The 72089-nt window shown below is 34.4% G+C and overlaps 2 protein-coding genes and 1 non-coding gene across 3 annotated transcripts in view; all 3 read left to right on the top strand.

Moving 5' to 3' along the window:
* Positions 1-756, top strand: part of LOC145314553 (myosin heavy chain, muscle-like) — a 13245-nt gene extending 12489 nt beyond the window's left edge. The window contains exons 7-8 of the mRNA XM_080154524.1: positions 135-212; positions 388-756. Coding sequence (XP_080010650.1) covers positions 135-212; positions 388-486 — 177 coding nt within the window. The 3' untranslated portion in view covers positions 487-756. The remainder of the gene's footprint in view (positions 1-134; positions 213-387) is intronic.
* A 59896-nt stretch (positions 757-60652) lies between these two features.
* Positions 60653-66650, top strand: LOC145314545 (uncharacterized). Its single transcript, XM_080154513.1, has 5 exons — positions 60653-60793; positions 61191-61254; positions 61715-61873; positions 62250-62348; positions 66439-66650. The coding sequence occupies exons 1-5, from the start codon at positions 60766-60768 to the stop codon at positions 66518-66520; spliced, it is 432 nt and encodes a 143-aa protein (XP_080010639.1). The 5' UTR covers positions 60653-60765; the 3' UTR covers positions 66521-66650.
* A 1316-nt stretch (positions 66651-67966) lies between these two features.
* LOC145333076 (U1 spliceosomal RNA) lies at positions 67967-68131 on the top strand. Its single transcript, XR_013884436.1, has one exon. It is a non-coding gene; the product is annotated as a U1 spliceosomal RNA (small nuclear RNA).
* The last annotated feature ends 3958 nt before the right edge of the window (positions 68132-72089 follow it).

The raw sequence follows: 72089 nt of genomic DNA, 5'->3' as shown, positions 1-72089 counted from the left end.
CCTAAGCAAAAATAAATTCAATAAAAAGATAAAACATTGCATAAAAACTTCACAGTAAGGATCTTTATAGAAAATGTAATTTCCAAGAAACATTTAAAATCAATCATGCTTTAACAACCTGTGTTTTATTGCAGGGTAAGGTGAAGTCCTACAAGAAGCAGATCGAAGAGGCCGAGGAAATCGCCGCCCTCAACCTCGCCAAGTTCAGACAGGTTTGTCTTGATTTATTGACAAAACAATAAAACATTAAATATGTAATATAATATTCAGAACAATAATTTTCATCCAAATTCTAATCCTTTTTAGTTCTATTTTAAAAATCTATATTTAGTCAAAAAGAAGTTTTTGCAGATTTTTAAAAAATACATTAATTATTTTCATATTTAGGTACAGACCAATCTGTCTGACTCAGCTGAGCGTGCAGATCTTAATGAGCAAGCCCTCGCCAAGATGAAGGCCCGTGGACGCTCTGTCGGACCCCAGTAAACCCGCAACCAACAGACAACCAACCAACGACCATCGGATAACTGATTAAATGAACGTCGATTAATGCCCTGTTTAGCAGCACAGCTGTTTTATAATTTAGATTAGTATAGTGCCCCTGCCATAGTTGGTGCTTGCTATCATTGTTATTTCTAGAATCCATGATTAAATTGTAAGAAAAAATGTAATAATTTTTATAAGATAATTGTTACATTATCTTCTCTGCATGATTAAAAAACCAAACAAAAAATAAATATAGATGTTAGCAAAGTATATTTTTGTTTGTTTACTACAATATTGTGTATGATTGTTACAGGGTTGTAGAAGCAAAGCTACTCTACAGTTCTTTGAGTTAAGGTGTCCGATAAATAACTTGCTTTTAGTGCATGGTTAATAAGGTACAATTCCAGTGAATATGCTTGAACTCATAGGCAAAACATGCTACCAACCATTGCATTGAGAGTGTTAAAAAAAGAAGAAAAAAAACTGAAACTTAAAGATAAACACATTTCCTCCATACCGTTTCTATCAGAAACTCAGACTTACATTTTGAGTCATAGAGTAAATTCGCTACTAAAAATTAATAATACAAAGTCAAAGGGAAAGAAGAGGGGTTTTCAATGTGCTGGATAAAGAAATAGATATTTGAAAAAAAAATTTTACTTTGGATATGTTAGTTTTGCTTATGTACTGATCAAAACTTTTTATCCAATTCCAAAATTTTAAAAATTTTTGTTTCCAGATAGTAATCTTTTATTTAAAGGAAAACTATTTATCCTTAAACTTTACCTCTGGTTGAAAATATTTAAAGTTGAGACTACAAGTGTCATCTCATAACATAATTTTTTATCGTAATTGTTAAAAAAACGAATAGGATATTTTTTGTTAACTTTTGACTTGCAAAAAAGTAGAGGGCAAAATAGATATGTTTTAGATGAAATAACCTTTTCCCTTTATGAATGGGAATTGCATTTTTGTAAACATATCAAAACAGTTTTTTTGTTTAACTTTGTCAAAACTTGAGGGCTCTGAAAGGAGTTTCTTTTGAACCACATCCAAATGTTTCATTATTAAGATAGCGTTAAACATACAGAAACATCACAGTAAAAATATTAAAACTTGTATCTTAATATTAAAAACCAGTCTTTGGTAAGTCAACGTATGACGAATGATTTTCTACTTTAAAAATGTATTTCAATTTTGCCTTGCACTTAATACATGAAGATGTTGTTAAACATCTATAATTATTACATTTATCTTTTATTAAATCATGTATACAAAATTTAAATTTTTCCATAAAAACTAAAAATTTAAGGACAAAATAATGTTAGTTTCACAGGATTATATTAATTTGTTAAAAAGAGAAAAAAATTGTATCACATGATTCGAGTTGAACTAAAACTTAGCTTTGAAGCAAATTATTGTAAAGTTGCTGCGCCTATGTTTTGTGTTAGATTATTGGAATACTAAATACTTAGTTTTGCAGCAGAAGGGGCCAAATGAAAAACTTTCTTTCAGAGTTTAAACAAGGATAACATAGTCCATTTGTTTACCATACATTTTAGAATAAACAAGAAAAAATTATATTGTTATCGTTGTTATGAAAGCAGAAACGATTCTGTAAATTTTCTTTTGGTTATTAAATCAACATAGATGTATGTATTTTCATTCATTAGAATATCAAAATTAGATTAACCATATATTTTTATGGACTTTTGAATGATGCTAATTTGTCAGCTATTTCTACTTTAATTTAATGCCATAAATTTTATATAACTACAATACAAAACATTTTGATAATGCCTTCTGTTTGTCGAAATATAATCGTTATGGTTACCGATATAGTTTTTGTTTTTACTCGCAATTATTTTTCGACGGTTAAGAAATTAAAGTGAAATATTATGTAATGACTGATTAACAACTTAATATTCAAGTTCAATTATACACTTTAATTTAAATTCAATTAATAAAGTACTTTTAATAATTAATAGCTTTCTATGCATTTGTAAAAAGTGCATTTAAAATGTTTGTTTTGTTCAAGGTGGAACCTAAATTAATTTTATAAAGCCCAAATACAAGGCTGATTTTATGTGTAGTTAATAAAGAACTTTAAATCATCAAAATTAACTCAGTTAAAAATCTTCCAATTTAATACTAAGTCTTGAAATCTTCAGAAAAGTGAAAATTCGCATAATTTTTTTTTATTTTTTTGACCTTCAATTCACCTATAATGGTGTTCTATAAATCTGTAGACTATAAAAAGTTTTTTTGTTTATCTAAAGATCTCAGAAATACAGGTGAAATCTTGATAAATGTCTTAGGGTGGTTTAGGAATTTTTTTTTACATCCAATGCCCTTCCCTAGGTAGTAAATCAACTAGTAATACATATATCAGAAAAGCATTATTCTTTTTATTTTGATGTTTTTTTTTGATGAAGTTACTTCTTATTATTTATACTTGATCTTAATATAGTAATTTCTTTTTTTGATTTAACTTTTTTTTGCTGAATCATACTGCCTTCTTCGTGTTATATGTATTGTAAAACAAGGATAATTTTTTAAAACGTAGTCTAGCTATATTTGATTATGCAACCCAGCACAAAGAAGCTTAGGTAGCGGTGAAAAACTAGAATAAAAATATAACAAAAATATCCAAAGAACCTAGGCACTGACGAACAAACTATATCTAAATGTTAGCTCAACTTCTAAAACTGTAAAAAATGGAGGTTTAGATCGGATTTTCGGCTAATCCTTTTTTGGCTTTTAATCAAGAAAATTAGAAAACATCACATTAATTAAAGTATTTAGTTTACATTTTTTTAACCTTAATTATTACAACCTTATAGTCTTCAAGAAAAATATAGTGATACCAAACTTAAATTAGGCAATGGCATAATGTTCTTGAGAAGCAAAAAATATGACTTTAGGTCACAGGTTTTCAGAAGCACTGGAAAAAATTAGAGTGTTTTCCCTAAAACACCGAGCCCCTACCAACTTATTTTTCAAGTAATTTTGAAAATAAGGTTTTTTTTTCTTATGCCTAATCCTCGCGAGAGGCTCTAACCATTTGGTGCTACCAAGTACCCAAAATAACTTAACCTTACATGACCTAAAGTAAACAAACATATCCAAGCACATTCATTTTATGTTTATACTTCTAACTGAAAGATTTAATTTGTCTTTGTTATATTTATTAAAATAAAAATGTTTTTGTACATTTCTATATTTCTATTTATAATATCTTACGACAAAAAAATATTCTTGCAATTGTCATTTGTTTGTTTAAAAATACAATGACTATATAATTTATTTTCATAATATTATATTATTTTAAACTGCTTAAAGTTACACAATTTTTTTGTTTTAAAACCACTGCATTATAGTATATTTGCTGATATGCAAAGTAAACGTGTAAAAAAAGGGTTGCATAAGGTGGATACATATTTACCAAATGCATAAGAATTGGTAGCAATAGTTTTTTAAATATTTTGTCTTGTCTGTAAAATGTACCTTATGATAAAGATTCAGATCAACTTACGAGTTTATTCAACAATTATAATTAACTTGTGTAGAATGACTTCTATGGGGTCCTAACGATTGACCCGATTAAGAGAGAAAATGAAACATTTTATCATTATTAACGTAATACTTTAGATACGCATATAGATTAGTTTTTTACTGATTTATTGAGCTTGAACAATTAAAACTATGTTCCCGGCACTAAACGAATGCTCATTATCACAGATATATTGACAATCTAAGGTTGTTCTAAATTTTACTACGAAAATCTCTGAAAAAAGATAAACTTATTAAATAAAATATTCTCGTAAAATTATAACAACCATTTAAAATACATTAAAATTAATATTAACGTAAATCACACAAACAATTATATTAACCTCTCACAACCAAAAAACGTGCTAAACTGAATATGTTTGCCGACACAGAATAGCATGATGAAATATTTAAACAACAACAAACGCGGCATATCCAAGAAACTGCGCTTCAAATGTCGTCGTTGTTCCAAGAATAAAACAACGAACGCGGCATCACCAATAAACTGCGCTTCAAATGTCGTCGTTGTTCTAAGAATAAATATTGTCTTTAGTTTGAAGCGAAATTATTATAAGTTTTACAACATTCCCGCCAAGGGAAGAGCTTCAAACCAGCTTCTGCAACAATTAGAAGATAGAAACTTCATACATCACTCAAATTGAAACATGAATCTCAACACCTTGAGGTATTAAACCAGGACTTAAGGAGTCCTCAAAATATAAACTGATCAACAAACACATAGAATTAAGGTATGTAACCAGAACTAATGGAGTTCTCATTAGGTGTGCGTTAAAGAAACAAATACAACCCACCTTTAATAATGTCTTCTGGAGGAACTCTTGTGAGATCTTCTTCTTAGAACTTCCTCATTGCCATTCAGCTGATCTCTCAGATCCCTTGGGAACTTATTAGGATTCCTCTGGGATAACACATGTCTAGCATCATTGTGCTGCAATCTCTTTAGACCTCTAGTATAGTCTCTTACAATTCTATTACTAGAGGTAGAACTGGAAGGTGTAGGCTCTGTCTCATTATCCTTCTGTCTCTCCCCAACAGTAACAGACACATCTCTCAAAACTCTTAGCTGCTTCATTTTCCTGAACTCTCTATTATTTAGAGCATCAGGATTATACCTCTTAAAAGTATTCATCCTAGCCTTTCTCTCCAATGCCCATTGCCTATTTCTCTCAGTATTCTTACCAGGCATAGCTTCATACACAGATTGGGCTAAACCCACTCTGTCCTCAGACTCATAAAAAACCTTATCATTCAAGAAATTCATTCTTCTCTTGGGTAGAATCCCAGATACAGAATCCTCAATCCTCTTTAACTGTGCTCTGGTATTATCTTCTCTCTTTGTTAAGACCAGATCCAAAATTCTAACACATGTCTTCTTTTCTCTCAATCTGAGTAGGCAGCCTCTCATGTAATCATATGCTCTGATGTGCTGAACCCAAAATTCACCAGCTTCCTTAGTATCCAGAGTAGACAGTTTAGACAGAAGAGAGTAGATATTAGCCGGATCAAGTCTTCCCCATTCACACAATGCTGGAATGATTTCACGACCATTTTGAGGTCTAGGAGACTTAATCTCATTCTTCAAAGCAATATCCACACTGAACTCATAAACAGAAGTGGAAAACTGGGGGCTTGGCTGAAGATCAATCTGTAGACATGGCTCACCAGAATCATCAATTACATATTCCCTCTTGAACAACAGATCATATCTATTGGCTAGCAAGTCTGGCCTTGGAGTTGGCTGTTCACACATAAAGTCAGGCAGGTGGACTCTCTCTAACACAGCAAACTGATTGAAAAATACATGTCTGGCATGATGCAGATATCTTTCACCACCACATTGGGGTACAGGAATATTAGAATACAAATCAGCTAGATTCTCAAGAAGAGGGTTAAATCCAACTTTGATTGATCTCAGCAAATCTGCTCTAGTCTTAGCATTACATATTGCATCAGTGTCATCAATGCAAGTATTAATCAGAGCTTTAGCTACAAAGTAAGAGAACCAACAGTTGAATGAATCCTGAGTCATTCTCAAGGAGTATAAAGTCAAATCAGGATCAGGAAAGAGATTTCTAATCAGGGTGCCCACCAGAACCTGGTAAATTTCAACCATACTTCTAAGCCTTGCTTCTAAGTAATACCAGATAAATAAAGGTTGCTCAGAACCAGCCCATGCCCATCTTTGATCCATGAATTCAATACCAACTGGAAAGGGACTTCCATTGCAGACTACAGACAGCGAGAAAATATCAAAGCTGTCCATTCTGCATCCTGCAGCAACAGCTAGACTTCCCAGGTCAAAGGCCTTGAAATTGATACTAACTCCATAGAAATCTTCAAGAAAAGAGGTTAGTAATTTGACTTGATGATCTGCATTATCCATGTACACAACAGGCCTAGCTTTCAGGAACTCAAGAACTTCATTAGGCATATCACTGAATGTAAAGGTAAATGATTGGCACTTCGGGACATACTGATCATGGGTATCCTCTGGTACCCTGTCCCAGGGAAATTTTATGGTAAGGGTGGTTGTGTAACCATCAGAAAAGGTTATTCCAACAGGTACTTCAACTAATGTTTTGTCATCAGCATTGACTTCAACAGTATGACACTCCTTCCCATCTTTCTTGGCTGACAGAAGATCAAAATAGGCTTGTCTTGGTATTTTCACTGTTTGAATGAAGCATGGAGCATTGAGTGTATGGAAAAATGATCTTGACTGAGCATTGAGTGCATTATTCAGCCTGGACAGTGTAGAGGACAACTGCCTCTTACTGTAATCACCCATCAGGATCAGCATATGAGTCATTTTGTCTGGTACTAGTTGTTTGTTCATAACAGGCTGATTCCATGATCTAGTGTAATATTGATCAGTGTAGAGTGAGGTATTTAGTGGTGAACCTCTAGGTAGGATATCAGAGATGTTCCAGTTATCTTTGATTTTCAGATGTTGCTCATAGATTCTTAAACAGGAGTATGCACTGGACTCCTCATTTTCATCCTTAAAGATGTCAGACTCATCATAGAGTACATTTTCATATTTTTCTGATTTTTCAGAAAACAATTTTCTTTGGTAGGATTCAGTCAGAAAAAGCTCTTCTCCACCTAAATCCTTTGGGTCTCTGCTTTTCAGTCTTTCATCCAAATACTTTCGCTTTGAAATTGGATCTGGTGCAGACATTATAAAATCTATTAAACAATCACATAATTATATTTAAAATAGAAATATTTGGTGTGCCGGGAATTAAACATAAAATTAACTATCTATCTTAATGATAAAAACAATAAAATGAATTTTATTTACATAGTATAAAATATTTTTATAAAATTACACATTCAATAAGTGATTAAAAGATAGTAGAGATGAATAAATACAAAAAAAACATCCAGATTTACTTAACAGTATTGATACTTTGAAAGAATTCTTTAGAATTGAGGTTAAGATCTGTCACAGATGAAATAACACACACATCTCTTGGTGATCTCTCAACAAACCGGATAACACACTTCTTTCCAGAAGTGTTTGGATAGGAAATAAGGACTCCTCTTCCATTTTTGATGATATCTACAACCTTGCCTAACTTCCACTTCTCTAACTTATTATTGATGTTATCAAGAAATCGAAAAACAACAATATCCTCCATCTTCACTTCATCAGTATGGCTCATTTTGATAGGTTTAGGAATGAGATGGTGCATACGATCTAGAAGAAGTTGGTACCAATATGACTGAATAGATTCCAGGCGTTTTAAGAGATGAGTGGGGCATGATGATTCTGTCAGATGCATCGGTCCTTCAATAACTCTATTGTGTGATCTGCCAAGTTTAAATCGGTTTGGTGTGAGTATATCCCACCCAAAGTCAGCTGAATTAGATTGGTCAGCTCTTGCCAGGGGTATATCATCTATCTCTGATGCCATCTTGCTGAAGATTGTTTCCCATTGTATGGGGGTAAGAGCAATATCTGTGTTGATAGCTGATTTATTAAGCATGTCCCTGAGGGTTCTAATTTTTCTTTCAACTCTTCCTCTTTCCATATGGCTTTTAGAAGTGGATGGATAAACTTCTATGCCAAGGGACTCCCGTAATTGATGATTAGCATCACGCAAAGTGAATTCTACTTTATCCAAGCTTGTCAACTGTGTGCCCTGGTCGACAAATAGGCATGAGGGTACTCCATGTCTGCCAGAATGCCTTTCAAGAGCCATTACAACATCTTGGGTTTCTAATCCTTCTAGTACTAGGATACTAGTTGCAGATGACAAGAGACATACTATGACTAAAGCATAAATTTTCACTTCAGGTTGAGACCTTGTAGACCGAGAGTTTCTGAAAGGCTTTGATTTAAAGCCATATACTATGTCACACATAGAGTGGTAGAAAGCAGGTACTATTTGATATCTAGATTGAGGATGGTTACCCATTTCTAATTCAAGCGTTTTCTTCAACAGCATACGGCAGCGAGGGCAATTCCTGCGAACTTCTTGAATAATCCTCCTTGGATTATTGATGGGAAATACATACTTCATTAGCTCATTTAACGTGGCTTCATTTCCAGCATGCTTCCTGGTCTTGTGGTGAATTTCCATCAATAATGAAAAGAACAAGTCAGAATCAGCTGATACAATAGGTAACACACCTTTTATCATATTTCCATCAAAAAATACTTTGAAGTTTAGGTCTTTCTGGATTACCTCGGCATCTGCTGGGATTCTTCCATGAGCGTAGAATATACCATCTTTCTCTTCGTAATCCTGCAATTTAACCTTATTTAGTTTTGACAGCAAGATACAAGTTTCAATACGGAGAAAATGATTAAAAGATTCAATGCTGAGAATCTTAAAGTACTCAGGAGGAACACCATTAGAAGCTGCTATAGCAGAGCACTTTTTACAATCCTGGGACTGGTGGAGTCCCCTGCTCTGATGGGCTTTGTGTTTGACTGACCAGATGAAGTCAAGTACTTTAGTCATAATTCTTATTGATTTAGAAAATCCATTCTTAATTACATCAATAGGTGATGTAGAAACCCTGCCGGCTTTAGCAACGAAAGAATGGAAATTGGTATTACATGAACATTCTAGACAATGTTGAACTACATTTGAGATGCCAAAGCATTGCTCTATTAGAATCTGGCCATTATGTTGAGGGCAACCACTACAATGCATTGAGGTAGGAAAAAATTGTAGTGAAGCAGAGGAAACTTGTGCCGAAGGAAGTGGAACTTCAGGGAAGCATTCCTCATTAAGAAGTTGGCTCTGTGTAGCAGAGAGTTGTATGTCCAGGAATGTAGTTTTAGGCATTGATTTCTTTGGCAACTTCATCCATGGATAACCTGATACCCACAAGGAACCACTTGAGAGGTCTGATGGCTTTAAAGAAGATGGTTTTGTAATCATGTCTGCTGGATTCAAAGAACCATCAATATGATATAAAGGTATAGATTCCTTTGTTCCTACAACTGCTTCAATTAACCTTCTGATTTCCATGACTCGATTCAGACAAAAGAGTCTAAGCCTCTTGTTTGTATTGTGGCACCAGGCCATAGCTATAGAACTATCTGTGAAGTAAAGAACTTCAGTGACTAAATCTCCAAGTGATAGCTTGATATCATAGGCAAGAGCTGCAGTGATTCTGATAGCCTCCAACTCGTTGCGAGGCACAGAGTTCTTCATCAATCTGCTCTTAGATGCCATTAGTTGACAGCTGTAATTACCATTTTCTAATTCTACTCCAGCATAAACAGCGCCACCGCCAGCAAATTCAGCTGCATCACTTATACATAGGAGTCTTATAGACTTAGGAGCAGTGTTTGCTGGAAAGAGATATCGGGGAATACTAAGACTGGGAATTTCTAGAAACTCTGCAAACCTATCTCTCCAATACTTTTGTAAATCTTGGGATAGCGGTTTGTCCCAATCCAGGCCTGAGAGAGCCTGACAGTCAAGCTTTAATTGAAGCTTGTATGGCTCCCACCATCCACTGGTGTCCCAAAACTCACAAACTCTTGAAATAACCATTCTTCTAGTAATTTCAGTTGATTCAAGAAGTAGAGATACATCAGCTGGATTTTGGACTGGAAATGGGTTTGGAGATTTAATTCCCCTCTTCTTAATGTTGAAGTTTAGCTCTGTGAAACCAGGAGAGAATGTGTCCTGAGACACGTTCCATTTGTAACCTAGGACTTTTAAGGAGTCCTCAAGCTCTGGGTGACCAGATAGAATCACAAATTTTGCAGAAAAGCCACCTGCTTCTAAGACTTTAAGGACTTGTTCAATTTGTTCCAGGCATTTTTCTTTTGTATGGTCTCCACCAATCATGTCATCCACATATGTGTCAAGGATGATGACAATGTAAGCCAAAGGATACTGGTCTTTGAGGAGTGTTGCAAGTTTTTCTAAAGCATAAGTAGCCTGATTGGCACTGCTTGATACTCCATACCATGCTACTAGCATGACATACACATCAGGTGGTTTACTGGGGTCCAAGTCCCCAAATAAGAAAAGTTGATATCTATAAGAGCTTGGTTTTAAGTGGAGCCTATTGTAAAGCTTTGATATATCGCTTGTCCAAATAAATTTCTTTGTCCTTGCCCGGTTAAGGATGTCCTGGATTTTCTTCATCTTGTTCTCACCCTTGGCTAGACATTCATTTAATCCTGACATTGAAGGATCAACCACCAGTCGCACTGGTGTGCTGGCTGAATCCTTCAGGACATATCTCCATGGCATATAATGCCTAAATGCACCATTATTTATCAACTCCTGATGTTGTTGGGGGAGATCCTCCAGTTTCTTAAGAAAACCTTTACTAACTAGGTCTTTATGAGCTTCCTTGACCCTTGCTTTGATATCATCAGATGCTTTGCATTGGGACTTGTATACCTTTTCAGCTTGTTTATAATTATCATTACCCCCATGCTTATCAGATAGGAATTGATCTGCAGGCTTGACAAACGGCAGGTCAACATAAACTCTTTTCTCATCAAGATTAACAGAGACACTCTCCTCAATCATTTGTTGCTCAATTCTTTCATTCAGCGACATCATTTTAGTACGGTTAGAGACCGAGCATTTACAAAGCTTACACTTTTCACACCTGAAGTTGACTGTGTCGTCTTTATCTTGCTCATCCAAGAATGATCTGAGTTTTCTTAATGGGACCTTGGCCTTAAATGCCGTAACACTGAAACACTGGCAATGAAGGCTAGAGCACAATTCATAATCAGGTAAACATTCATCAAAGACTTCTTGACCCAATTCATTGAAACTCTTACTGTCGACTGGGGTAGGAAAAATGGTTTCCCCTGACAGAGTCGTGTAGCTGTACGACAGTGATGGAGTTTTGAACTCTGATAGTGCACACTCAGAATCAACTATATCTGGCTTAAGGGCATACATTAATGATGGATATAAAGAATTACGATACTGGTTAACCACTTCAGAGAAGTAGATATTGAAGTGGTTTACATTGCCATGAAATTTATGATTTGCCTCAGAGAAGGAGGAGTGGGGGCCACCATAGCAGTAATATGAACCAAAAATGTCTTTAAATGGGGCTTTGTACAGACCTATCCCTGACGGAAGACTGAGGACACATTCTGGTTCAAGCTCGGGTGATTTTAACCCAATTAACAATCCAATTCTATCCTTACCAATGTACTGTGGTAGTGGAGTGTTGAGAGGGAGATTAGAATGTTGACGAGCTTCTTCATTAACTGCTGTTAGATCATACCCAGGAATCTTACTAGTTATGGTTTGCATTCCCTGAGCTTCTAGTTCATGATATTTACCAGATGGAGTGGGGCCAAGTATCATTTGATAGGTTCCATACTCTGTCCATATTTTTCCACCAGAAACAACGCCTATAGCACTTGGTTCTGTTCCTGTGACTTTCATCCCTATTTCTTCTGCTAGCTTTCCCTCGACTAGGTGCTGGTTAGCACCTCGGTCGTAAAGGCACAAAATAGATTTGCCATTAATATTAAGGAACTGCATGACTCCAATAGAATCATGCTTTACTTCATTAATGATATCATCAGGACTAGGTTTTTCCTCTTTACCTGTTGAAGTATTAAATACAGGTGTAGGGTCTAGCAGGTTAGGTTTCTTGGAGCGAGATAGATCTTTGCTTTTAGGTTTCAGCCCAGTAAGAACTTGAAAGTGAGATGCCATATTTATTGGGGCTTTCAGATTGTCAACATCAAACCCAGGAATGTATTTCTCAATAGCTTTAAGGATCTCAACATTTGAGGGCTTAGTATGTTGGGGGTTGAAACAAAATAGCACAGAATATGGTGATCTTCTTGGGTTTGATTTAGAGGCCTTTTTACACTCTTTACAAATCAATTCAAAGGGAACTTGATCCATATTACTACACCCTTTAGAACTGCAGTTGTCAGATGATTGCAAGCATACTAGGCAATGACGATATGGAAATTTCCTGCGATCTTCAATCCTCTCCTTTGGGCTTCTGAAGAAAAACTCCCTGCATTCATTTAGCTGGTGCTTGTGACCATCAAGTATACAAGGAAACTTTAATTGGGAAGCTGGTTTACTGCTAGAAGCTTTATTTTGAAAATTAACAGAACCTGCAAGGGGTTCTCTATCATTATCTGCATCAGAATCAGTAATATTTCTTTCAGATGAAACAGCATGAGCCCTTACTGTCTTTGACCTCTCAATTCGTACTTTATTTAGCTCACTGTTTGGTGGAGCCTCTGTACGTGCTGCAGTATCATGGGACTGGTATGATTGATAAACAGCATTTATCAATAGTTTAAAAGCAGTTTTACCGCGAATTCTTACAGTATCTTCATCCATCATCTGCATTTTATCGACAAATTTTGATTTGGCATCATAAGGAACATATGATAGTAATAAATGAAGGAAATCAATTGAGAAAATGTATTCCTTTGCCTCATCTGAAGGGATGTCTTCAGAAACAAGAAGTTTGTTGATTCTTTGAAAGGCTGAATTAAGAGTCCTGTAATACTCAAAGCTTGTATTAGGATCATGGTGTGAATTAGGTTTACTTAGTTTGCTGACAGGAAGCAAGATATCTGTAGTCAATGTTTTTAAATCACCATACCTGTGTATAAGGACTCTTTTTATGGATTCATAATCATTTTTGAATTCTGAAACCTCATCCTGAATGCTAGATGATAGGAATTTGTTGTACAGCAGTTCTGCCTTTTCCTCTGAAATGTCAAAATCTTCAGTATAAGCAGCAAAGCGCCTAAAGAATTCAAATACAGTTATTTCTGAATGTTTGGAGAATTTTGGCAGGCTGTCATACAGTTTGCTGGCTTGGGAACGCTGGTGAATACCAAGACTGTGATAAAGGTTTCTTACTTGAGCTGACCAGTCAATTGCCCTTTCAATGGTGACAGTTACCTCCTCGCAAAGCATAATATCATGATTAGAGTTTTTCATATAATAATGAAGTGATCTTTGAATTTCCCTACTCTGTGAGTCAACAGCTGGCAACTGATTCCTGTAAATGTCAGAGAGTGTACATTTTGACATTTTTGCAGGGTCGGGAGATATTAACCTCTTTAATCCAGCAATATTGGATTTTATAAGTTTTCCCTGTAGGTTTAGAGCATTGCTGACATTATCACTATTGTTACTTTGGATTGAGGCGTTATCATCATTGCTCATTGGATTAGGTATATCACACATTGCCTTCTTGTTTATAGTAGGTTGAAGACCAGTATTGACTTCAGGAATAAGTTGAGCATTATGAGGTGCTGCTAATTGTTGATATGGGTTAGACTTACGCTGAGATTCACTCCAGGATGTAACATGCTGTGAATTAGGATCAATTGGTACTGATGGAGTACCCTTAAGATTAGGGGCATGGCTCACTTCATTAGGAGCTGTTAATTGTTGAAGTGGGTAAGACTTACGCTGGGATTCAACCCACGATGTAACACGCTGTGAATTATGATTGGATAGTACTGGGGGAGTACCCTTAAGATTGGAGGCATAACTCACTTCATTCGCAATGTATGCAGTCTGCTCTTGGGTTGTTGGAAATGGAATGTTTTTACTATTGCTTTGACGTATATATTCCAATTCAACAGCAGTGTTAGTCTTGAACGTATTAAGCTCCCTGAGCAAAGCCCTTTGAGAGGTATTCAACTTTTCATTTACCTCAGTAATATTTTTTATAGCCAGATCAGTATTTGCACATTTTTGAACCAGTTCATTGGAACTGGTAAGTAGTGAATTAAGTGCATCACTCGATGGAAGTTGCTTCAAAGTATTTTCCAAGGAGATTAGTCTTGCATTCATATCTAGCGTTTCATTGGCTTCAAGTACTGCTACTCTTTCAGCTAGACGAGGTTGGTGAGCTTTCAGTGAATTTAATGCTGGTATGACTGCCTCAAGAGCAGTGAGACGATTAAGAATTTCCATGATTGTTGATGATGATTCTCCAATTTGTTTTATACCACGGGGAGCTATTTGGTCAGAAGAATTTTCAACCAGAGAAGGGAATCCATGGAAGCTGCTTAGGTTGGATTCAGATGTACACTTCAAGCTCCACTTTAGCTTATGCTCATCAAGAAGAGTTGCTAGCTCCGAACACCTTTCTAAGACATGATCAAGTTCACGCTCAAGTGCAATCATTCTTACTTTACTCAAGCTGGATGATAACGATATATATTTTGAGTGAAATTTGGATTTCCAATTCTGATCAACGCATGTATTTGTACCATAATGATTTATATGGACTGTGACTGAATCCAGAAATGTGTTTATGTCTGATAAAGAGCAGTCATTATTGATTGGAGGAAGTGAGTCCGGGTTTGATATCAGTGCAGTACCTGCACTAGCAGCAAAGGGAGTAGAGATGAATGTGGAGGTATCATCATTATTGACCTTTGGGGTGTTATTATCTTCTCCACTAGAATGATTTGGACTGCATAATGGAGTACTGGTACTAATCCCAATGGTAGGTGACAATGCTCGCTTCTTATCTATAATGGCTGACCGCTGGGATTTCCTGATAGTCAGCAAGGGATTATCTTTCTCACTGCATTCTGTTAATCCAGACTTAGCTGATTGTGAGCGTGTTTGAGCTCCTGTAACAGTTATTGATCTTCCTCTTGATACAGGCACACCCCTCTTAAGAGAACTTGACCTTCCTCGACAGGGGGATGACACATCTTTGGGGGTGATTTGATCTCTAATCCTATCAGTGGAGCTTTCTCTCGAGCCTGGTGGTAAATTCATTTCTATAATTATTTAGCTAGCTCTAGAGGAGAGCCCTGCTTAGAAAATATACTCTAAGATTGTATCCTTATTCTTGATAGTATTTATATAAAAAGGAATATGAGGAACTTTATATTATAACTGGCAGCAAAGTCATTTAGAAAAAAAAATTAATATAACATGACATTGCATGTCTTTGATACCTTGTAATTAATCGGCTAGCTCTAGAGGAGAGCCCTGCTCAGAATTATCCAGTAAACTGTATCTTTTTAACAGTATTTATGAAAAAGACAAATGTTATGGGTTAAAATACCCATAAACTATGAATTACAGGTTCAGTATCACTATTAAGTTTAAAGGAGATAATAGACATTCTGTGGAGTATTACTCAAGTTTACATGAATTATCACTTTTATTTCTGCAGGATTTTGCATCTAATTAATTCACAGAGTAATTGTCAATAATAATTAGATCTGACAAAAGTGCTTATATCAGCACACACAAAAAAGAAAGGATAAGTGCTGAGACAGAGGTTACTAGAGTGTTATTAATAACTTAAATAGTGACTTTATTTAACTTTCCGCGGGATTTAAATATAATTATATTACAGAAAGTTGACAACAGATTATTCTGCAGAAAGATCACTTTTATTAACAATAATTTCTGTATTATTTCAATTGAATAAACTGCCGAGAATCGCGGCAAATTCTACTAAAATGCGCGGAAAAATTAGACGAAAATTATTGTGTTATTTTACTAAAAATCCGCCGGAATCTTAGATTTAACACACAGTAGGATAGTGTATAATTGTACTATAATAATAACTTGGTATTTCCGCGGGAATGTCAACAATAGAATCGATATATTATCACTATATTCACCCTTTAATCTCGCGCGATTTAGTTTGAGAAAATTGTTGTGTTCTATTATTTAAAATCCGCGGGAAATTTCGTATTAACACAGTAGAATAGTGTGTTGTTGTTTTGTGCTAATAACTCAGTATTTCCGCGGAAGATTCACCGACAGATGCAATATCATCACTTAATTTCGCGGGATTTATTTGTTATTAAAAAAAAAACACTAATAAAAAATCGCGGCAGATTGGATTGAAATCCGCGGGAAAATTAGACGAAAATTACAGAGTATTATACTTAAAATCCGCGGGAATTTCATTTGAGAACACAGAATAATAATGTGCAGTTGTTTTGTAACATTAAATTAGCATTTCCGCGGGAAAATCAATGTTAGAAGCGATATATTATCACTATATTCGCCCTTTGGTTTCGCGCGATTTTATTTGATACAAAATTGTTCTACAACACACTTTTTGATATAAAAAAAAGTATAAAATGCTTTTATAAAACTCATTAAAATTTAGAACTGTAGAATGACTTCTATGGGGTCCTAACGATTGACCCGATTAAGAGAGAAAATGAAACATTTTATCATTATTAACGTAATACTTTAGATACGCATATAGATTAGTTTTTTACTGATTTATTGAGCTTGAACAATTAAAACTATGTTCCCGGCACTAAACGAATGCTCATTATCACAGATATATTGACAATCTAAGGTTGTTCTAAATTTTACTACGAAAATCTCTGAAAAAAGATAAACTTATTAAATAAAATATTCTCGTAAAATTATAACAACCATTTAAAATACATTAAAATTAATATTAACGTAAATCACACAAACAATTATATTAACCTCTCACAACCAAAAAACGTGCTAAACTGAATATGTTTGCCGACACAGAATAGCATGATGAAATATTTAAACAACAACAAACGCGGCATATCCAAGAAACTGCGCTTCAAATGTCGTCGTTGTTCCAAGAATAAAACAACGAACGCGGCATCACCAATAAACTGCGCTTCAAATGTCGTCGTTGTTCTAAGAATAAATATTGTCTTTAGTTTGAAGCGAAATTATTATAAGTTTTACAACAACTTGATAAGAGTATAACATTGTTAATCACGACAATATTAAAACAGCAAAATAAAAAAAAAGGTTTAATTGATATATAGTAAACTAGCGGCTACGCCCATAGAGGCCTCTCGGGGCACTTGAGAAGGGGAGGGTCGAATTTGATAATTTTTAATTTTAGTAAAAATAATTTTTAATTTTTAGTAAAAAAAATGTTTAAAAAATTTTTTGGGGTGGGGTAATTTTTTTTCTAGTAGCAATTTTCTTGGGAGGGTGGTGGTACCCTCCCCCAAAATAGTTATAAACCTTACCGGGACCTATGAAAAGCTACCCTGTTAAAGAGAACTTGATCGGTTCAGCGGTTAGCGAGATCCTTCGATTCAAACAAGCAGACAGACAAACATCCTATTACTTTATTATAAGGATTTACGGAGTAACATGTAAAATGCTCAAAAAAATTTGAAAAATAACAGTCTATGTTTTCTAAAAATTAGAAATAAACAAATAAAATTTACAAATATATATAATTAGTACAAAAGCTGGAACAAAATCTAGTCGGCCTAAAATACATCAAAGCAAAGCAAAGGTATACAGAAGCGGCTTAGTTTCTTAGATCAGGGTATTAGGGCATATTTTGCTTTTTAACAGGGGCATCGTCCTACAATTAAGGAATATACTGAATAACCTTCTACTGCTAATGGTTCCTAATATTACTAACCTAAAGTCTAGAGTTTGATTTATTATCCATGAAAAATAAAATGAATCACTAGATATTGGAATCGGTTGAAAAAAGGAAAATAGGTGTATGGAAAGTAACAGGATGCCCGTGTGTGTGTGTTTTTTTTTATCTTTTTGTCTGTCTGATTATAACGAAGGATCTCGCTAGCCGATATGGTTTTCCTTTACAGTGAAGCTACTTATAGTTCCAGGGAGGTTGTAAAACTATTTTGGGGATGATACCGCCAATCTATAAAATATAATTAAAAATAGAAGGTCGAGTTACTTAACTAAACAAGAAGAAACCATTTAAAAGTTCTTTTAGAAAATTTTTATTTAATCCAAAATAAACTCAGTTGAAAAAAGCACAAACATAATTAAAGGATAAGTTATTAGTTATAAATGAAACCTAGTATCCATGTTTTCAATATCCAATTCAAGAATGAGATAAGTTATGCTCATTGACAATGACATTCGAACATTTTTGTACATAACCTAAAACATTTTTATGTTGTAACTTTTTATGATAATGGTATAGTATTGTTGTAATTATTACAAAAACAAACATTAATGATGGGTAATGAGGCAAGCTAAGATTGTTTTCATTTATTTATCAGCAGCGGCTTTGCTTAAGTGGAAGGGGAGGGGGGGGGGGGGGGTTGAACACGACCCCCTCGTTTCCAATTTTAGAGTTAAAAAAAAATTTTTACAAAAAATTGGAGGGGGTAATTTTTCAAGTGGTAATTTCTCTTGGGAAGGTTGTGTACCCTCCCACGAAATATGAGAAGCTGATTTGAAGGAGAACCATATCAGTTCAGCTCTATGTAGGTTCCTTTGATACACAGAGACAGCCAAACTGTTGGTTTTAAATAATTATAATATAGATAATTGGTTCGGTTACTTTCGATGAAATATTTGATACTAATTTAAAAGCTATTCTCAATTTTATGTACATATTTTGTCTTCATATGTACTATCTATGTAGATTGTAGATCCCTGGAAATTATACTTTAGTGGCCGTATTCCATCATCTATCACCTGATAAAAGTTTTGTTAAGTGCACTAACACACACACACATCTTACACACCCATGCACAATCATTTACACACACTCACACACACACACACCAAAAGTTTTCATAGATTTATTATCCTTTTTCATAGTTGCGAAGCTGCTCCACAATATCGAAATTTCCGCACACACAACACAATCTCCTTCGCTTTCCCTTCCAAATGTTAGTTAAACCATCCTGATTATTCTATTCTGCTTTTTCGTGCGTCACTTTAATTTTTAACATTAATAATATAAATTTTCTGTGAAAAAATTTTCTTGACATAATTTACCTTGTTTTAATATGAGCGTATTTCTACCATTTCAGCTGCCATAATACGTCACTTTATCTAGTTGTTTGACTTACAGTCTTTACTGTACTTTAACTTGACTTATGGCTTATTCAATTATTTAATTTTTATTGCCGTGATAAATGATAATTAATTGGACAAACATTTTCATTTTTATTGAATTTTGCATCCTTGTCTTACGGTATCTAGGCTATTGTATCGAAATATAGCATACTAGTGGCTTCGCCCCTAGAGGCCTATAGGGGAACTTAAGGAGGGTGAAGTTAAATCCCAAAAAATAAAAGTAAAATATAAATTTTTTTATTGGGGGGGGGGGGGGGGGTCGACCCCCACCCAGCCCCATTTTTTATTTTAGTTTTTACAATTTATTAATTTTTTTTAGAGGGGTAATTTTTTCTAGGGGCGATTTCTCTTGAGAGGGTGGTGGTACCCTCCACCAAAATGATTATAGTTATAAACCTTCCTGAGACCTTAAAGAAGCTACCCTGTTAAGGAGAACCCAATCGGTTCAGCGGTTAGCGAGATTCTTCAGTACAAACAGACACACAGATAGACAAACACACATCCTGTTACTTTATTGTAAGGATGTTAATTATAAAACTTATATCCAATATAGTTTCTATGTACATTTTAGAAATTGAAATATTAAATACTAAACTTAAGTTTCTTTCTACATAACCTTTTCTAACAGACAACCAACCCTTTGATTGCATGACCTTTGTGTAATAGTCTGAAGTGTCCTTACATGTCCTATTCTAAGGCCAAAGCATTGCCTAAACCTAGACTTGCTTCACTTTGGTATAAAAGGAATGAATGGTCTTCTCTTCTGGTGTAAGAAGTAATTTTATAGAGTAATGATGCATTTTATTACAAATCAGAGTTTTACAAATAGGTTATTCATGGACAAATAAATAAAGCAATAAAATAAGTCTGTTATTGTCTATAATACAAAGTAGAACGATGTCTGTCTGTCCGTCTGTCTGTCCGTCTGTCCGTCTGAAGCTTAAGATCTCGGTAACCGCTGAACCGAATGGGCTCTACTCTTCAGGGAATGTACCTATTGGTCCTGCGGTGGTTTTAAGCTATTTTCTTGGGGGGTGGGACACCCCCAACCCCCCCAAAAACAAAAAAATTCCCCCCAATTTTTTTTTTTTTTTTTTTTTTAAATTTTACGAATTTTATGAATTTTATGAATTTTATAAATTTTACGAATTTTACGAATTTTACGAATTTTACGAATTTTACGAATTTCGCGAATTTAATCGCAAAATGTTTTCCTGCTGGGTAGGTGCGAAAATTTGTGATCCTTTCTGCTGGGTAAGTAATAGAAGATGTAATTATACCTCTTGGGGCAAAGCCCCTAGAGGCTAGGGGCGAAGCCACTAGTTATTGTAATAAAGAAAAACATCAATGTTACAAGGTGTAAAGGTTGCGTGATTTTACCTTTTTCAAATTTATTTAAATTTGGAGGCTTCACCAAATGATTCCTACATAATAATTGAATTCTTAACTTAAAACTAGGACACGTTTTGTGTGGAGATAAGACTTTTTCGTGTATTAATATCTGCTGGACTAGTATAAAAAAATTAATACGATGCGATAAATAAATATTCTAGTGCTAATATCTTCCATGAGGGTTAATCTACTCGTTACGATAAAAATCGACAATCAGAAATATAATTTTCACCGCTTATAAGAAATAGAAAAAAAAGATTAAGCTTAATTTTCCAATGTAAACCACTGTGGCACGACTGCATGACTGCACAATGCTATTTTCTTAGACAGGCCACTAAATTAATATCAGACTTTAGTTATGTAGACTAAAAGTTTTAGAATAATCAAACAAAACGTAGATTAAAAATAAAATAGTATGGAATAATTTGATTTATTTTAGTTCTTTTAATAATTCAGCCAATTGCCACGTGTTTTCGGTTTTGAACATAAAGGTAAAAATCATTCTTTTAAAGTAAATTGTTTATTTATTTAGACTTATGTAGGGGTGGTTGATACATTTGCAGTATTAGTTTTAGTCCTATAAATATCTACATTTAGGGCTTTTTTCCATCATCATTTTTCATATTTTGATTTGTTTACTATTAAAATATGAAAAATATGATAAGAATTAATCTAATATTACTCTAAGATCAAGTATCTTATAACCCTTACTTAGTATAAAGAATAGATTACTTACAGACTTTAAAGTTAAGATACATTTGCTCCTTTCTATTTTTTCCTTTTTCAACTTTTAACTAAAATCAGTCTTAAAATAACTCCATCCATTATAATGTTTTTCTTTAAGAATGCTTTAAGAAGTATGGCTTCGAAATCGATAAATATCCGCATGATTGGAACCGGTTCTTTGCCATACTGAAAAGTTATGTATTAAATCGCATTACAGACAATTTTCCACAATTTTTAAAAATAAAAATCATAAAGTTAAAACCAGTTTTGTTAGACCGGGGCTTTTGGTACCTCAAGGCTATCAAAACTGGATTTAAACTTATATATTTTCATTTTAATATCTGCAGAGAGCTGTCTATAATACGATGTGATTAATAACTATACCTACCTAGAATTATAATTTTAGTTGCGTGCTTTTGTACATCATTTTTTATTACAAGGTTGATTTCAATTAAGTCTACAAGGTACACTTTTTTTATTTGGTTAAAATTTAAATATATTTATCAGAGTGGCCTATACTCTTCCGATAAAACTCAGTAAGTTAATTCAAATTAACATAAAGTTTTTCGTAGATTCATCTTTTCGGTAAAAATATATAGGGTCCATATTTACCATTTCAACAGTTTGAATTTGACAAAGTGTTTGACGAAGAACATATTTTTATGGGCATTGTAATTAAAAGTAAAAGTCTGAATCATTTCAAAGTTTGATCATTATATAAAAGTAATATGATGTTATTGTAACCGTCTATCAATTCCAAAGGTCGACTTACCCCCTCTCCACCTAAATTGTCCCCAGGGGCAACTAGAGGCTTAGCCGCTAGTAATATATAATAATTCGTTTAATATGCTTAAAAAATACACAAAAACATCTTATTTTTATTGATAATTTATGCATGTATGATAAGATAATAATGATGTTTAATGATCATTAATTATAGGTCATTGTATTATACATTATCTTAATTATTAAGTATATTGACTCATTGAGTGATTTATATGCTAAAAGCAATCATTAAACATTATAACTTACTAGCGGCTTCGCCCCTAGCCTCTAGGGACTTCGCACTATGAAGTAATGGGAAGTCAATAGAAATATTAAAAAAAGTTATTTGTTTAATTACTCTGTGGTAAAATTAAACCCAGGTTGTGCGCTGTAGGCACAAAAAATTCAATTCGTAAAAATTAACCTCAGGTTGTTTGTTTTATACACAAAAATTTCAATTCGTAAAAATTAAACCCAGTTTGTTCGCATAAACAAAATAAAATTTGTAAAAAAAAATATTAATTTTTTTTTTTTTGGGGGGGGGGAGGTTTCATGGGGGCTTCGCCCTATGGAGCAGTGGGGTTCTCCCACCCTAATTACTGGTTTTTGTTTACAAAAATGAAAAAAAATGAAAAATTTTGGAAGTTGGGATTTTTTTTATTTTGGGGGGGATTTGGGTGTCCCACCCGCCAAAAAATAGCTTAAAACCACCAGAGGACCAGTAGGTATATTCCCTGAAGAGTAGAGCCCAATCTGTTCAGCGGTTACTGAGATTTTACAAAAAATGTAAATAAATATTTTTGGTGGGGCTGGTTTTTTTAGTTTTTTGGGGGGTTGGGGGTGTCCCAGCCCCCCGGAAAATAGCTTAAAACCATCACAGGAACAGTAGGTATATTCCCTGAAGAGAAGAGCCCAATCGGTTCAGCGGTTACTGAGATCTTAAGCTTTAGACAGACAGAAAGACGGACAGACGGACAGACAGACGGACAGACAGACGGACAGACAGACGGACAGACAGACGGACAGACAGACGGACAGACATCAAGCTACTTTGTATTATAGATATAAAGTTATAGCTTTGTTTATAAATAAGTTTTTAGTGTATTACTTCTTTATAATTTACTCTAGTTGCTTTTCTCTAGCCTCTAATGGACGGCGAAGGAGGCCAGAAAATAGTCTAGTACCACCCAAAGCTATTTATATGGCTTCATTGAAAAGTACAATCAATTAGGACAAGCAGTTTCAGAGATCTTTAGCTAAAGATAAAGAAAATACTACTTTATATTATAGAATAATAGAATATAGAAAGAAATATAGGCAGACAGACAGATAAATATGAAGACGGTCAGAATAGATGAACAAACAAACGGACAGATAGTCTGACAGCCTGATCTCCTTTTCTTAATATTTAGGATTATAAAAGATAGATAGACAGACAGAGAGAAAGACATATATCCTATTACTTAATATTAAAGATTATGAAACCTAAAGAAGATAGAAGAGTATAAGACAGACAGACAGACAGACAGAGTGTCAGGCTGATATCCTATTACTTAATATTAAAGATTATGAAACCTAAAGAAGATAGAAGAGTATAAGACAAACAGACAGACAGACAGAGTGTCAGGCTGATATCCTATTACTTAATATTAAAGATTATGAAACCTAAAGAAGATAGAAGAGTATAAGACAGACAGACAGACAGACAGAGTGTCAGGCTGATATCCTATTACTTAATATTAAAGATTATGAAACCTAAAGAAGATAGAAGAGTATAAGACAAACAGACAGACAGACAGAGTGTCAGGCTGAAATCCTATTACTTAATATTAAAGATTATGAAACCTAAAGAAGATAGAAGAGTATAAGACAGACAGACAGACAGACAGAGTGTCAGGCTGATATCCTATTACTTAATATTAAAGATTATGAAACCTAAAGAAGATAGAAGAGTATAAGACAAACAGACAGACAGACAGAGTGTCAGGCTGATATCCTATTACTTAATATTAAAGATTATGAAACCTAAAGAAGATAGAAGAGTATAAGACAGACGGATAAACAGACAGAAAGACTGATATCCTATTACTTAATATTAAAGATTATAAAACCTAAAGAACAAAGAAGATTGTAAGAAACTCTCTGCAGTTTTATTAGGGAAAGTCGATTCTTAATTTATTTTATAGAAAAATTGTTATGAATCCATACAAATTTATTCGTTATTAATAAACATTGACGAAAAAGCATCTAGTTCTATTTTATATGATTTAGATTTAGAATAAAACATATAATCAACTACAACATATGGATCATGTAAAGAAAACGAATTAGAGGGTTTCGTCGTATTTATTTAGTAGCTTTTGATAGATTATTTAGGTTAGGTAAATGTTAATGATTGCCCATCATTGGTAGGAAATCGGCCCTGCAGGGTAAAAGCACCCCGCAGGGGATAGAAATAGGAGAAAAGCTAGTGTCAAAATACGACAAAACCCACTACTGCGTTTTCTTTCCATGATACCAACAGCTTATTCTATACCTATATAAGCGATTACTTTTTCTGTTTTTTACCTTATGAATTATTTTCGACAGATTTTTTTATAAAACGGCTTGCTTTATTGCATCAAGATCCATGACAGATCTATATAGGAAATAAACGTCTATATATGAGCTCGAGTCTTCCAATAGTAGAATGTTTAATACTCATGTTTAATGCTCCAAAAATCCATAATATACTCTCATTGACCAGAACTATAAGACCCATTATTTTACTCTATAAAGAATAAATTCTTTTTTTAATTTCATGTTGCTATTTGAATTATACTAAAGTATTAAATTTCTATTCATAAAATAGAAAATTTAAATTTATAAAATAGGAAAACAAAGAAAACTTAGTTTTAAAATAATTTGATACTAGCGCTGCGTCTGTAATGTGTTCAGATATTAAACTAGAATTTAACATTTAACTAAATATTTTAACCCTTTGAGGACGATAATTTGAAACAATAAAATTCTAGGATCCTAAAATATTTTAAAGAAAGAGAGACAAAATTATAAATACGGTTTTAAATAAAAATAATGAAATTTAAAAAAGATGGAAGGAAAGGGAAGTAAGAGATAGGGACATATAATCTATAAAAAATGATGAAAAAACGAAACTAAAGTCGTAGTATCTTTTTTTAAAAATCTTTAAGTGTAGTAACTTTTTTTGTAGTTGGGTTGATATTCAGTGGTTGGACAATGGAAGAAAAAGACTAATATTCAGAGATAGGCCAATGGAAGAAAAAGATTAAGATTCAATCTAGCCAATAGCGAGATAATTTTAGAACGCCGCCTCTAGTAGTAAAATATCGACGCCTTCCAATTCTATAGAAGAATTCTATTGTTACCATTGATTATAATACTTTTATTTCTACAATTTTCTTTTTTGATTTTTATAACTGTGGTTTTATTGTGTTACTTTACATTTTATTAGCGGCCACGCATCTGGGAAACTTGTGTTGTGGTGTATACAGACATAATTTTAAAAAGAAAAGGTAAAAAAGAATTTTTTTCGGAGGGGGTGGGGTACATTTTCTAAGGTGGTGCCCTCCCCCCAAAATACTATAAATTTTTCAAGGACCTACAGTAAGCTACATTGTACAGAATAGCAGTAACTTTTATACTACATTTAAAATCCTTTTAGAAATTTACTAACATATTTCCATGAAAGGTTGAGAAAGTGCGATTCTGACAAAAAGTATATCTCATATGTTCTGTCTAGTTCTGTATTTGCCATGGAAAGGAGGTTATGTAGGTTAGAAATATTAGTTCTAAGCCGTTGTATAACTCATCATTATACTTTATTCACACCCAAAACAGTTTTATTTTTTTCTGCAAGAATGTTTTTTGACTATTTATTAATGTAAGATTTGTGAGTTTTCATGTTTTTTTTAACTTCAGGCCTTTTTAAAGACGGCTTTATGAATATTTACATTCAATAAAGTGCTCTTGCAAAAATCATGTTACCTAATATTATATAATTTGTTAAAAGGTAATGTTAGTACTTTTATGTTGATATGAAATTTTAACAGATTTTTTTTCATTGACAATTCCCATATCCTTGATATTTACCCAACAGAGTATGTTTTATTCTTATTTTCTTATTAAAAGAGAAATGTTTTTATATTAATCTAAAATATGATCATCCTTTTAGTAGTGTTTTTTTTTATAATAAATACATAGAATTTTGCCAAAGCGTTGGCATGCCACCAAATAGCTATGCGGTGCAATTTCCTATTATTTTATGCTTTAATCGTTATCAGTAAAAGAAATAGTAAGACTAAGTATCATTTGTGACAAGCAGAAAACTTTGAAGTATATTTGTTTTTATTTATTCCTAAACATTACACAGAAAGAAATTACGTTTAGAAGTTGCTAAAGTATCAATTTTGATTTAGATATAAAAGGACGTCCCTTATTATTAAGCGAAATAAAGTTGAAAATTCCCTTGACTTACGGATCGTGGACTGTAGATCTGACATTCAGACAGTGGCGTGCACAGCGATTCACTAGAGGGAGTGGGGGGGGGGGGGGGTTTAAATTTTTGGTGTGAAAACAGAGAAAGGCAGAAAATTCAGATTTCAATTTTAATGGGGGTGCAGACAACCCCTGGCAGCACGCAAGTGTATTTAGTCATATTCAAGCTATAGAGTAGCTTTGCATCTTAAAATATTAATCTTTAGTATCTGTTCTACTAAAACCTAGAGACAGGAAGTATTTCAAATTTGTATATATTCTTGTCACGAATTTAAAAACAGGGACAAAATCGATTTGTGTGTCGAAATATTGGTAAACAAAAAATTTTCAAACGCTGGGAGGCATACAAAAGGAAAAGGAGTAAAGATTGCTAAATTCTGTGAGTGCAAGGAAAGCCTACACACTTTTATTTCTGCCAGTTGTAGAAACGACAACGTCCCCAACTAACATTTAAAAGAAAATAATCTAAGAAAAAAAATTATAGTGAAAGAGTTTTTAAAATTTGCAAAAACTGTTGGTATTGCGCAGAAAAAGTTTGCTATACTTTGTATCATAATTTGGTTTTACATCCAGTTAAGAATTTGAAAGTTTGAATGAAAGTTAGACGAAGCCCAATCTGTCCCACTTTTGAGCAAGACAATTCCTAAATGACGTCATATAAAGGGAAAACAAAAAGGGAAGGGGGGGAAGAAAATCTCTTCAAAAGAGATGGGAGAAAATAATCGTCTTGCTTAAAAGTGGGACAGATTGGGCTTCGTCTGAAAGTTAGTGTAATTAAAGACCCTGACTTTAGGAGAAATTGTCTATAGACCAACATGCATCTAGCTGTTGACTCTTGTAAGGTTTCTTCAAAAGTGTCAATATTAAAGTTACCCTGCAACTTAAAGTAATAGTTATTTCTCGCATCATATTATAAACAGCTTTCCGCGGATATAGAATGTACAACTCGGCATCTCGGGGCTAAAAAAACTAGTTTTAATCTTATGATTGTACATTTTTATATTCGTAGAAAGCAGGATATAATATGATGCTAGACATAGTTTTTTCATATGGATAAAAACCAGTTCCTATCCACCGGATTCGAATGAATACGAGAAAGAATATTATAACACAACCATTATTTATTTTGAATGATTTGTAATCATAATTATGTTTTACAATGACATCTTAAAGAATCAAACCCTGTCTTGTAAAATTTTAAATATGTAGATATGTAAAATTCATCCTTTTTGTTTGTGAGTTAACCTTTAAGATTATTTAATATTTATATACATATAATCCTAAAATCCTATTGAAATTTTAGCGTTTCCAAACCCAGAGATAATCTTCAATAATTTCTGAGGTGAATTCTTAAAAAAACTTTTGTCCCACTAAAATCATTGAGGCAAACTAAGATTTTAATGGGGCAAACTGATTTTAGTGGGGCCAAAGTTTTTTTTAAGAATTCACCTCTGTTTAGATATAGGTCTATATAGATCCTAACTGTAGAAGTTATAGAGCTAACAAACCCATTGATTATCTTTAATATATTCTGTATAAACAAAACTAAGTTGGTTACGTAGAATAGTTGGGGCTTTTATTTAACCTTTATTCAAGGCTCGGTAGCCGCGTGTAAGCCTTTTTAATTGTCATAATATTACTTTAAAATTCAGCTTGATGTTTAAGCATGTTCTAAAACAGACAATTCATCTTTTCGGAATTTTTTTTCTGCTTTTAAGCGGGTTTAAATTTGAGGATTATGCAATGCACGGCTAAGGCGCGGCTGCCAAGCCCTGTCTTTAGCAAAAGAAAATGCATAAAAATACTAAAACAAGCATAAATATATCCATAAGTAGCGCATCAATAACAAGCTAAATTTAAATCAAAGAACAGAATATCCTTGCAGTTATGCTCAAGTAAACTAGAAATAAAGATTCCCAATAAAGAAGGAAGTTAATATTGGTATATTTCTCGTACGAGACTTCGATTATTGTCCGCTGGATTTGAACTGATTCTCAGTCATACTGAAAAATCATGTATAGCATTGTATTACAGACAATTTTTCACGAATATCAAAATAAAAATCAGAAAATTAGCACCAGTTTTGTTAGCCCGGGCTTTGGACCCTCGGGGGTTAATTGATTTTTATTTTAATATCCGCTGAAAGCTGTCTATGATACGATGCGATAAATAACTGTTGGTTGGCGCGACAATCTGTCAAAAATAAATATTCAAACATAGAGCATATGTGAAAGGTTCGTGATTTTTTGGAATAATCATTCTAAATCTTTAAATCGTTGTGTTCATATTTCCATTCATGATTTTTTAATTTTTAAATTTTATGATAACAACCATCAGTTAATAAGAAGTTTGTATAACGTTCCTCAGCTGCTTGTATGTGGCTATAAGAGTGCTGTTTGCAGACTGTTGCTTGCACATGTGTAATTGGCAGCTAAACTTTTCCCTATGCATCGCAACTGCGCCCGGCTGTGCATTGTTGAATAGCCAAGGAATCACCACAGAACAATTTATCTAATTTTTCTAAATATCAGATGAAAAAAAGTATACATATATTTTTTTATCATGTACTATTAACAAAACAAATATCAATGTAAAATAGTTCAATTTTGACAATTTTCAATTTTGTTCTATATAATTGATTGACATATTTTGCAGTTGCTCTTTCATTCCTTATTTCTGTCCAAGGAAGAATATCTTATGTAATATTTTAAACAGACAAATACTTTTTTTTCTTTTGATTATAATAAAATGAATATCAGATTATTTATTTTATACATTTTCAACCTAAATTAACGACAAAAAATGTATCTCATAATTATACACTTTTTTATGTCATTGTAACCTTCAACCAAAGATGGAATCGAAGTTCAGTATTAACTCACCAGAGCTGGATCTTTAAATCATTTCAATAGTGCGCCAAATCGGGGTGAGCCAACTTTCCACCAATGAGAGCACAGCATTTTACGAAATGCCGCGCTGTGATTGGCTGAAATTCGGCGCACCCCGATTTGGCACACCATTGAAATGATTTAAAGATCCAGCTCAGGATACGTTGGTAAGAGTTCAAGTCTTAGTCTAAAAACATTCACGAAACTTCCCCATCATCATTTTTTCTTGTTTTGGGACAATGGTCTTACTCGACTGGCCCTAGTGACTAAGTAGAGTAAAGCAATAGCGGGTGAATGGATTAAATTGATTTATAACCCCACCCCGTGGACCCTGTGCGGACTTTCAATTGGACCTTTGAATATCAGCCAATAGCATCACAACTAAGTCGCTACAAAAAAGAGCATAAAATGATTTGCTAACAGACGAAAGGGGTCTCCAAGACCGGAGCCAGTTAGTTATAGTCTAGGTTATATTTCTATACTTACATTTATTGACTACACAAGGATGGTTCCTACTTCTTAGCTATTCCAAATATTAAGAAAATATGGTTACACACAAAAAACCTTCTACCTATGATAAATTTTTACATATTTCACCTCCCTTGGTTCCAGAAGTATTGCTTTGACAATAATACAATTGTGCATGTTACTTTGAGATGATTTAAATGTCAATATGACTTCCCAATTGATTCTAATTGATCACATCAAAAGGAAACAATTAATATTTGTCATTAGAAAATCAAAGATATTTTAAAATGAATGGTAAATGATATAATTAACAACAAAAGATGAGAGAGAACGAGGGAGAGAGATATATAGAGATAGATAGATAGATAGATAGATAGATAGATAGATAGATAGATAGATAGATAGATAGATAGATAGATAGATAGATAGATAGATAGATAGATAGATAGATAGATAGATAGATAGATAGATAGATAGATAGATAGATAGATAGATAGATAGATAGATAGATAGATAGATAGATAGATAGATAGATAGATAGATAGATAGATAGATAGATAGATAGATAGATAGAGAGAGAGAGAGAGAGAGAGAGAGAGAGAGAGAGAGAGAGAGAGAGAGAGAGAGAGAGAGAGAGAGAGAGAGAGAGAGTTAGTTTTGATCGATGATAATCATGCTAGGTGCCTCAACAAATCAAATAATTGTTGCATGGGTTGATTCCAAGGTATTTGTTCATGCTTTACACTTTTGTTTAAAATGGAAGTTAACATAGGTTGTATTACGATTTCTGGAACCAATGTTTTAAATGCCCTGGTACTTGATATAAATACCTAAGTGGCATAAATAATAAAAATCATTATAAGAAGGAGATAAATAATAGATGCTGATTGTCACTGCTAATGATTATAAGCCTCCTAAAAACTGTACACAGTGCAAATGAAGGTGCTTTGACTTTTGTGTCAGAACCTAAATTGGGACATAGTGCATTTCATTACCCTAGGTTAGGTAACTTCATTTCACTTTTCAATAAAATCTAAAATGCAGCGGTTTTTCAGAAAATTAGATTTGAAAATTTCAAGTTCAATTTTCACCCACTAGGAGTTACCGCATAATCATGACAAGAAAAGCAAATTTAAAATTTTGAACAACTTTGCTTTTATAAAGTTCTACATAAAACCACTCCTGAAGTGAGTTAATTAATGGCCATTTTTATCAATTGCTTTGCTAAGGTCACGGAAATTCAGCCTTAAATAAATAATATATAGAGAGGTTTTATGACTGACTTTATAAAAGCAAAGTTGTTCAAAATTTTAAATAAATAATCTTTGCTTTTCTTGTCATGATTATGCGGTAACTTCTAGTGGGTGAAAACTGAACTTGAAATTTTTAAATCTAATTTTCTCAAAAACCGCTGCATTTTAGATTTTATTGAAAAGTGAAATGAAGTTACCTAACCTAGGGTAATAAAATGCACTATGTCCCAATTTAGGTTCTGACACAAAAGTCAAAGCACCTGCGAAGGCACTGTGTGTATATTTAAACTTTTGCATACTTCATTTTTTCTTACATCCCTGAATACATGAGGTGTAGTACATACTTTTTCCATTTTTTACCCAAATGCGTTGAAATTTTCTAATTTAACTTTTACTGGCTTGTATAATTAGTTTATATTGAGAAAAATACTATTTCAAAGCTTTAGAATACTAAGTTACTAACATAAACAAAAGTTTTTAAAAAAATTACGTCTTGCTATTGTTATAATTTCCTTACTCAATGTTCCTAGGATTTTAAAGCTTATACAATTTTTTTCCCAGTATTGTATTCCGAAACCGATTAATATCCGCTGGATTAGAACCGGTTCTTGGCAATACTGAAAAATCGTGTATAGCATCGTATTATATCAAGTTTTCTACAAATATAAAAATGTACAAAACTGGTTTTAATCTTAAAATTGTATATTTTTGTATCCGCGGAAAGCTGTTTAGAAAAAATAATGGGAATAGTCCCTTTCATGGATTCGTCGTATTTTTAAAATGGCTTTAGATAGGCTATGTTAGGTTATATTGGGTTAGGTGATTGAACCACAGGGTTAAGCAATTGGCTCCGCAGAATTAGAGTCCCCCGCAAGGGCTAGAAATAGGAGAAAAGCTATTGTGAAAAAAACGAAGAACCGACCCCTTAAGGATCGTTGCTACGAAAGGGACTATACCCAAAAGAATTACTTTGTCTCAATGAATAAGATTATATTCACAAAACTAGCCAGGAGCTACCTATGTCTTCATCTAAAGTGATCTATGATCCGGGCCGAGAGTAAGTTAAATTGATTTTAAGGAATTTTACTTTTTCGTTGGAAAAGAAAAGTTTTAGACAAATTTGTGTTGAATCATTTTCTCTATTCACCTCACATTAGAAAAATGGAAATGTAAATTAATGATTTCTTACAAAAGGTTTTTTTTACCCAGGGATCTAAATGAATTATTGGTTGAAACGTTTGGATACCCAACCAATAAAAATTCAAAAAAAGTCCCCTAAGTTGTTAAGCCAACGAATAAGAAAACTTTGGGGACTAGTTTAAAGTTGAACAAATGGCGAATTCCCAAAATATTTGTTTTGGTGATTCATTTGAGATGCTAAAGTATGCGAAATCACAAATATAAAGCTAAGATAAAATGTATATATATAATAACATGAACAAATCTTTATTGTTCCATTGATGACGCAAAGGTTACATGTAGCATAACAGACAACAGATCCTTTGATTGCATAACCGCTACTAAAGGTCACTTCAGTATATGTATTAGGTTTTTAATTATGCATACTGTATATTTCTTATTCTCATTCCCCTTTCTTTTCGTCCAGCTAAATAAAGTAGCTTTGTTTCACGAAGCTCAGTAAAAAAAATAGGATATTAATTATATAAATATTATTTACCTATCCTTTCTCGACTTATAGATCCTGTCTTCATGTCTACTGAAACTTAAGAAACTTTCAACTTTCATTTACATTACTTTTTTTTTCATGGATATAATTTACATTTATTTTTACTCACTTATTTTATGAGTATATTTAAAAATATCATCTAAATATCAATTCTTTACATGTAGCAAAGTTATAACTAACTAGTGGCTCCACTCCTAGCATCTAGGACTCTTTGACTCTCTATTCAAAGAGTCAGAGTGGATATAAAAATTGCTTAAAACCATCCCAACTATAAAACTAAATATCAAGCAATCTAAAACCATCACAGGACTTATGCGAAGCTTTCTTAAAATATAGAACCAAATCGGTTCAGTGTTTAGTGATATGTTACATTTCAGACAAAAAAAAACGTTACTATCTGTCTGTTTGTCTGTCAATACAGGTTTTGGGATTCAGTATGATTTTTTTCCAATTCCAGGCTTAAAAAATTATCATCAAAATATACTTACTTGTCTGTTCTTTTCTTGTTAATTTTCGACAAAGCCCATATTTATATAATGTTGTGACGTCATAAATTTCGGGAAAGGGAAAGGAAAAGGGAAAGGAGAACCCCATTTCTCCCATATCCTTTAAAGAGATTTTCTTTCCCCCTTCCCTTCTCCTATCCCGACGTCACAACAGGGCAATATTAGCTTTGTCGAACTTTTTCTTAATATGTTTCTATGTCTGTTCTTCTGGTAAGCTGTTTTTACGTTCTCTTGTTATTTGTTTTTTATATTTAAAAAATAAAACTCGTAACCTGTACACAAAATTTTAGTTACCATTGTAAATTTTACATTAGAAGTACGAATTAGGAATAATATCAAAATGGCACTAAATTATTATACAAGTTGTACAAATATGAAAATATTTCTTGGCGATCAAATTATTTTCTGATATAGAGCTAATGATAAACTTACATTATGTAGATCTTTTATTTACATATCAATACGTGTACCATCATTATATTAGGTGCGCAGCTACTTAATTTTTTTGTCCGTACGTCAAAGTAATTTAGAGAAATTGATAATGTTTAAACCGGACTGATCTTTTCACCTAAATACTTATAACTATGTAACTTTATACAAATGGACAAAATTGTCAATGTTAGGGTAAATTTCATACAACTTAAAAATTGCCTGGGTTACAGAATAGCAAGAAAAATCAAAACTTAAATAATTTGAAACCAACAATAAAAATTGAATGAACTTTTTTCCACCTTGAAAAAAATGTTTCTTTTAGTATGATTACTTATTCCTTATCCCTGAAAGAAAATATGACATATGGGAGGGGGAAAAAGAAAAACATCATATTACAAAAATGTCTGGCAATTGAATAATAACTTTTTAATTAATTGCTTCTTTAATAGGATGACATAAATTAAGAACCTAGCATGCAGATAAGACGCAATTTTGTAGATGGTGCTATTTCTCTATGATATGGCGAAGGATGTCTAAATCCAACCCAAGAAATTATAAAAAGTTCAGCCTATACGGACTAGCAATTTCAAAGATATCTAACTTCAGATAAAAAACGTTTAAATTTATACTATAGAATAGGCTAAAAATCATAAGAAATGCTCCGAAAATGTTTTAATTGTATAAACATCCCAATTGACTTTGAATAGGACTTACTGTAATGTTATGTACATATATATCTATTTTTGTCATGAGTTGAGAGCTATCCAAGAACGCTATTGTAATTGAATGCTTTACCTAAAACAATCAGATAAAAATTACTGTAAAATGTATTATTTGCCATTGAAATACATATATAAATTTATGTTTTTTTACAAAAGAAAAAAAAATACATCAGTATTTTGAATTGTCCTAAACTTTCTTCTTAAGATAGTATTTTGTTACAGTTTTTTTAAATGAAATTTAGTTTCAAGTCTCTTATTTAACAAATAAATCCTATTCAAAATACTAGAAAATGTAACTCTAATAATACTCTAATAAATCTAGTATATCTGGCGAGGCTATTAATTCTGCTCAATATGTCAGTATGGCTAATATGTCAACTAATGTCTAGTAAAGTGACTATTCTTACTCTGATTATATTTTAGTATTTTTGTTCGTTAGTCCCCTCCCACACTTCTAAGTATTATTTAAGGTCTTTAAGGTTTAAAATAAAAAGTTGATATCAAGGAGAATGACAACACTTTGGATACTAAATTACACTGGTACCCAAAGTTTTATAAACACTCTCATAAAAAATCTTTTATCAAATACTGATCGGTTTATTTATTAACTAGAATTCTATTCAAACTTTTCAACCAATAAATCAGGGAAATTTTTCATCAATTGTCTCTACCCCTAAGTAGATAAGCTAATGAAAAAAAACCCAGAAATTCACCGAAATCCCTTTTTATATGTCCCACCATATGAAGCTTAATGAATCATCACTTAATGGATATATTAAACATTCATACCCACTTCTTATTATAAAGATATTATATCAATTAACAAGGGTAGCTATGTCCATAAGTAGTTCAACAACTTATTGTCTAGCAAAAGTAAAGCCTTAAAAAAACTTTTGATATAATTGTGTAATATAAAAATGGTATAAATTGTCAATTTTATGTCAAGTTTTAAAATCCGTTGATGAACAAGAACCATACAGTGCAGTGCTGTTACGGAGACGGAATTACCCATGATGAAAACTAGCTTTGCTACTATCAATAATAAATAATATACATTTACACAAGGATGAGTTACTTACAAAATAATGTTTAATGAGGGATATAAAAATCAAGAAGCAATGAGATATATAGAAAATAGTGTACAAAGTCAAAAGCTTACAATTAGAAGATTATGATATGTCCATACAGTAAATTTAATGGATAATCAAGTCTTTTATTATCTATTTCTTAATATTCAAGGGTTTAAATGATATTTCAGATTAAAATAAGGAGATAATGTTTGATACTATGTAGACATTCACGTTTCACCCCCCCCTGCTTTTATTATGTTATAGTGAACTAAAGAAGATAAAGTAAACTAGCAGCTCCACGTCTAGCATCTAGGATCTCAGTATTTGAAAGGATGGACAGAAGAATTGTCTAAAACCATTCCAAGGCACAGATCAACACCAAAAAACATCCTAAAACCATCCCGGGGCCTATGTGAAGCATTCGTAAAATGTATCGAACATATTTTAATACTTCTTCAAATTTTAAGCTATAGATAAAAAAATTCTACTTTATATAATAGTATGAATATGAAAAGCTTTGCTATAATGCTACAAATACTAAAGGCAAACATAATGACAATCTATCTGAATATGCCATGATGGTTAATATCAACTGAATGTTGCTACAATTACTGTTTTAGGAAATTGGATCCCACATAACAACCCCGCTCTGTATTTCCAAAATAAATTGTATCTCACCCCCTGCTGGGAGCGCAAATACATTATTTCTTTTTAAAACTTTACTTAATTAATACCTATACAAGAAGTATTATAAGTATGATTATATTAAGATAATAAAAAGGACATTTATAGAGCAACAGACAAACTAAAAACATTGGATAATGAACAGAAAGACAGTGTTATAAGATTAGAATAGTAATGATTTTTTTTGAAGATGTAATACTAAGAAATAGATTATAACGAGAAACAAACAAACGTACTAATCTTGTAATAGACAAGCAGCGTAGCTATAAACTTTAAGCATGTAGGTTACCATAAAGTGAAAAAAAAGATCTTGCTTATTTGTTGGTTAATGTCAAATGTTTGTCGGAATATTATGACAAATGTCTGTCTGTCAATTAATATGTATATGTGGTATTCGGCAACCGTGAGCCATGCCTATGGCACCCCTGACCGGGGTTCGGGGAAGGGCCAACGGCCCTCCCCCGAGTCCTGGGGAAGGGGTCTGCCGACCCCCTCCCTATGCCTAAAATTAATGATTGAATCTGACAGCCTTATTATGGTTAAGCTGCATTGTTAATTCCCCCCCACCCTTCCCAGGGATGGGGGATCATTATTGCCCAAACTGACTATTGTATATGTATTATATTGCTTTTATTTATGATTATTTATTCCTATCTGTGTAACTATTGTTTGTTGTATATAGCTTTAGTAATCCTTAGACCTTCAATAAAGGGACAACTGAAATAGATGCTGTTTGTTATTTAGTGATTGTTAGAGAAGCGTAGCTTCTCTATAGTAAGGTGTCCACGTCTGTTCACACTGCCGTAGTCTAATTGAACTCTGGTGTCTGCCATTTATCCTCGGCGGATACCACAACTTTTGGTGACAGCTGTGTGAGATTACGGCAAACCACAAGTGTAGAGCAGACGCGCAGCTGAGGCTAAGGTACTCCCAGCAACTGACACAAGCAACCTGAATTACCCACCCTGGATAGCAAGGTCTAACTCTGCATCCGGCAGTTGTGGAAGTGAAACAGCGAAACTTGACGGAGAACCGCGAGAAGCGCCGACATCTAACGGAGAATTGAGCGCTCAAAGGGCTGAAACAGGCCAAATAAGTGCAAACGGCTGAAAATAGGCCAACATTTACTGCAAGAGATAGCAGGATCCGAACCAGCGGCGCTAGCAGGACGGGACATTCCCTGCCGCCATCAGCCGGATTCGGATACACGGCGCTGCAGGACGGGACATTCCCTGCCGCCGATAGACTGAAACAAGCCAAGGATTTGAACCAGTGGCGCCGCAGGACGGGACATTCCCTGCCGCCAACAGTCGGATTCGGATATACGGCGCTGTAGGACGGGACATTCCCTGCCGCCGATAGGCTGAAACACGCCAAATAGCTGTGAGCTGCGAGCCAACATACGAGTGTAGTGTACCAAAGCAGAGAAAACTACGTCAACTCCAAGTATCCTGAGAGGCTACAGCGCAGCCACCCATCTAGAAAAGCAGATATTATATCACATTGTAGGGATTACCACCCTAGTGTGATGGCTAAACAATAGATTTATGAGCAAGGATTGGCAAACAATTTGTTGTGTATTGTGATAAAACTAAAAATAGAACAGGCTTGGTAAGCAAATCTGTTATGTATTGTGATAAGGCCAAAAATAGAATCTAGATGTAATATAACAATGCCTTGATAAACAATCTAACCACCCAAGCCTCCAGCACAACAAAAATACACCCCTTATTCCAGAGGAAAGGGAGGGGCCCACTCTCCATTGAAGAAAATACAATCAAGGTGACATAACAAATAAGCCTAGGATTAAGGAGAAAGGGCACCATTACCTCATCACACAGTTACCTCAAACCCACAGCACTCCCCCTTCCTCACAGGGGGAACGGACGGATTTACCCCGGTGTGGAGCTAGCGACCGGGAACACAGAGCGCCATTTACGGGTCGCGCAACAGAGTTCGGGAAATATCATAAAATTCAACGGACAAAGCGGACCAATGAGAGAGCGAGTTGAGGGATAAGTGCGCGTTTTACCTGTGTGCGCGGATTTGACGGTGCGTAAGCGCGCTGCAAGGAAAGGAGATTTCACGCACACACACACACACAGGAGCGGAGCTACTCCATAGCATCTAACAGAGGTATTTTTAGAAAATAAAAGAATTACAAGCTTCTCCCTCCTATCTATAGTGTGATAAAGGAAAACCAAATCAGTTCCTGACAGCAGTTCAGACCCTCAACAGCTATCTACCCCTACTAGCCTACTCTACAAAAACTCAGAATAAAACTAGTGACAAGTACATCTAAGTTATATCTTTGTAACTAAACTACCAACCTAGTGATAAACAGTGTTGGCTGCTAGGCTAGAAAGCCGCAAGTGATAAACATTTATATTATTGCCTTATAGCTTTGTGTTCCGCCGCTGAACCGTTGACCCGATGGAGCAGCCGCAAGCGCCAGGAGGCGACCAAGCCCAAGGATGGCTCCAGGATGACCCCCAGCCGGCTCCAGCCGAGTACCGCAAGCTGATGCTGAGTAACCTGCCGGAGTATAGAGGGCCGCCCAAGCAATCTTGGAGCTCCCACATCCGCAGACTCGAGATGTCATGGGCGGCTTACCGCGTGCCGCCCCATGACACCCTCAACCGCCGCAACGCCCTTTTACTGTCACTAGTAGGGCAAGCGGCGGAAATGGCGTCTCATCTGTTTGGCGAGGCAGGCCAAGCCTTGACTTACGAACAAGTCAATGCCGAGTGTGAAATGTTATTTCGTCCAGCCTTTGAATCCCAGACTTTGAAGCAAGCCTTCAGGGATTACAGGCAACACTCGACAGAACCTATACAAGCATACATATCCACAAAGTGTGCCTTGTATAGGGAGGCCTACAGCCATGAGGATCTCGAGTTATTAATCGATGAATTAAATCGCGGCATTCGTAACGCTAATGTGAAACGTGAAATGATGAGTCATGAGATCGCCTCTGTACCTGAGTACACGAGGCGAGCCATGTTCACCGTCACAATGATTACCAAGCAGCTGAAGGAGGGTGTGTGCCTAGTGGACGCCACCGACGGGCTCACAGGATCAGCCAGCGTCCAGTTGCCCAATTACGACGAGTCGGAGCCAATGGAGATTGGCGCCTTGGCTCCGGGTCTCCACCAGATGGGGAAGGTCGCCCCAGATGACAAGACTGCAGGCCGCTGTTACCGCTGCCAAGGGAAAGGCCACCGAGCCCGAGACTGTCCGACGCCTATGGAAGTCAGCCTGGAGGAGAGACGCACACAGCCACGCCGTGACCGTCCTGCCAAGTGCGAGCGTTGCCACTATGCTGGCCACACGGCGGCCGAGTGCAGAGCCGACTGGGACCAGGTAGCCGGCCGGAGGCGTACTGCAGACAAGGGCGCTCCCCCAGGAAAGCCCAGCAGAGTAGCCAACATGGAAGGGAGCGCGCCCCCAGCACCACCGCAGCAAGCAGCCGCCCCCAACGCAGCGGGCCGAGCCGATGGAATGCCGCAGTTTGGAACCGTTCCAGCTAGGATCAACGTGCTGGGAGGCGCGGCTGAACCCAACCGGGTTGGCCTGGGCTTCAGCCTCAACCACCTGGGGCCGGAGTTTGTGCAGCCCAACAACATTGCTGAGCCAGAAGTCCTGAGGCCCCAGCCCTTTAGCCTAAACATGATGGGGCCTGCCCGACCGAGCCTACCCAGCAAGAGTGGAGGGGCGCTACCCAGCGCCACTGAGACGGTGTACGGGGAGGCCCTGGCGGCCGTTGAACGAGAGACAGGAGGCGCTAGCCAGCGCATCAGAGTCGATGTATGGGGCGCCACCCGGCGCCGCCACCTGCGATGACTGGGGGGTGCTATCCAGCGCCTCCCACCTGGTGCCTGGGGCGACAACCGTCGCCGCCACCGAGATACCTGGATCCTGGAACGAGCCAGCAGTCCCAGAGGAAGGGGTGACACCCGTCACCCCCAGTCAGCCAGCGCCACCAGCCTGTAGGGAGAGCCCAGCCATACACCATCCAGCGCCCCCTGCCAGCCGAGGGAACCCAGATGCCCAGCACCTCCAGTCGAGCCAGGATAAGTTAAATTTAACAAATGTATTGTATCCAAATCATTGTAAAACCCCAACCTTGCCTGTGCCCCATGCACCAGAGGCTGGGGAGATTGAAATTTGGGGATATAAGGACTTGCCTGTGCCACATGCACCTGAGTTCCTAGGGCAGGGGAGGGATGTGAGACAGGGCGAGCCTGTGCCACCCGCACTTCAGCCCCATGCCACTGGGCATGCCATGGACAAGGGAAGGGACCACTTGGGGCTAGGGGAGCCGACACCCAGGCAGGCGCCAGTCGCCTGCCAGTCTGTCATTGGGGAGGGTATCGGGGTGCCCCGGCCACACAAAGATAACGCTCAATGGAAATTTGTATCTAGCCAGGAGCAGCCCAGCCGTGTCCAGCCCCAAGAAGCAGCCGTGACCCGAGCCGAAGGTCCCCAGCCGCGTGCAAGAGGTAGATGGCTGTCTGGTAGTTTTTCACACTGGTGGATGGTTCTGTGGGGACTACTGCTGGCAGCCGTGTGGCCTACAACTAGCTACGTCCTGGTAGGGTGGGACTGCGCCAACCCCACCCACGTCACAGCCTACAATAAGGAAAAGATGTGTAGCACGGAACCGCTACACCAGGAGGTGCCCCTGGGCCATGAAGTACATGTCCTGCAGCAAGTCAAGATTAGAGAAACAACAGGATACAGTTGCCAGCTCACCGTGTCCCAGTGGACATTCAGGTGTGGGGTATGGGGTCACCTCAAGGTGACCTCGGTCCCCACCCTCATGAGGCCAACCAAGATTGATCCAGAAACGTGCCGAGACCTGGCCAGGAACCGAGTCTACACGCTGCCAGGCAAGACCCAGCCACTGACGTTTCGGCTGAACCACCCCCTGTTCTTCACCCTCGATATGGTGGGCGCCTTGGTCAACAGCCCAGACGGGGTGGGTTGTGAAGGGGAGGACGTCCACTTCAAGGGCCAGCTGTACCGCAATGAATTAGTGCTCCAGGAACGACGGCTGCTGGTCAAGGAAGAGACCTACGTAGTAGAGGATGGACGGGTGGAGTCTCAATCTGACCACCTGACCCTAGAATGTCCCCATTCCGAGCTGTCTTGCATCACTGGGGAAGCAACCTACGTGTGGGACCACCTGGGGAGAGATTGCCCCTTGAGGCTGATCCGCAGCCTCCAGCCTAGCCTAGTGATGGATGCGTTCCTGGTTGACCATCAAGCTCAGTTCTTCATCAACATGACCACCCCCACCTCAATAGTGAACTGCGACTTTGAGGCCCATGCCACCAACCACCCAGCATTGTTCGTGGCAGCTGACCCAGCCACGGCAGCGCTGCCCAGAGTATCGGCCAGGGATGTTGATGTCCCCCTGAAGGCCCAGATACATGCAGGTTACATTGGATTTACCCTGGAGACACGCATGAAAAGCACAGCGGCAGAAGAAGTAGCGGCCAATTGCTGGAAGCTCCAGCAACTAGACCCGGCCCACCCGGTGCGTGTCCAGGGGAGCACGTTCTCGGTGCTGAGGGGAGATGTCCTGCTCCAGCTGACCTGCCAACGCAACAAATACGTTGTCCGTGAAAGCAAGGAATGTTGGGACAAAGTACCAGTGGAACCCACAGGATTTGTAGACGCCGTGACACGGGTGTATAGCGGCCACGCCACCAAGATTCCCTGCTCCTCCACCTACCCCCTGACTGTGCACGCGGAGGAAGGCTGGATAGAGTTAACCCCCGCACCTAAGAAGAGGCCACCCCCGCTGGATACGCCCAAGCAGCTGCTAACAGAACCCTTGGATGACTTCAGTTCAGGGGGCTTGTATTCGCAGGCTGAGTTGAACGACTGGCAGCAACTGCTGGCGTTCCCAGCGTATAAAAGCGCCATGCTGACCGGCCTGTCCTATGGCTCATGCGTTCAGCAAGGTAGCTGTTCGGCCACCGGAGACCATGGGATAGTGTCCTACAATATCGACCGACTGGCGGAGGAAGGAGAGGCCGCCCTGGATGTCTGGGCTGGGTTCAGACAAGCTATCCACGAGTGGGGAGATGGCGCAGCCATACTGTGTTTGCTGTTGTTAATCCTCAAACTGCTGGGGGACCTGACCATCATTTCCCTGGCAGCCGCACAAGGAGGTGTACGGGCCGCCATGAATGCGATGTCACAAGTGTTCCTGTACCATCCAACTTTGTACAGGAAGGCCTTGGCCAGAGCCCGGCTCACCCATGCCAAGTCCCGGGACTTTTCAGTAGACTGGGATGCCATTCCCATCGGCCGGGAAGCCGCCGAGGAAATGGTGTCCATGCAATCAGCCGATAGCGGGCATGACCGCCCAGGCAGGTCTGGACCGCCCTCTGGAAGACCCCGCGGCCCCTCGGGAGGTCAGGCTGCCGCTCAGACGGTCAACTTGGCAGCCAGTGCCCCAGCCGCTGCCAACAACAACCAGAATGCCCCGCTGCTGACCGGCCCAGCAGCAGCTGTGCCCCACGCCAACCTGACACCTGCCGGCGCCGAGTTACGTGTCCAACCAAAACCAGCCTCTACCTTCTACCCCACGTTGGGAGCCCATCAGCCCTGAAAATCACCACTAGGATTCCATTGAATCATTATCGTTTGTATATATCTTAGCCCTAAGGAGCGGACCGAAGGCCTCAACCACTGTCGGAAGTCTGGCAGGGAGGCTCCCTCCCAGCCTTCCGAGGGGAGAGTTGTGGTATTCGGCAACCGTGAGCCATGCCTATGGCACCCCTGACCGGGGTTCGGGGAAGGGCCAACGGCCCTCCCCCGAGTCCTGGGGAAGGGGTCTGCTGACCCCCTCCCTATGCCTAAAATTAATGATTGAATCTGACAGCCTTATTATGGTTAAGCTGCATTGTTAATTCCCCCCAACCCTTCCCAGGGATGGGGGATCATTATTGCCCAAACTGACTATTGTATATGTATTATATTGCTTTTATTTATGATTATTTATTCCTATCTGTGTAACTATTGTTTGTTGTATATAGCTTTAGTAATCCTTAGACCTTCAATAAAGGGACAACTGAAATAGATGCTGTTTGTTATTTAGTGATTGTTAGAGAAGCGTAGCTTCTCTATAGTAAGGTGTCCACGTCTGTTCACACTGCCGTAGTCTAATTGAACTCTGGTGTCTGCCATTTATCCTCGGCGGATACCACATATAGACCAAAATAATTGGGAAATTTTCCCCCCATAAATTATATTGATAACAATTATTGATTTGGGGTTTTAGGTCCAAGTTCTTATTTAATTTCTGTATCTAAAGCTAAGTTTCAGCAAGGAAGCGAAAAAAACTATTTTCAAATTTAATTTTACAGGTTAAAAATAATTTTACTATATTATACCTATTATATTATAATTATCAAAATTTGTAGTTAGAAGGTTGGGACAGAAAATCTTTTTCAAAAATAAATCAATTATGTTTTTGAGTCTCATATATGATTTAGACATCATTTTTAAAAAAAGTAGGTATAAGATAATAATTGTACATTTTTGATTCTTAACAAGTGATGAAACTACAATATAATATTTGATGAATGACAGATTTGTTCCTTGCACAATTGCAGAATATATTCCATGAGAGTTTCTTGAAATTGTGGCCAGCAGACTATTAATAACCCACTCTTAGTCAACTTTTTAAACGTTAAAGTATATGTTCTTTAGACAGCTTAGGTAAAGTTAGATGAAGGGTAGCTCCACAGTGTTATCTTCTGGGTAAGCTAGAAGTTACTAAAAAACTTTCCCTTTCCTTTTACATTTTTTTCTTGAACTTACCCTCCAGAAATCCAATGTTACAAAAATGTTTTAAAAGAAATGTTTCGGTGTAGGATAGGGTCTACTGGACCTTTTCTTTTTTCCTATTCCTTTGACAACTGGAGAATAATGAAGTAATGAAATAAAGTTTTATAATTAAGTCAGAAGAAGTGCACACAAAAAAAAGAAAAAAATATCCTGCAATTTTTAGAGAACAGAAAAAAGTATGTTGCGCGGATGTGGACTTGTATTTCTACATTAAAATGATTGATGGGATTTTTGTTAGGAAAAGGTGGACATTGGAGTTAGGACCGTAAATTTTAACACGTATTCGGATTCGTTGGCTTAAAACTGTAAAGCGTGTAATAATCTTGGATTGGGTAATAGCCTTGGTAATTTTGTCTATTGTAATTGGGGTGTATATAAAGTTTTCGTTAATTGCCTTATTTCTCTAGATCTCTGAGTTTTTAAAGTTTATGTTTAAAAAATAAAACACTAGATCAATCTTGATATTAAATTGATGTTAAAGTATGGGAAATGCCTTGGCACAAAACAGGCACACATATTACCAAGCACAGTTAGGACCAGACAAAGGTCGTGCGATCAAATTGTTGGTTGTCTGTTGGGTGTTTCCTAACCTAATACCCACAGTTTTTATCCAAAATTCAATAAACTTTCAAATTTATCCAAAATATATTTATATTATTATATTTTAGCTTATTATTAATTTTTGAATAATTTTAACCATCCAAAAAAAGTCCACATTTTTCTTTTGATTATATAAGCTTGCATTACATTCATAAAAGTTGTTGCATTGAAGGAAACCACTTTTTATGGTTGCTATACTACAGTTTTTAGGTAAAATATTCAACTCATTTAAAGTGCAAGTTGTTTTGTTACAATTAAATGTCCTGTGTTTTATTTTGTATTTCTCAAGAAAATGAAAAAAATAGACAAAATATATCTTTTTGTAAAACTTGATTTAGTTTTTTTTTTATGATTTGACACTTTTAAAATACATAAAAAACAATTTTAGGAAGTTAATCATAAAAAAAATTTATGCATATGAAAAATGGTTGTATAAGGATATTTAAATTTTTTTTCTCGTATTCATTCGAATCCGCTGGATAGGAACCGGTTCTCATCCATACGAAAAAACTATGTCTAGCATCGTATTATATCCAGCTTTCTACGAATATAAAAATGTACAATCATAAGAATAAAACCAGTTTTTTTAGACCGTGCCTTCGGCACCTAGAGGCTAAAAAACTGGTTTTAATCTTATAATTGTACATTCTATATCCGCGGAAAGCCGTTTATAATACGATGCGAGAAATAACTATTATTTCATTTATTTTTTTCGCCACCCTGTAACTGTACAAAATAGTGCATTTGTAGAGGATAAGTGTGAAATAAAAATTGAAGATAAGAAAATTATGATTCATGATTCGCATTATTTTTTGTCATATGCAAGGAGAGGGCAATGACAAAAATATGAATAGTTATTTATCGCATCGTATTATAAACATCTGTCCGAGGATATAAAAATGTAAAATTATAAGATTAAAACCAGTTTATATTTGTAGAAAACTGGATATAATACGATGCTATACGTAATTTTTCAGTATGACTGAGAACCGGTTCTAATCTATCGGATATTAGTCGATTTCGAAGCGATACTGGAATAGTTATTTCTCGCATCGTATTATAAACAGCTTTCCGCAGATATAGAAGGTACAATTATAAGATTAAAACCAGTTTTTTTAGCCAGCCCGTGCCTTCGGCACCTCGGTCAAAAAAACTGGTTATAATCTTGTAATTGTACATTTTTATATTCGTAGAAAGCTGTTTATAATACGATGCTAGACATAGTTTTTTCTTATGGATTTGAATGAATACGAGAAAATTATTATTCATGCTTCCTATTGTATTTTTTTTACATGGGTTTGTGTATAGGACAATGATAACTAAGAAAGATCCCTGATAAGAATTATTTCATTGCACAATGAGTATATGATAATGATATGATAGGACAAAACGGCAAATTAGGATAAACATATAACAAATATCAAATACATGATATGTTTCAAGATAAATTCTTAAAATTATTATTTTACTTTGTTCATTAAAAGTCTTATAAAATTATAGAGCATCTTCGCTACTTTTAATTTAATTTAATTTAGTGAAGTGAAAATAAAGTATACTGTGAGTATTAAAACTTTTATTTCAAAGGTTAGAAGAAAGCTCAAATTTGAATACTTACCAGTTAAAAATTTGATGACATAACTATAGGACAAATTTTGTGAGATATGTAACAAAAGGAAAACTATCAAACAGAGAGAGAGAAAGAGAGAGAGAGAGAGGGGGAGGGGGGACAATGGGCTGTTTATTACAGAAATCCCCAGAGTTTTATAATACCGTTTTCTTATTCTTTGATTGGTTAGTTTATTAAATTGACTTTTCAATCACTAATTGTAATTTACAGAAAGGGTATTTATTTTGTATTAACATTGGGGATGTACATGAATTAGTCGGCCATTGTCTTATCCCTTTAGATCCCTGAGTATTAACAGCCTTGTTTATTGAAAACAGTGCGAATACTCTACTGTTTTCAAGATCTTAATGGTCATACACACAAAAACTCATAAAACAGACAAAGTTATTTTGAAAATTAATTCAACTTTCTCTCCTAGCTTAAAGTATAACTCGTCTGATTGTTGGGTAAGCATCAAGTTCGATTCCAGCTTATACCTCATTGCGATGATAGGCTAATTCTGGGCCCATTCGGGGTTTTCTTACATCGAGTTTCACAAATATTTACAAAATGCGTTTTGTGATTTTTTTGTCATAATACATAATATTTGCAATGAGCATAATTTAGGAGTTTTTTTTCTGTATTTTCTACAGCAAAAAACAAAAGCATGCAGTATGGATGTTATGGGCAAAAAATCTAAATTTTATTGATTTTCTTTTAATTTGTAACATGTTAGTAAGTGAATCTTTCAAAGGTTTACTTTGTCTGTGAAAGTTTTGTTGTCTAGTAGAGACAAATTGGGCAAACATAGCAGACAGTGTCATCACAAACATAGCAGACAGTGTCATCACAAACATAGCGATAGTGTCATCACAAACATAGCAGACAGTGTCATCACAAACATAGCAGACAGTGTCATCACAAACATAGCAGACAGTGTCATCACAAACATAGCAGACAGTGTCATCACAAACATAGCAGACAGTGTCATCACAAACATAGCAGACAGTGTCATCACAAACATAGCAGACAGTGTCATCACAAACATAGCAGACAGTGTCATCACAAACATAGCAGACAGTGTCATCACAAACATAGCAGACAGTGTCATCACAAACATAGCAGACAGTGTCATCACAAACATAGCAGACAGTGTCATCACAAACATAGCAGACAGTGTCATCACAAAACTGAATTTTTTTTTAAAAAGCATAGCTTTTCTATTATTAGGGTCGGTCCGTTAGCTTTTTTCGTTAATTTTGGCATGTGATGTAAGAATTGTCTTAATGGTTTCAAATTTTGCCTGGTGATTACTGTAGTAGTCAGGTATGATTTAGAAAGCGTAGCAACTCTATGATCGTCATCAGAATTTCCGAACGTCAATTTTAAATATGTTTATTTTTAACTTTAATTTTATGTGTTATAATTATCAAATTGATCTGATTTTTGGAATACTGCTTCCTAGGACAACAAAGTACAATTTTTAAGCGAAGCATAATTATAATCAAGTCATAAAAATGTAATTAAGTAGATTACCCTCTTTTAAAGCAGTTTTTCAACAAATTTACTTTCGAATTTTATACATTTATGTTCCGATTGTTTAGTTCTGACATTCTACAAGTGCTAATGTTCGTTTGTCCTACCGTTTTAGAGCTTGGCTTGCATGAATGTTGGCATCCTTGTTATTATTCATACTGTAAAGTACAATGGATATATTATAACTTGGATCTTATAAGTGATTTTCATGTTCTCTAATAAAGTGAAACAAAAATGGGCTTAAATATCGACACCTATCTTACTTTTTCAAGTCCCCTTCCCTCCTACTGAATGAACGAACTGATCAATAAGAGAGTTCAATGTTATCAACCTGAATTGACGACAATTTTTCCCCTGTCATAATATCCACGTTATAAATCCATTTAAAGTACAATTATTTTCTATACACAAAGATGTAAGTAATAAATTAACAGGATATTTTCTATTTTTGTAGATAAGCTTACTAGTCGTCTTTTGATGGTTTAGGGTTAGATATGTTTAAGAAAAGTTATCATTCAATGCAAAAATATTTTTTATTTGCTAAATTGTATAAACATGCTTACATGCTAATTCAAATAATGCAACATTCATTTAATTAAACTTTTAATCACAAGAACAAATATTATCAACATTTTCCTGCTTTATTTTCATTGTTCTTAAACTTTGCCGCCATGTAGGAAGAACATCAATAACAAGAATGACAACTTCCATAAGTAGCGAAGCAGAAAAAATCATGGAGGGGAATACGGACAAAGAGATTTAAAGTTAATTTATTAAAATCAAGAAACACGAAACCTTTCTCACATATATTTATATTTTGTAGCATGATTGAAAGAGCGACGTACAAAGTAAATTAGTTACTGGATTCTTATTGGTATAGAAATTCTTTACAAAAAAATCAGCCGTCAATCTTGAATAACAGCTGAAAAAATCACATTTTCCCCAAAGCGTTACGGACTGAATAACGTACAGACAAACGAAGAAAATATAGAAGCTTTGCTAGTAAAATTTTATCTTGTAAGTAATTTGCACGTTTTACTACACGAGTCGATCAAAAACTTTGATATTAATTTCAAAATAAAAATGATGAATAAAAGAAGAATCTCTAATTAGTCTTCATGTGATAAAAATAATTAGTTTTTAATCCTTCACCATATTTTCAGAATATGAAATTTTAATGGGAAGGGAATGTTCCGAATTCTTTTGGATAAGTAAGTGTTCAACACCTCAGAAAAATAGCTTAAAACCATCCTAAGAACAATAGGTATTCCTTGAAAAGAACAAACAAATTGGTTTAGCTGTTAGATAGATTTTAAATGACCAACAAACATCATTCTACTTTGTTTTGAAGATATCAACATACTTTTAATTGAATGTTATTATTTTTTATTTTGCACATTGCCTAGAAATGTAGAATATAGAAGAAAAATGTTATATGCAAGTAAAAAGTAAAGAATAAATCTAGGAACAGATACATATCAAGGGTTGGACATTTTCCCTCCCAGAATTCCGCCCATATTAATTTAAATGTACTTTTTATTTTTTTTCTTATTTCAAACACAAATCCTAAAATCTTTCAAAAACTTCAATATGTTTATTTGTCTTTTGTAGCATTACTAACAGACTAACGTACCGAGCAGCTGAGAAAATTACTTTTCCTCGCATAGCTTTACGGACAGACTGAGATAAAAAGTAAACTATAGAGTTGCTTCGAAACTAAAATGAATGTTTGTATTAATTAATTGAAAGGAAAAGGAAGTTTATTGAGATAAATAAGAAATAATTTGTAACCATATGTGTTTAACAAATTTGTGAACAAAAAGTAATTTATGGATAGTACCTCCACTGTGAAAAAACTTTCTTTAGATACTTTTCTTTTTATGATATAAATTAACTTTCTTTTGCAAGATTTAAAATTAAAGTACTGTGTAATTAAAGGAAAATTTTAAATTTATATTCTATTATTGGGTATTTGAAGCAGGGTTTCTGTATCCTGGCCCAATTTTAGGTACTAACTAAGTTATAATTTGGGAGGAATTATGAAGTAACAGAGAATTGCATTGAGTTTACACCAGAATCCTGGAACCAACATTTGCAGGGAGGAGGGGACAATGGGCTGTTTACTACACTAGTCCCCAAAGTTTTATAATACCGTTTTTTTAGTTTGATGTCTCAACAACTTTGGGAATTTATTGAATTTTGATTCATTAAGTTGAGTGGCGAAACGTTTCAATCAGTAGTTGTAATCTACAGAAGGGGTATTTTGTGCATCATCATTGGGAATGAACACCAATTTATCGGCCATTGTCTCCATCCCTATAGATTCTTGAACATTTGAATATTCTGCATCCATATAAACAGATTTACAACATTTTTGTTTATGGCTGATTCTGGTCAGGATAAGAAATTGGTTCCGTATTTCTTACACTCTCTCTGCCAGCTATACCTGGATGGATATAAATAGCATTTAAGAAGATATTCATATTTAAACACATGACTGTAAATATCCAAGTAAATTGTTTTTGTTTATTTGTAAGAGTACGGTACAGAAACATAGTACACTTAGAAAACAAATTTTGGTGCTATCACATTAAGTGCCGTTTGAGCACTGATGCACCTCCCCCACTCCCTTTAATAAATAAATTGAAAAAGGAGGGGGGGGGGGAGGGGGTAGTTTTCTTCCCTATGTCTAGCACCTTCGGGAGAACCTAACCATTCAGGAAAACCTAACGTAACCTAGCCTGACCTAAACTAATAAACAACTAAAAAAAAACCTACCTCCCATCTATGATTTTTAATAAGGGTTGGAGGGGGGGGGGGGGGATTACACACAAGGGTAAAATTTTTTTTAATTAAGGATGATATTCATTGAAGAGTAATTTGTTTGTTTGTTTTGAATTTTTAAACTGATATATGTTTACAATGATAATTCTGTCTATAATTATCTTGTTCATTGATGAAATTGCTTGTTCATTATGTTGCTTGTGTGTGATAATATTGTGAACTTGAAATTAATATTCTTGTGATGTATGCTGTGCATAATACCTTAAATCTGTATATATATCTGTGTGTCTGGTTTATAATCCACCAATAATTCAGATTCAAACTTTGGATCCTTGGGCACCTGGCCACTTTCTAGAGGCATCCTTTTCCTCCGTAATTTTTAATTACTGAGCAATATGATGTTACTTTGATTATTGAGTGATATATGGAGTTCTTATGTGAAAGCACTTGCTTGGAGCTTTACATAGTGTCCTAAAATATTTGCCTTGTGACGTCATAAAAATGAGAGATGAGAGTGGGAAAGGAGACACCTTAAAAGATGGATCTATTGACGTCACACGGCTCATCTTTAAGGACACTTTGTAGAGCTTCCACTGTTATATTGAAAACACATATTGTGGCACTCAAAGTAACCTCCTGATAACCTCCCCCCCCTCCCCATTATTTTAAAATAAAATAAAAATCAGGGAGGGGGTAGTGTCCGTTTGTTTGTTTATTACTTTAGGTCAAATTATCTGAGGTTATATTGGTTAGCCCCTCTGTTAGGGTACCGCAGGTATAAGCCCTGCAGGGTTAGAACTCTCCGCGAGTTTAAGCATAGGAAAAAAAAACTATATTCTTTTATTTTCAAATAATTTCAAAATCATGGAATTTGGTTTTCAGTGCTCAACCGACCACTTGTGGGAAGCACCAATTTTACTTTATGATACTTATGCTTATAATGTAAAATTAATCTACAATATTTTGTTTGATTTGTGTCCTATTTGTTATTGTGTAATTTGTAACAATTAACAAGGATGACAGCAACCATAAAAGCGAAGCTCTAAAATAAAAAGGAAGAACAAATGAACAATAACTCTTGGAGAGTGTCAGAACTTGACATAATTTAAAAGCAGAACTTTAATTTGTAAGTCTAAACAAAATTGAACATAAATTTGTTGCAAAATTACTTAAATACCAGATAATATAATAGGACATACTTTCATTTTTAAGTCATAGTTCCAAAAATCAGATGAATATGATTATGATAACATACAAAAAGATGTAAAAATCAGCATTTTCCAAGTACGGACTTCCGTTAAACGGTCGAACGGATGGAAAGACCGACCTAAATTATAGAAAAACGTGGCTTTTTTAAATGAACATGTTAGCACTGAAATTAAACCTAAATTATCACAATGTATGAAGTTCTAAATCTGATAAAATGTTATGAATTCAAGGTTTAAATGAATTTTCAACATGAACTGAACATGTGAGATTCCACAATAATATGTGGACTAGATAATATTACAAGGATTAGATTTCATTTATGCTGCAAGTACAGTGTGGCTGAAAATTACTAAGATTTCACTAAAAAATAATGCGGTTTCCCTCAAAGTGCTTTGTCGAGCATAGAAACCCCCCTTCCCTTATTTTAGAATAAATTTAAAAAATGGAAAGGGAGTCTATTTTTCTACTAATTATCGTTACCTTAGGCTAAGTTAGGTTAGGTTAAATTGGTTACAGGTTCGGCGCAGATAGTTAGAAAACCCCTCAGGGGTTAGGTATAAAGAAAAAAAAACTCTATTTTTAATAAAAGTGGGGGGATGGGTGGTTTCAAATTGGAAGGCATATTTATTTTTTGTCCAAATTAATGTACATCTACTGAAAACCCTTGAATTTCTCATTTAATACCTTCTTTGAAAGTATGATCATAATACATATAATATACAATATACATGATAAAACCAAAGTCACTAAGTTTAATATAATTTCATACATACATTTGAATAGCTCCTTGAGAGAGCAGAGGTTGGCTGATTAGGTATCACAATTTAACCTTAATTAAAGTTTCAAGTGACTTACAAAATGTTCAAATAGATATGTATGTGTGTGTGTGCTTTTATTAGTGTTGATAAGACCTGCCCAACAAGACTGAAATTGAAAGTTATCCGAAGCAGCTTAAGTGACTAATAAAAAATGACGTCATACAATTCAAATGACCAATGATAGGCCAGTATACATTTTACTATTGGCAAATTAAAATGTAAATTGGCCTATCATTTGTCATTTGTATTGTATGACGTAATTTTTATAAGAAACTATAAGTTGCTTCAATTTATCCTTCAAAAAACTAAGTTTGAATCATTAGTTAAAGTGCTTTTTTCATACAAAAATATCAGATGTAAGCTTTGCTAATATTTTAAAAGAAATTACTTAAAAATTCGAATTTAAAAATAATAGAAGTTTTAAGTAGCTTTTTTTGTTAAATATATTAAAATGTAGCAAAATTTACACAAAATATGTTCTCATAGTAATGCATTCTTTGTTTTGTTCTTATAATTCAAGAAATTTATGAATATGTTTCATTTTTTGGAAAGTAATCTATTTGGACAATAATTTTAATATTTGCAAAACTAGAAACCCTCTAATTAGCCGTATATTGAGCCGATTCCCTTAAGTACCTAATCGAGCACAGAAACTTGCCACAACCAATAATTGTGAAATAAATTGATAATCAGAAAGAAGAGGGGGAGGTTGTCATAGTTTTGTGCGTTTTTTAAAATTTAGGTTAGTTTAGGTTAAGATACAATAGGTACAGGGTACGGTACGGCATGTAATGGCCCCGAAGGTTTTGGGCCCCCAAGCAGAGGTTATGCATGTAGAAAAAAAATTACTTCTCTTTTTTTCAATATTAATAATAAGTTGGGGAGGGGAAGTTTCTATGTTCGCTACGCATTTTGAGGGAAAGCAACATACATTGAGAATAGGTATTACTATGAAGTATAAAACCAAATTGTGTAACCTCAGGAGTATCAAAATTACTAAACGTCATCAAAGTAAAACGTCATATAATACATAATATGTCGAAATAATCTTATACCACTTATAAATAAAAAATAATGTTAAATATATTATTATCTCATATAACTCCAGAAAGAAAACACTAATCCTACTATGAGAATCATAAATAACAAGAGCCACGTGGGTGACGGTTTTCTTCGGCTGACAACGTGGCTTATATGGTAACCCAAAAAGCCGCAAGGCTGACGGCTGAATTATTTGAAATTTGTTGGATGTGGCTGATGCTTACTGGATGAATAAGCCGCGCGACTGAGAGTAGCTATGGCTGTCTATCACTGAAACCTTTGGCAAATTTTATTTTTTTGGTACAATTTTTAAACTAAAAGAAAAAATCTCTATTTAGCCTTTCAGAAAGAATTGTTACAAAGAAGAATTGATAAGTTTAATAGAACATAATTATACTAATATACAATTAGTCTCTAAACTTTATAATGATTATAATTAAAAAGTAATTTGCTTCTGTAAATATGCGAAAATGTTAAGTGTATAGTTATACACTTCTAAGCTGTATAACTTATTTCTGCCAGTAATAACTTATACCAATTTAGGTTAACAGAACAAGGTTTTTATAATCAAAAAGTCTTTTACTTTTTTTTAACTTTGGCAACTTTATATTCTGCAAATTTTCCTGGATGTCGGTCAACAATTCAGGAATTCTATAACAATAATCACGTTCTTATCATATACAAATAGAATTAGGTGAAGAAAATTAGATAGAACCTAGTATTATGATATTTGAATTAAATATTATATGACTTTAATCCAGAGGTATGGAAATTTGATAGCAAAGATTTATTTTGATTAGCACAGCTATTAAAAAAACTGTGGCATGTTTTTTTTACGACAGATGCATCAATCAACTTTAGCACTGTCTGATAAACTAGCGAATGTGCCAAAAATAACTGAGGGATTTGTATTTGATCAATGAGATAGGGGGAAAAAAAATACTCTAAAACCATCCTTGGTCCTATGCGAAGCTTCCATGAAATGAAGAATTCATTCGATTCAGTTGTTAGCGATATCTTAACAGAGAAAGACAAAAAACCTTACTTCTTTATGTCATAGTTATTACAATTGTTCTATAAAAATATACTTTCCTATTTGAATTATTTCCGCTTCACTACTTATGAACATAAAAATCCTTGTTTTTTTTCTATCATACTTTTGAAGCTGAATTAAATGTGAATTAAAACATAACAAGTGTATTTTAAAACAAAATTTGATTTATATTCATATTTGGCGTTATCCTCTATTTTTTCAATTTTCTACCCCCCCCCCCCCCCCCCCCCCCCGACTACCGACGAACAACTATTTTAGGTTAGGTTAGGTTTTAGGCTAGGGAGCCGAGCGCTGCGGCTAGGCAGGCAAGGGGGCCGAGCGCTGCGGCTAGGCAGGCAAGGGGGCCGAGCGCTGCGGCTAGGCAGGCAAGGGGGCCGAGCGCTGCGGCCAGGCAGGCTATGGAGCCGAGCGCTGCGGCCAGAGTTCATAGTTCTCTGTCGGGGGGGGGGGGGGGGGGGGGTACTCAAATTTTCAATATTGAAAAAAAAATTTAGGATGACAATAAATCTATTAAAAAATAATGAACGGTAGAATTATTATTTTTATGTCTAATGTCTATGCCCGTACAGTGTTATCTTTGAATTCTCGAGGGGGCACATAAAATATTTCTTAAGTTAAAATATGTTAAGATGGTAAAAAATCCGCACGGCGGCGTGTTTTACTTCTTTGGATTTGCAATTTCTCTTGGGAAGGTACCCTCCCCCCAAATAGCTATAAACCTTCCCATGACACATGAGAAGCTACACTGTAAAGGTGAACAATATCAGTTCAGCGGTTAGCGAGATCATTCGGTACAGACACACACACAGACAGAGATCCTTTAACTTTGTTAAAAGGATTAAGGTTGCTTCTGGGGTTCTTTCAAGTTAATTATTTGTTAGGCTTCTCTTTTAAAAAGTTATCATACTTGTTTTTTTTTTAATTTTCAAGTACATTACAATTTATTTTTGACATTCAAGTGTTTAGTACAACTAAATTTCCTTTTTTTTTTATAAATTTAAATAATTTTTTTTAAATTTTACCGCAAACGAGGATGACAACATCAATGAATAGCGCGGGGTTAATTAAATGTCCAATGGTTACAGCAATTAAATACATCTATCTTTAATATCAGAAGTTATATTGATGAAGAGGTGGACAAAGTCATTTATGGACTAGAAGTTTAATAGTTAAGAGAATCCTTACACGAAATTAAAATCCTCAATCTTTATTAATAGCTGAGAAAATCAAGTTTTCATAAACCGTTATCTGACTGATGGACGGAAATTTTTATCAAATAACACATTGCAATTATCTATATTCCTGATCTAAATGTAATCATAAAAGAGGTAAAAGTGGTTTAATAAGTTTATGGACCTACTTTGTGGACCCTTTGAGACTTTCATTTGGTTCTTTGAATATCAGCCAATAGCGGCGGGAACAAGTTGCTACAATAATGCAGAAAACAATTTGCTAGCAGACAACTAAGCTCCCCAACACTGGTCCCATGTAGTTGTCTGGGCTATACATCTATATTTATAAATTTGTTATCTTATAAATAATAAATAAATGTCCTTATTTCTCCGAAGCCCAAATTTCCCTTTATCAATTAATTACGTAATAATCTTCTCGTTTAATAGTTATAACGATATAATCATTAAAATAGGGAGGAGTAACTAAGCCAAAAAAAAATCACGGAATTTAGATATTGTCAGTATAGAAGATTATTTTTACAAATTCAAAATTTTCTGACTTTTTAAATTTCAAAATTGGATCCTTTAAAAACAGCACTAAAATTTTAAGACCTTTATAATCCAAACATGAATTAACATTTTAATTATTTCACCAAAGTCGCCTTTTTGACCTTAGAATGACCTTTGATACCATAGGTACCATGAGTATTCAGAGCATCACGCTCAATTCAAAAGATCATAAACAACTTCTATGTTTTGATATCCTTTACAGTTCCGAGATACCACTGTGGCTTTATTTGTCCCCTCTCCCCCCATCTGAATAAACTCTCACAGACAATTCTCCCAAAATATCAAAAATAAGGTTTTAATTTTAGTTTAAACTATCCCACTTTCTTTTAAATGATGTTAAAATATTGCGCTACATATAAACACCAGTGGTTACGTCCCTAGATGCCTCTCAAAGAGCACTTGATTTTTGTTTGGTGGGGGGTCAATTTAATCTAGAGGTGATTATTCTTTTTATGTAGGTGGTATCTAAACCCAAATTAGTTGTAAACCTTACCTGGAACTATGACAACCTTCACTGTAAAGGAGAACCACATAGATTCAGCGGTTAGCGAGATCCTTCCCTACATACACACACATACACATTGACATCCTATTACTTTTAAATATTTTTTACTTATGTTTTTAGTTTCTTATCCTTTAATCCATGATTATATGTCAAACAGTAGATTTTAAATATTGATATAATGTAAATGAAAATGTACTAATTCCAAACAGACAAGCAGTCCCAATCATTTGTGGAACAGAACGTAGTACTCGTACTAATTACCAGATTTTTCAGGATTTTGGTGGATTTTTCAAGTTTCATATGTAGATCTGCCTTATCTGATATTTTGTGTGTGTGTTAGCTCGCGCGTGCGTTATGCATGTGTTTGTTTGTCCCCCTCCTTCTATATGTTAACAAATGTATCCCCTTAGTTATGTTAACAAAGATAAAAAGCCCAGATCATAGAACAAATATTGAACTTTATGGGTATGGATAGGATATAATGGGATTTCCAATATTCAAAAAGTAAAGTATGTTGGCAAGGGGTGGATAAACAACCATTTCTCTAATTTGAAAAAATGGTAAAAATGGTGAGATGTAAATAATTTCATACTCTAGGGACGTGCACAAGTTGCAATATACCTCTAACATCCCTTACCACAGAAAAGATTGTTTATTATTTGCACCTTATTCAACAAGTTTGCCACTTTCCTTCATTCCTCAACTTTTTTCGTTTACAATAAAAGGTCATGTTAGGAGACTTAAAATTAGGAAGGATATAAATCTATCAGGGATAAGGGATGGGAAACGTAGGAAAATATTATTTCAGGCCTATTTCAAGCCTAGGCCTATTTCTAGCCTAATAAACCAGTTTTGGGATGGCGCAGTGGTTCGTATAAAACGCTAATGAAAAAGCAGTGTGTGTGTGTGTAGATAAAGTATAGAATCAAATTCAGGTAGCTAGTTTAAAGTAAAAAACATAACTTTTTATAAACCTATATATTAATGGCTCTTGTTAAAATGAAGTTTTTTCTCTCCCAAAATTTTTTTATCTTTTACTTTGGTAATTTGAACTGTCAGAAAGCTATCGTTGGGTTTCCCTCAGACAGATTTTAGTTTGTATTATTTGCATTTTTATTTATGAGTAAAAATTTTATTTGAAAATTTCATTGCTAATTAAAATTCAAATAAATAAATTAATATGCACTTGGGTAACATTCTATCAAGTTCTTTGGATACTATTATGTAGTGATATATTTGTAATGTGTTGTATTGTACATATATTAGGGTTAAGGTGTTGTATCAATTCCATATTAAATTTTTAAAATTCAAAATACAACATCTAATTTATAAACTACCAAATGAAAATTCGTAGCTACCTTCTTTCCAAAAAATAATCCCGTTATTTTTGTTTTTTCTATATGGCCCTTTTTTAATGTTTAACTCTAAGCAGATTTAATAATTAAGCTAATGTGATCTAACACCATTTATATTTATTTTTTAGTAGCAGACGAAATCATTATTTTTTCTAGAATTGTCTGCTTCTAAAATTTCCGCCAATTGGTGATTGGTTGTTAAAAACAGGCCGTTTCTTATTGGTTTAGAGCAATTGCTACTTGGGAGCGTCCGCCAGTTTGATAGTAATTTGTAATAGTTGCAATATCCCTATAGAATCTAGGCCGGGACCTAATTAATGGCCAGGTTTCCTATCCCTTATCCCTGAAATCTATCTTTTAATGACTTTACCACGTTGAACTAAAAAAGTTGTGTTAAACTCAGGGTATTATTAAAATTCAGTGAAAATGACAACAACAAAAAAACTATTGCTGAGCTACAAATTGACTGTATTGTCAAAGAAATCAAAGAATGAGAATCACCTATGTTTATTTTATTAGAATAAAACACTAGAGGGAGAAAGGGTTAAATAACTGTATCTCTCCCCCCATCGCAACCGCCCTGTTCAACCTTTCTATTGGGTCATTGAAAATCAACCAATTGTGTCGCTTATATTAACACAGCCAAGTAGCAGAAAATAATTTAGAACCAGAAGAAAGAGGTCTTTGAAAAAGGAAGAAGGGATGTTGTCTGTATATACATCTATATTATAGATATGTTTTTATTTTAATTGCCTAACAACAATTCTGTCTTTGATTTGGTCGAAATAGGTGACCTATTTTAGAGTAGGTCCACCTAAAGAAAAATAGGTCAACTTATCTAATTTTGTAAAACATACATAATATTAATAATATTAGGTATAATGATTAAATTGTAATCTATGATAGAACAGGAAATTTACAATTAAATACTTAATTTTTAAATTATAAAAATAGAAAAAAAAACATGTTATGTCATACTTGAAAAATCCGGAATCTAGATGATTTTTTTCTCTCTGTATTATTTTAACTTGTGTGGGGATTCAATTAAAAGAATCCCTAACATAACATGCTACTCTTTAATATTTTCTAAAAAAATCTAAATTTAGAAGGCCTATACATATCTGTATGAGAACTAATATACTTATTGTCTCTGTGCTTTCCCAAAAATTGCTGCTTGAGCACTGAAACCCATCATCCCTTATTTTCAATAAATTCAAATAAGGAACATTTCTTTTTTCACTATTCCTAACCCCTGTGGTAGGTCCGAACCCTATGCAGCCTATACTTACGGTACCCTAACCTTGCGTAGCTGCCCAGTTTCCAATAAAACTTGACCTAACCTGACATAAAGTAATAAACAAACAAACAACTACCACCTTCTTCTTCTTCTTTTTGATTTTTCAAGAATTAGGGAGAGGGCCTGGGCGGTTGGGTGGGGTTATCAGTGCTTGCTCAAAAAGGTACTTCGTTGGAAAGCCTCATATTTAGGATTTTGTTGAAATCGATCCCTATAAAAATAGAAGCATCTTTGATATTAAAAAAGTAAGACAACAAACAAGCTTCCTTGAGGAGCTATAATAGCATTTTTTCTGGATGTTAACTAATTGTTAAATTATTACTTATAAGTACCTCTAAACAACATAAATTACATAATCACTGTTTTAGCAATTTCAACACCAATTCTCCTCCAAATCTTTTTATTTTTCATTATTTTGATCGCAATGTACCCTCCCAGATAAATATAAAAGGCCCGGTGTGCCTTACTTAAAAGAAGCATGTACAACATGGATGACAATATACAGCATCCGATGGAAGGACAAACAAACAATAACGGACTTTCTGGTAACAATTATAGAGTTGTCACGCCGAACTGCTATAGGAATCATCATGCAAAGTTTGAAATCGATAAGACAATTCTATCATGTCTAAATCAACGAAAAGAGCTAAACCGTTACAGAAGAACGGAAGGCCCCAAATTACAGAAATGATCGTTTTTAAAAATATTTTGAGCAAAATGTTATATTATCGGAAATACAAAATATTCATTTTATTAGGGCTTTGTGTTATAAACATATTATAGAGAGAAAACAAGGGGTAAAACGTAGTTTACTTAAAGGCCAGATAATATCATAATAATTTAGTTTGAATATAATCTTGCTCACATACACACATACACATAATCATATAAAATGAACGTGAAACAGATTGTATTTTTAGGTTAGTACATACTATTATAAAACATTAAAAAGTGGATTAATAAAAAATATGTTTTTAATGCATACATGATTATTTTATAAAATAAAAAATACTTCTTATACATATATTCTATCACATTCACAGTACAATTAGTACTTTTAGATGTGAGGCCACATATTATAATGGCCTGTATGTCCGTCTGTAGGGGAAGGATAGAAATAAAGTGATGAATATTTCATTCTATAGCATACAGTAATAAAAATATGTGAAAACTAGAAAGAAATATAAACTCGTTCTTCCATTAGTTGCTTTATAATCGGGTGAAAAGATTTGATCTATAATTTTGTTTATAATACCTTTATTTTTTTGTAGGGCTGGGTTATTTATCAAACCTTACTTAATTTATATATTTTTGCAGGCCTTATTGTATTTGTTGCCCTTGCACAAGGTGGCAGAAATGGTAGAAACGGACGAAATTTGAGGTATATTTTGGAGTATCTTTGAGCTTTGCATTCAGTCTTTTAGTTTTGATTCAGTAATTGGTAAATTCGGTTTGAAGTGGTGTGTCTTCAATTCCATTCATTAAATAATATTTATCAGAACAGCACGTTGGAGTTACCTCTCCTATTTGCCTTAAACTTCTATTAATTTTTTTAATTTAATGATATGCGGAATTTAAGACACAAAATATGAAGGGACCTAATAGTATGTAGTAGATAAGCTAACAAAAAAATCATTTTAATTGAGGGGGTTGGGCGTTTATTTGATCTTGTTTGAAAAGGTGTTTTCGATTCATATTTCTTTCAACTTTTGTTTGTGAAAATCTAAATCGGAAATAATATGAATCATAACTTGTGTGAAATTAACCTATGAAACATTAAACAATAAGTAAAGAACACTTTGAAATCAATTAAGTAAATATTATTTTGATTCTGTTCACAGATGCGCCGATAGTTCTCGGCCAGAGAAGAGATGTAGCGACGGCTCAGAGAAGATTAGGCGGCAGCCATGCCCCAACGGCGGCTCCGTTATTTCCGTCTGCGAGGATGGTTCCAGTCCCGTACCTGTCGCCAGACCTGGCAGATGTGCTGATGATTCCAGGTACAAAATTATTCAAGTAGTTAAATGTGTGTTTTCTGAGATATCTCTAATATGGCATTATTTTAAAAAATCTAGATTCGCCAACTTAATACAAATTAAGCAAAACAATCGGAATTTCTTATTTTTGGTGAAGAGGGGGGGGGGGCTGGGGTCGTTGTCTAATTTGGGGACTTTTAATGAATTTTGGTTGATTGAATAAGAGTTCAAACGTTTGATCTACTAATTGTAATCTACAGAAGGGGGGGGGGCAATTATGTGTACCATCATTAGGGTTGTACAATGTACATCAATTTATCGTGCATTGTCTTATCCCTATAGATCTCCGCTAATTATGCCCGTTTGACCCCCCCCATTTAATTCGAAATATTTTGTGTAGACCATCCTGCCCTGATGGTGGCAGACCCCAGAGAATGTGCGCTGATGGATCTCCCAAGAGGCGCAAGCCCTGTGCTGATGGATCTCAACCAAAAAAACAGTAAGTTTTCATTTCTTATTAGAGATAATACCTGCCAAAATGTCCAGAGGTGACCATAATATTACCAAAAATCAAGGTACTTTGAAAAAACATTAGGTTTTAATGCATAGGCGTCCAATGGGGGGGGGGGGTAATGGGGCGATTACCCCCCCCCCAAACGATTTTGGGGGTGCCATAGGCACCCCCAAAATTTTTTCATTTTACCCCCCCCATTCAAAATTTACCCCTACCCTGGGGGTGCCGTAGGCACCCCCAACCATTTAGGAGGGGGTATTTACCCCCCCCAAACAATTTTGGGGGGGTAAATACCCCCCCCAAAATAAAAAATCTCTAATAAAAAAATTTTTACGCGCTTCGCGCGCATTTTTAATACTCTATATATTTAATAAAATTTAAATTACCCCCCCCAAAAATTTTACCCCGGGGGTATTTACTAAATTTACCCCTGCCAACAGATTTCAGGGGGGGTAATTACCCCCCCCCAAGCAAATTTTCCCCCCGGGGTAAAAATTTTGGGGAGGGTAAAAAAAATTTGCCGCTCGCTTCGCGCGCCATTTTACCCCCCCCCCCCCCAAACACGAATTACCCCCCCCCCAAAATAAAAAGCTTGGACGCCCCTGTTTTAATGTTTTAACTTTGATGTAAATTATTTAGGAAAATCTAAAAGAAATTTTTCTTATGCTGTAACTCATATTTTTTTTGTATTTGCTTATACTTTAAAAAAATATTATTACATAAATTAACATTTAAAAAGTACTTTTTGAAGGAAATTCCCCCCCCCCCCCCCCCCCCACCATGCTGTGAAATTGAATGGCCAAACATATGCAATATGTAATAGTACATTTAAAAGTTTAAGTAGCAAGCTACTCTTTAATTCAAAATGTCCGCCAGTCTGTAAGATATGGTGTGGAGGAAACGTGAATTTCTTTGATATTATTCATGATAGACTGCTAAAACCTTCCCCTGCATGAAAGAGAATCCAGTATATAATTTAATTATTCAGTTATACTTTAAAGGCAAATATGTTCATAAGGTTTTGTGATTTCTAATTTTTTAAAAGCGAAGCTTTTCTATAATTAGGGTCGGTCCGTCCGTCCGAGATAGTTAGCTTTTATTCGTTAATTTAGGCATGTTAAAATTGTCCTATCGATTTCAAACTTTGCATGGTGATTCCTGTAGTAGTTAGGTACGACTTAGAAAGCGTAGCAACTCTATAATCGTTATCATAATGTCCGTACGTCCATTTTAAACATGTTGATTTTTGTACTTTTTTAATAACAATTTTTTATGTGATAAAATCATCCGATCAATCTGATTTTTTGATTACTGATTCCTATTACAATAAGGTACAATATTATGAGCGAAGCATCTCTATCATCAAGTATTAAAAAATGTCAGTATGTCCTTAAACAGAATTCTGTATTTAAGAAGTTTTACGTATAATTTTGTCAAACCTTTTATTTTCATATTTTGTATGTTCAGTTCTGACACTTAACTAAGAACCCGGTATTAGTGTCGGACTGATTATGACGTAACAAAAAAAATTAGCCAATGAGAGGACATTATTGACCAATGGTAAAATTCATAGTAGCCTCTCATTGGCTAATTTTTTTTGTTACGTCATAATCAGTCCGACACTAATACCGGGTTCCTTAACTAAAGTTAATATTCGTCTGTCATATCGTTTCAGAGCTTCGCTTTATGGATGTTGTCATCCTTGTTTTTCTACTCCCTCTTTTTTTTATAATCATTAAACATCTACTCTATCTATAATTCACTTTGACGCTTCGCTACTTATGGATGCTCTTATCCTTGTTTTCTATAAAAATGAAAAATGTTTGTTTATGCAAAAATATTATCATTTTAAATTCAATGTCATTCATGTTTGAATGTACTAAATATCTTTTTTTTAATTTGAGAATGTTGCATATCGAATATAAGCTTATTCATTTAAACGAATGAATTTTAATTTATATCTTTTTAAAAATTCTTACTGTTTAACGTAGTTTCATTTAATTTTAATGGCATAACATTGACGCAAACTTTTTATGGTATTTTTTTCTATAAGAAATAGAAATAGATGTAAATTATTTTACTTCTGAAATAATTGAAATTATTAAGGCGACTAATCCTTTACTCCTGATATTCACATAATAATTTTTGTATGCTTTTGAAGATTTGATATTTACTTATGTGTAAGTATTTCAGACTTCAGTTCAAGGCAATCATTAAATGCATAGCATCTCTACAAAAAATCTTACAACAGACTACATTTCAAACTTAAGACTAAGGAAACTAAATTTATTTCCTCTCTTTAACTTATATTATGCAAGCATTTCAGACTATTTAAAGTTTTTTTTTTTTAGATGTGTAGTATGTCTAATAATAATTTTACCCCTTTTGTGCATTATTTAAACTCATTAGATATCCCATTTTCCAAATACTCATTCAATCTATTGATTGTATAAATGATTCAAGCCATAAAAAAACATACTGTTTCTTCAATTAATCATGATAATAAATTCTGGCTATAGATCAAGGCACTTCTATTAGATGCCTACCATCTGCAAAAGTATCTCTTTCAGTAAAAAATTGCCTTTTTACCTTATCAATAAATGGTCTCATTAATACAATATTTCTAATATAATTAACAATAAACCTTTTTATGGAAGATATAAGTTTTGATAGTATTTTTAAGTTGTTGGACATGAATTGACTTTTATTATTATTTGATTCTTTATTTGTCTTTAAATTTACATACAAAAATTACATCTAATGTACAACAATATTATTTAAAAGTCATTCACAATATTCAAAAAAAAAAATGAATTGACTTTAATATAATATAATTACCACTTGTTCAGCTAGGAATTGTAACTTATGATAACTTTTTAAAAGTCGATAGCAAATTTTAATTAATGAAACCCAAAGTAATATGCTAAGAGGTATAGTGATTTTTATAGGTATATATAGTAATATACATATACAAAACGGATTTTGTTTCTAAAAGATTTATTCACTGGTATATTGTTATGATTCCTAAGTTATTAATGTAAAGAATATGATTTGCATATGGCGTATAGCTACAATCTGTGCATCCTGAATAAATTTTGCATTTGAGGATTTCATGTTTATACAGTAAAGTAGTCTAAATCATCTAAATTTTAAAGATTTTTTGTTGTTAAAATGTTAAAATCTTTACTAGAAATTAAGCAAGACACTTTGTTCTAATATAATGATTATATAATGACTAACTAAAAAATATTGCTTTATATGAATTATTACTTTAAAATCTTTTTTTAAGCAATGAAATTAAAAAAAACAATCAGTTCTTTGTACTGTTTCTAAGAGACTGACGCACAAAGATTCAGAATTATAAAGCAGCTTTGCTAAAAAATTTCACTGCAAAACAGAAACGTCTTTGAAAATGCATGTATCATAAAAGAATTTAAAAAGAAGACAGTTAGAGGGCGCATTCAGTTTTTTTTTTAAGGTAAATTTAGATATATTCTGCTAATATCTTAAGATTAAAATGTTTTGATATGGCTAAAATATTTTAAAACTTCGTTAAAGCATTATTGACATTCTGTTGAAGAACTAACGTAATTTTCAAGATATTTTAATGGTTTTCATTTGCATTTAGCAATGCAACTGGAAACCTAAAACTACCACAAAATACTGCATAACACTATGACTGTTTAATGTGATTACCTAACCTATAATGCACATGCTATTTATCCCTTTATCCGCTTTTTTTCCAAAGGACAAAACTAAGAAATGCAGAAAACTTATACATACACATTAAGTGAATTTAAAGAATAGTATTTTTTGTTTGTACTTACTACTGCCTTTTAAATTATTTTCAAAACTTATGTTATATATTTAATAATAATTATGTTCTAAGAAATGCAGCTTTAAAATTAATAAAAGATTACTGATTCCAATTTTTTCGTGGAAATGAATGCAAAAACTACTACACGTTTTATAGAGTTAGCTGCGCAACTGCGGATTGTTGTCACACCCACCTATAATCAAATTTGAATAATAACTGACTATTTTATCACCCCTTACAAATTTATTTTTATTTTAGGTGTGCTGGTAATACTTCCCCCGTGTGCGCAGACGGATCCACGCCCACACCCCAGAGAAATAGGAGGAATAACAACCATTAACCACGTCAAGCTAAAGATCTCAAATTTTGTAAATTTGTAATGTCACCAAATATCATTATGTCATCTTGTTAAATATATAAAATACCATAATATCATAACTTATGTATCAATAAAAAATTTAACTAGATAATTTTTGTTGTTAAAAGCCTTGTTAAAGTCAAATACGTCTCATTTTGAAAATAAAAGTAAAATAATATATAAACCTAGTAGACTAAAAGTGTGTCCACCACTTGGGCCAGGTAGTTGTCTGTATTAAACATCTATACTTATACATTTATATATAAAATAAAAAAAAAAAGATTTGTTTTTGTCACGAGTAACTAAATAAGTCAAGTTACACATATATTTGGGAGGGATTTTGGTCCGTCCAGAATCTATATTGAGCTTAATATCTCGTTGACTGCTTGGCTGATTAGGTTATGCTTTTTTATGTACATACCTAATGGTTTTAAGCTACTGACAGATACAAGGCGTTAAAAAATTAGTTAATAAATTAATATTGCTAAATATTAAAAAATATCATGTTTAATATTAACATGGTAAATAGACATTGGTGCACAAAGTAATAAATGTTTAATGGAAGGTATATATAATCCAAACAACTACCTGCCCTAGGTGGCGGAGACTCATTTCGTCTGCTAGCAAATTGCTTTTTGCTCTTTTTAGTGGACTTGGCCGTGTTTATATTTAAATAAATCCAACGCTATTAACTGATTTTAAAGACCAATTACAAAATCAGGACTTTTTAATGACTGAAAAGCTCTTGTGTTGTAATATCCCTTATTTCTGTAGTTTTTATATTATTCCATTTGTTTGTTTATCAATTGTTTAATGGAATTCTTTCTATATCAATTTGTTTAAATACACAAAGGACTAAAACTGAACAAAAATTAAACAGATTTAATTTAAGTCTTAAGTTGACTTACATATGTAGTAAAAACTTAATGTTATCATATTGTTCTTGAATTGATTTGACATAAATTTCTGCAATAACATCCATTACTATTAGACACCTATATCTACCGTGCATAACTATTCAATTATTTTCTTAAAGTAAATTTATTAAGGCTAAAATATAAAAACTGAAAAAAATATTAGAATTTTTTATCACTTAAAAGTATAGAGTTCTGTAGATGATATTTAGATTACTAGGGCAAATCCAGATTTTCTTGATTATTCAAAAACAATAAAAAACAATATTGAAAGGGAAACTAGTACTGAAAGTATGCTTTTTTCTTCATATTTGACTTGGTAGGTATAAAAAAATATATGAGGATTTATGGGAATGTAGACCCCTCATTTTTAATTTAATTAAAAAAAAATGTTTTTCTACGGGTGATTTTTCTTTGGTATGTGGGATAACCTTTCCTCAAAATAGTTATAAACCTTCCAAGGCCTAGGATAAGCCACATTGTAAAGTAACATATCAGTTCAACGGTTAGCAATATTCTTACCTGGCGTGGAGGTTAACCATGATCACTAAAGTGGTTCCTCTAGGGTAAGGCTGTGCAATTGCACTCGGGCATGGCTGACCCCTATGATTACCCCAAACGTGGGTAACTCGAACGCACAATTTTTAGTAGTTGAGGACTGCATTCGCGCATCCCCTAATAATAATAAAAAATAAATTCTTTTGTACAAACAGACATACATACACTTGGACAGATAGACAGACTTATAGAAATTCAGTTGTTTTTGTATGATATAATGATATATCTAAATGTCCTCTTTATCAAGTCGACATAATCGTCCTTTATTAATTAACTTCTATTTTTTCTGATATTGTACTGCATATTATAATGAATTAGAGTAGACAAGGATTCTCAACTCTAATCCTATGAAACAAAGTAGCTGGATGTTTGTATGTGTGTCCACAATATTAAGGAAGGCTTAGTGTTGGTCTTTGATAGATATTAGAAAGGGCTGGTAGGGGTTGTGGTGGCCCTTGAAAACATAACCACGCTATTATCTGAACATTAAGGAGGGGTAGGGAAGTTAGTTTCAATTTCTTTACTTGGGGGTAGACACCTAGGCTGGGGGCGAAGTACTACCAATGTTTTCCAATTATTGCCATTTACCTTTGCCTGTCAATAATTTGAAATGAATGAGATATAATGTCAAGTATCTAAATTGGCAACAATTATTGGCAGTAACATAAATTAATTACATTTTAATTCATTTTGCGACTTTTAATGTACAGAATGTTTGTCCTAATACATAGAGATATAGAACTCAATAAGAAATATCGAGGTTAATCTCTGTAAACTTTCATTCTATGCATTTTAATCACAGCCATCCAATCTCGTGGATAAGGGATAGTTTCACTAAAAACGTCTATCGTTATAATAAAGTAACGGGATGTTTGTCTGTCTATTTGTCTGTCTTTCTGTTTGAACCAATAGAATCTAGCTAACCGCTGAACCGATATGGTTGTCTAAACCTGCGGATCCTAACCCAGCATTGCTTCCCTCTGCCTTATATAACCTAGCCTAAAATTATTTTTTATTTATTTTAAAATAAGGGGGGAGGAGTAGTGGTTTGTATTACCTGTTTTTAGTAGCGAAGCTACTCTATAATTCACTTTGTCCGTCCGTCCGTCCGTCAGTCAGTTCGTCCGTTCGTCCGTAACGCTATGGGGGAAATGGGATTTACTCAGCTCCTATAAAAGATAGAATGCTGAAATTTCCCATTATTAAGGAGCACAATTGACTATAAAACATCATTTGCGGTCGGACCGATTTTTAGCAGGTTTTAGGCTATTTTTATATTTTTCACATTTTTCTCCATATCTTCAGTGTTTATGGTCCGATTTTCAAAATTTTTTCAGTTACAGATATCAAAATTAAATTTCCTGTCGTTTAAAAAAACAATCATGAAGGCCAGACTGCCTTTTTAGCAGGTTTTAGGCTATTTTTATATTTTTCACATTTTTCTCCATATCTTCAGTGTATGGTCTGATTTTCAAAATTTTTTCAGTTATAGATATCAAAATTAAATTTCCCGTCTTTTAAAGAAGACAACCATGACGGCCAGACTGCCTTTTCAGCAGGTTTTAGGCTGTTTTTTATATTTTTAACATTTTTCTCCACATCTTCAGTGTTTTTAGTCCGAATTTCAAAATTTTTTCAGTTGTAGATATCAAAATTAAATTTCCCGTCTTTAAAGGAAATAACCATGACGGTCAGACTGCCTTTTTGGCAGGTTTTAGGCTATTTATAAATATATTTAACACTTTTTTCCATATCTTCAGTGTATATGGTCCGATTTTCCAAATTTTTGAAGTTTTTAAGGATTTAAAAATTAAATTTTTTGTCGTTTTAAGAAAACAACCATGGCGGCCAGACTGCCTTTTATCAGGTTTTTGGCTATTTTTATACGTTTTACATAGTTCCCAAGATCTTTGTTTATTTTGATCCAATTTTCAAACTTTTATGGGATATCAGTATCAAAATAATTTTTCCCATTGTTATGAGCATCTTTAATATAATTTACTTTGACCATCGTCATCATACAAAATAAAACAAGGTTTCATATTTATTTTATCCAATAAATCTATTCTTGATTTTAGTAATAACCTTTTAAATCTACCTGTACGTATTCCCATCTACGATTTTTTGTGCTTCGCTACTTATGGATGTTGTCATCCTTGTTTTCTCTCTATCTTTTCCTCTAATACAAATATATATATCACCATAATTATGATCATTTAAAGTGATGACGTGATGACTGTATTTTTGCTAAGGCTGAATATTTTGAATATTTTATTCTATATAATTGTATAGTCCTTGTTTCTTTTTGTAATGATTAGCTCAACTTAATTGAATATTTTGCATTTCAAACTTCTATTGTAATTGTCATTAACTTAATTAAAAACTGATGCCCTAGCCCCTGGCCTCTAAGAGCAATACAAGAGTGGAATGGGTTTTTAAGGAGAGGGTGGGGGCCCGGGGGGGGGGGGTGGTACTTTTTCACGCCAAATTTTGAATTTGAAAAGAAACAAATCTTATTTTCAGAAAAGCTTGTTAGGCCATATCTCCCTTGAGTGTTTACCTTTGTCTAAAACCTACCTAGAAACTTGTGGATAATTTTTTTCTTTGTTTTTGACTTATTTGACTATTTTGATACTAATAGTGTCATACACAAATCCAATACAACTACTTTTATATATAGTGTTTATTTAAATATTCTTCATGGGGTTAAAAGTTTTATAGTGTCAGTGGCGTATACTTACTACTAGAATTAAACATAAAAACTATAAAACGAACATCTTAAAATAAGCTAAAAATAATAAAAATGAAGTAGGTCTAAAATATGGAGAAAAATAAATGGAAACAAAAGGACAGAAAAGATAATAAGTGAATTGTGATAATATAAATTAACAAAAAAGTAGTTGCTTGTTAAGAAAGCTTTGGTTAGGCCTTGAGCATGTTTAAAACAAAAAATTGGGGTATTAAATGTATAAATTTATCTAAGAATAGAAAAATAGCTAAGACATTAGACTCTGTTTAAATTTAAATATACTCTATACTATTATTTGCTGACAAAATTTTTAAGATGATTAAAGCTTATGCTATTTGATATCATTGCATTTATGTAGGAAATCTACAATAAAACAAGCAACAATAAGAAATGGAGATAAATTTTTTTAAAGTTAATTAAGTTAATTTATAAAAGTCTGATGATTTTTTCTTAGATTTTTATTTGTCAACACCGATTCCATTTTTATTTAACTAACGGCTTTGCCCCATGAGGTAATTATTAAAAAAAATAATAAAAAAAATAAAAAAAAAAATTTCGGTGCTGCGAACCATAGTTTCCCACCCAATTTTTCTTTTGAGGGGGGGGGGGAATTTCTTTTTTGAGGGGGTTGGAGGTGTCCCACCCCCCAAGAAAATAGCCCAAAACCACCACAGGACCAATAGGTATATAACCTAAAGAGTAGAATCCAATCGGTTCAGTGGTTATCGAGATCTTAAGCTTCAGACGGACGGACAGACATCATTCTACTTTGTATTATAGATTGCTGCACAAACTCTAAAATTCTGGTACTACTTGGGATCTCCTATGCTTGGCCTAACCTGGAACGACCTACATGTAACCACCTGTTTGATTTAGGCTTAGCCTGTGGCTGTTTATCAGCTAAGAAGGCCCTCTTTCTACTACTTGTGTCATTTTCCCTGGTGACTATAATAACTTACTAACCGAATGTTTTTGGGAAGAAATATCTATTTCTCTGGCAATAAATGTAAAGGGTTAGGATGATAAAGGGAGGCCTAAGTGTTAATTCATTACTGCTATAATTTTAAAACTCTGATTCTCACATAGGCACAATACCAGATAAATTATTGGTGATGTTTAATGGTCAAAGTAAAGCAAAAGTAAGGGGCATATTGTGCTGTTTTTAATAATTTTTAATTTGAATAATGCAATATTTTGAAATAGTGGAAAGTATGGAACACCCTGAAACTAAAAGGCCTGACTCAATAACAGGAAATGGAATTGTAGAAAATATCCATGAAATGTCATACATCCTTGGAGCAACACTCACTCATACAGATACTAAAAACAA

This window comes from Acartia tonsa, chromosome 1 (genome assembly GCF_053477335.1).
Source record: "Acartia tonsa isolate MP-2025a chromosome 1, ASM5347733v1, whole genome shotgun sequence".
Taxonomy (NCBI): Eukaryota; Metazoa; Arthropoda; class Copepoda; order Calanoida; family Acartiidae; genus Acartia; species Acartia tonsa.
This window is presented reverse-complemented; position numbering and strand designations above follow the sequence as displayed.

Bases quoted from the DNA above. Each gene is read 5' to 3' on its own strand.
- LOC145314545 (XM_080154513.1), top strand. From the start codon at position 60,766: ATGAACGTGAAACAGATTGTATTTTTAG. The intron at 61,255-61,714 runs GTATATTTTGGA...TTCTGTTCACAG, and splicing joins AGAAACGGACGAAATTTGAG to ATGCGCCGATAGTTCTCGGC. The intron at 61,874-62,249 runs GTACAAAATTAT...TATTTTGTGTAG, and splicing joins AGATGTGCTGATGATTCCAG to ACCATCCTGCCCTGATGGTG.